This window comes from Catharus ustulatus, chromosome 6 (assembly GCF_009819885.2).
Source record: "Catharus ustulatus isolate bCatUst1 chromosome 6, bCatUst1.pri.v2, whole genome shotgun sequence".
In the NCBI taxonomy this organism is placed as follows: Eukaryota; Metazoa; Chordata; class Aves; order Passeriformes; family Turdidae; genus Catharus; species Catharus ustulatus.
In genome coordinates, this window is record NC_046226.1 from 59,681,992 (window position 1) to 59,737,869 (window position 55,878).

Sequence of the window (55,878 nt, forward strand, 5' to 3'; positions counted from 1 at the left end):
TTCCAAAACACCAGCTCCTTTATCATGCATTAACATTTGCAGAAACAATAGATGAGATCATTGTAAATCAGAGTAGCAGAAGAAGGGGGGTTTGCAGCCAGGGAAAACAGATTTTTTTGAAGATGGTAAAGCCTTGGGGTCACCTCTGCTTTCAGTGGGTGGTCAGACCAGACAACATCCCTTCCAACTAAATTTTTTTTGTGATTTTAAAAGATTCCAAGAGATTGTAGCATCCAGTTTAGTAAGACAAAGAGAAGATAAATGAATGAAGAAATAGGAATGGGACAAGGAGGAAATGAAAGAAAACCTTCAGCCTTTTTAAGACAATATGGAGACTTGATTTATTTCACATTCTATCTACAGAACAGATTGCTGCCCTTCAGCTAAAGTTAGTGAATCCAAGTGCTACAGCTTTCATTTCCATGAAACACCAAGAAATAAGATGTTTAACTAATGGAAATAGTTAAGCCATGTCACAGAAACTCAAGTAAAGTGACAGAAGAAACTCAAGTAAAAACCAATGTTTTATGCCATAACAGTTTTGGGGAAAAATGTCCTGAGTTAAGCAGCAATAAAGAAAAAAAAAAATTATACTATGGCCAAAGACCAGAGATCCTGACCCACTGTTGAATAAGAGCAGCTATTAGAGTGCCTCACAGAAGAAATGCCCAGTTTGATTTCTTCTACTGGTGAGCCTCCAAGCTCACCAAATCAATCTCAATAAGGTTTCCAAAAGTGTTGCCTTTCAGGCGTGTGAGTGCCTCAGCTCCTGATTGCAAACCCTGGCTTTCTAAGCAATGCATTGAACTTTAATCCCAGCACAGATAAATGTCATTGACACCCTAAAGAGCAAAGAGGTGCTTCTCTCCTTAGGAGAGTGGCAGTGCCTTTCTCCTGAGGGGAATCCTAGTTAGAAGGAGAGAAGGGTTTTCTAATCCGCATTCTGTCTCTCACGCACATCCCTGCTCTGAAGCATTTGTTCTGTAGAGCCAAACAGTGAAGTTAGAGGTTGCAGAGGGTTGGCACTCCGGGTAGGTGGCAGCCTGCTGTCAAGGTTACATGGACAATGGGACAAGAACTAACACCAAAGCCATTTATCCGCCCGACTGAGGACTGAAATCAGGTCTGTCAACACCCCTGTCGGCGCCTTAATCGCCAGATTACTGGATATTTAGGCTGTTCCAAAAGGAGATCACAACTCAGGGTTACTGCTGAGTCCTGTTGGAGTAAGGACTATTGCATTCAGGCTGGTAGTTTGGGTGGGTGATCTTTGGATGCTGGTAATATCCATTGAATTAGTGCTTGAACAGCGAGCCTGTCACCCTCAGGCTGCAGCAGCCAACCTCTACGTGTTCTTCATGGGCAAACCAGGCTTTTTCTCAGCTCCAACACACGGAGTCTGCTGGGTTTGTTGTGCATTTACACCTTAGATTTGACCCACCAGGGAAGTGCCACAGCTACTGTGGGTTTGTTACAGTATTTGGGACTTCTGAACACCGTGCTGTCTGCTTAGGACTGAATGCTGGGACCAGAAACACTTGACAGATGTCCAATCTGTCCATAAATTCTGCCCCAAAAGGCTGTATCCTTGGGACCCTGAATTACTCTGCCTTAGTTGTCAAGCCCTGTTGGAGGTTGCAGCAATATTGCAGTGATATTACAGCTGCAATTAAATCACAGACTGTAAATTCAAGTGTCTTAAAAAAATAATTTCATGGCAGTGAGTGTTACAACAGTCCACTTGGCAAAGTTTAAATTTACTGTGTGGCCAAGAATATTATTTTGTGTTCTAATAGGGATAACGTTAAGGTGAATTTCAGCAGCTCTCAGCTGAGTGTAACCTATCTGAACAAAGAATTTTTCAGTGTTGGAATTCATATATTTTTTTGGTTGATGAGATATTAATCTTATCAGGGGTGCCTCAACATCAGTGACATCTTGCAACCATGTCCCATTAACAGAATGCATTGCTCAACCTTTGTAAATCTGCTCAGTGATATTAGTGAAGATAATGACTGCCAAATGAGCCAATATTTTCTTTTCTCAATGCTGCCCTAAGTGTGACTAATAGCAGATGCTTTTGGAAGCAGAGTGTAAGAAACAAAGGCAGGGTGTTGCACTCTTTGACATTCAACTTATGTCTTCCAGTGCTACTCACATGTCATCAATAAATTATCTGGAAACTGCAAATGGCACTAAGGTTGAGGGCTCTAAATCAATGTCCAATATTTATTGGAACTGCAGTAGCATCATAAACCGTGTGTGGTGTCTGCTCTGTACAACCAATGGCAATAAAGTGAAAAGCAGACAAAAGAATATGCCACAGATGAGTTAATTGCAGATACTAATCCTGTTTGTGGGCCTTCACCATCCTGGTTTGCTCTTGCTGACTTGTTGTTCTCTTTAAGTCAATATGTTACTTAGAACAAGTTCCACAGTTTCTGAGCGTGATCTTTCTCCTACAGCACAACTATTTTACTCATTTTAAATTTCAAATCACATCCCAGGTTATATCACTCAACGGTTCACATGAGATTCTAGATGATAAATCAAGTAAATGAAGGAAAAAAAAAATTCAGAATGGGTCCTGGGACTGTGCCTAAGGGCCAGAAGGTAAGCATACACCAGGCTGATCCTTTCTTCTTCGTGCTGCTCTATCTGCTGCAGATTTTCAGGGACAGCTTCCAGGCTCTGGCCAGAGATGCTGGCAGAGTAACCACTTCACAGGAGCAATAGGAATCACATCAGCACAAGATTTGCTTTATCATGATGTAGTTTCCTAACGTAGGATTTGCATTTTTCCATAGTTCAACGTGTTACAACCAGGTATCTTCAGCAGGGATCTTGTTCTCATTACCTTTGACGCTGTAATTTGCCATGAGTCTGAGGCTGTTTCTTACAGGCTGTTTGTGCTGTGGCAGCCTGGAAACCTTGATGAAGAATAACAAAACTTTCTTCTGTAGATAACTACATCAGTTGAGTGTTGACAGTGCAGCTTTGAGAGAAGATGGATTTTTTCCTCATCCGTTCAAGGATTCACACTCAAAACAAAACAAAGCTTGCATGATTCCCCCTTTCCATGTGTGATGGGTTTTCTAAACACCTTCTCCTTCTCCACAGTCCAGAAAGTCAAAGCACATCACGAATTGATTCAAGAGTCAAGTGCCATTTTTACAACTCTATTTGCTGTTGATGGCCAGTCTTCAGCTCTTTCTCATCCACCTACACATCTTTGTGTTTGAAATCCTTCCCTGCTCTACTTTCTGTTGCCTTTCCCCCTCTCTTTCTTTAATTCCCTTTCTCTCTTGGCTCTTTATCCACCTGCTCTTGCCATGTCGAGCTATCTTTCCAAGTCCAGAAAACAGAAAAACAGAAAACTCTACAACAGATTTGTCTTGAACTTTCTCCTCACCACAACCAGAATCAGCAGCTCCTTGTGTCAGAGTAAAACCAAACTGAATGTAACTCTTTTTGAAATGACTCTAGGGTGGAAAGCATGGGGCAGTTAGAAACAGCAATTAGGTCAGGGCTGTGGAAGCAATGTGGCACGAAGGTAACTTATCACTGAGACAGGGATCATCACCTCAGCCATCCCTCCCATCTCACCAAGGCGCACAGAACTCTGTCCCAGTCCTTCCACGACTGCTGCCCACCCTTGGGAGCGTGGTCCCTGTGAGCACGGAGACCCCAGGCAGCAGAGCAGTGCCCTGCTCTCACTTCTGCATCTTCCTGTGGTGAGGAGGAATCATCACTGATTGCTTCAGGCTGCTGATCTGCCCCATCAAACCAAGTTGTGATGAATATAATGCAACATTACCAAAAAGATAAATGGTACAATAACCACCGACAAACTGCAAACTTTTGAACCAGTGATTTTGTCTGAAGACGGGATCATTTCACACTGAAAGCATGAACTGGCTTCCTTTGAACAGAGCAACCATGAGAAATACGTTAATAAGTCTGAACCTACGAAATCAGACAGCTCAAGAGAAATTCTTTGGAGAAAACACCATTGAGGCAGGGTGTTCTGCTTATATGAAAGTATATTATTAAACTGTCTAATAGAACAACAGGAAAAGTTGTGAAGAAATCATGGTAAGCAATAACAAACTTGTGAAGTTTATGTAGTTTCACCCAGAGGGAGAAATTATCACCTTTGGTTTTGGGAGCCAGATGTGATTGTGTGTCATCAGTGCCTGAGGACAAATCATGCAGCTTATGCAAGAAAAGGGTGACTGGAACAGAAATAGAAGGGAGAACTGACCATGAATTCAAAACCAGTACTTGGGGTGTATTATGGAGCAAAAGAAAGAAACAGATTCCAACATTTTGATATGGAAAACTAATAAATAGAATAAAGAGGCAAATTGAAGCATGAAATGAGCTGACATAAAAGGAAATAGCTACAAGTAATGTTGATGTTGGATACATGATAATGAAAATTCACTGATAAAGAAACATTATTAAAACAAATAATTAATGACTACCAATTAGAATTAATACTAAAAGAACCTATAGCCTAGACTGCTAGAAATGAGAAGAAATTTTATTTATACACAAATGTGTACTTTTGTGCTTGGGAACAAATAGCACCACTATATGCTAGAACCTCAGTTTGAAATGACAGAAGAAGAACCCAAAATATACTCTTCAAAATCACACTTTTTATGAACTGCTGACATGAGAAAATGATGCCAAAAACAAATATAAGCCCAAGCTGCCATCAAGAGATCTAATTTCAGCAGAGGTATGAAAATATTTTTGCCATGTAAGATCTCAGTAAAATTTTACCTGGAATATTGTATAAAATTACAAATTTAATCTGAAAAACTTGCAAAGGCAGGAATGGATAAGAAAGAGATTCTCTCCACAAGAGGAGACTTGCAGATCATGGTTCTTCTAGCCCTGCAAATGAAAGCTGAAATAGGATAAGATTGCTCTCTCCAAATGTACCCCTGCAGGAGTGGTTTGTTGGCTGAAAAGGCGAGTGCTGGCACAGAAACAAAGGTGTGTATTGGCAAACGCATTCAGACTGAATCAGAGGACAATTAGAAGGTGGCTAGAGGAAGCAGAGCACAGCAGTGTTCAAAATCACAATTTCACAAAGGGGCTGAGCACCACGAGCCCCTTCAGCTCCCTTTAATCCCCTGCTCCCCACAGAGATACCTTAGAATTGTTTTCAGCAAGTCTGCTGTTTCTAATTGAGCAACAACCTTCCCGTCTTCAATACCTTTGAAGGTTCTTTCAAGAAAAATTTGTTCTTAATAAACTGTTTTATGTTAGTCATATGACCCAGACAGCCCCATTTTTAAATGAAGTGATGAGCCAAGCCTCACATGATGAAGTTATAACCAAACCTCCATCATTCCTCTGAAGGATCCCTTCCCCCTGCAGCACTCCTGATGGATGTCAGCCCTTTCTAGCAACTGTTTCTATCACCCACACATTTATCAATATACTCAATGTACTAAACTATAATTAAGTACATTGGTATGCCAAAAGGCAGTGAAAAAGAAGAGAGGAAATATCAAACGTAAATATCATTAATATTAAGCTGGCAGAGCTTGGCACAGTGGCCAGTGCAGTTAAGAGGTGTTTTAATTAGTTTTTACAAAAGAAGTATGAAATGAAGTTTCACATTCAGATCTCATGGCAGGTATTTCTGCTGCTTTTAAGTGACGTGGCAAGGACGCAAAAGTAGAAATAATGTTTGTGTTTAGTCATGCAGGAAAAGATAACTATCAGCCAACAGGAAACTGGTGAAGTTCAACAAAGGAAATGCAAAGCCCTGCACTGGGGAGGAAAACCCCAAATGCACCAGTACAGGCTGGGGATGAAGTGGGTGGAAAGCAGCTTGTGGGAAAGGCCCTGGGGATGCAGGAGGCCAGCACACTGACTGTGAGCTGTGTGGATAAATTCCTGCTCAGGGGAAAGCAGAGATTCTTTTCTCAGTGATGGGATAGGAGGCTACAAAGAGAAGTACGGAATTTGCACTTAAACAAAAGACAAAACCTCTTTTTATTATTGCAGAGGAGGTCCAGCACTGGCACAGAGTGGGTGTAGAGTGTCTGTCCTTGAGTGCTCAATGCCCAGCTGGACACAGTCCTCATGAACCTGCTCTGGGCAGGGAGGGTGGAGCAGACAATCTGCAGAGGCCCATTCCATTCCATTCCATTCCATTCCATTCCATTCCATTCCATTCCATTCCATTCCATTCCATTCCATTCCATTCCATTCCATTCCATGATTCAGGAATCTTTTCTGTATATACATTATAATCCCAACAGCTGCTCCCAAACCCCAAAGAACTGGCACATTACAATGGAAAACATAGAAAAGGTAGCAGAACTCACTTGACTGCAAACAATATATTTGTTACTCATCCTGCTTGTACACTGATATCTAATAAGCAGTATATTCAGGGTTGAGTTTAAAACCCACTTAGACCACTAAAAGAAGTATCCTCAATCATTTAATTAATTAGTAAAAGACAAAAGAGGCACTTGACAAAAAAGTGTATTGATTCTTTGGAGAGTAATATCACAAATTTCCTCTCACGATTCTGTTTTGAATCCAAAGACATCTTTAAATGCACCAACTAGCTTTAATCCACAGCTAAAAATAAGTTCCTGAATTTTTCCTAAACTGGTTTAACTAGTTTTGGTCAGACCCTTATCCTCGAAGCACAGTACCACAAATTAGAAAACAAACAAGATTTAACTGTGTTAGTCACTGCTCATACTGAGGCGGGTCCTGAGCTTCTGCAGGACTGTTTCTTTCTCACTGCACCTTGTGCAGCAGTAAGTTTGCAAATTCCAGCCTATATTACTGTGCCTGGAAAGCACTGCAGCTTGAGGACAAGAGCTGTTAATGCTCATTACATCACAAATGCATCCTTTATAAATGCCTTCTTTCCATGTGCCTGTCAGCCCCTATCAGCGTGAGCACAAATGAAATATTTACAGGAGTCTAAGCTTGCTGAACAGAACCTGCCTGTGCCCTTTCTTCTGGCAGCACAGAAAGTGATATTTCTCTTGACTAATCCTTTAATTAAATGGGTTGCTTTTAGCAAGGAATTGAAGTGAGCATCCCTTACTGCCTTCACAAGGAGCTAGACCATGCTAAACATCTGCCTTAGTTTATGCAAAACACTTCATGGGTGTCCACAGGTGACTGGAACAGAGAAACAGGACAAAACCAGCTCTGTTCCTCAGCTATACAGTGCATGTATGGGTACATAATGTATACATTTGCAAAAAGTGGAGTTATGCACAGGCAAACAGTTTGTTGTTTCATGTGCTCCTGCAGCATGGCTGTATTTCCTGCTGATGCTTGGTGGCTTGGTGTTCATCCTCTCACATTTCTGCCAGTGGCAGCTCTGCCAGCCTCCAAAGCAAGGAGACTGGGGAGTCTTGCCCAGGCAGGGGCTGCAAAATTAAACACTTCCATGACCTTGTCAATAAAGGGTTCGAAATTGTCACAATTTTTGGCCTTGCTTCCAATTGGAGAGATGTAATGAAGCAGTCTGGAAAGCCCTAAAAGGTTCCTGTGAATTAAGTAACTTGCCAGTGTTGCTTAGAGAAGTGGATCAATTGAAAGATACCACCCAAATCTCTTTTTTCTCCCCTGATGGTGAGAATTTAGGTGTTTGTCCCACTCTCATGGGTAACAAACCAACATTTTGCCTTGCAAGCACTTGCAATTATTTACCTATAGATTTCCTAGTGTCATGCTATCTCTGTACTGGGTAACAGTGTTTCAAATAGGGTTGGTTTGGGTTTTTTTAAATAATTTATTCAGTGTTCCCAGACTAGGCCACATTGGCGTTGATATCTTTGCTTTCCTGCAATGAAAAATTCACAATGCTACCTTGAATAACCAGCTTGGTAGGTTCTTTGAGAAGTAACCATATGTTACTGCATTAAAATGCAAATGCATCATGATACAATGTCACTGTGATGTGTTCCTGATGATAAATAATTTAAGAGGGATAAATTAATTGTGGCTTTAAAAGAGTAATCCTGAAAATAAATCTGATTTGCTTTACTATTATTATTATTATTATTTATTACTATTGACCATTTATACTGAGAGCATCAGTTAATCCACTGTCACTGCATTATAAATTATCAATAATGGACTACAGTGATCAGAGGAGATGGTATTTATTAGAGACAGAGTTTAAACCCCCACCATTTTTAGTTTTTTCGAAAACCAGACTGGACAAATGACACTGTTGTTCCCACATCGAAATATTGCTGGGATATTCCCCATGACTTCCCTTTTGTGTCACAGAACATTTTACTAAGCAACTTCTGAAAAATGTACCTTAATTTAACTGCTGTAGTAATCTGAGAAACTTTAATTTGCATATACCAGCTAGGGATTTTAAAAAAAAAAATTATATTTTTTTCTTAAGGGTTCATGTGTGCTGACTGCAAGTCTGTGTATGGGCTGCAATGGACTCTTCCTTTCTTGGGAATCTGAAATGAAAAATCCCCATCCCACAGTCTGTAGAGCTGCCTACCACATATAAGAGTTTCAGTACAACAAAAAAGGAACCCTTGCTGTGTAACAGGGTACAACAAAATGGTAAAACCTTTTTGTGAGGGATTCAGACTCAAATCTTTGCCTGAGTTGGGTTTCCTTTATGGCTGAATGACTGGATGATGTCCCAGCTCCAGTGAGCAGGTGTTTTCCAAGGGACAATCTGTGAAAAGCTGTCCACTGGACAGTTACAATAAGGAGTTTACAGTTATGTGATTCTAAGTAGTCTGTCAAGAAGCACTTAGGTACCAGGTGTAACTACTGTGGAGTGAATGGGAACACATACCTAAAAATAAGTATAAAATGATCATTGAGCTGCCCTGGATGATCTGAGCAGAGCTCCCATTCTCATGGCCTGGGTCAGGCACAAACCATTCTGAAAAACCAACCTGCCCTTGCACAAGCCAGGACTGTGCTTACAACAATTCTCATATAATCCCTTATTTGTACAGTAATCTGGGTAGTACAGGTTGCACAAGCTTATATAGGGTGTTTCCTAACTTTGAAACACCTTTTTCTTTTTTTTTGTGCAGCTGATGCGTGTCCATCTGTGCAATATTTAGTTGTGAAACCCATGGCATATGGTGGCAGGGCATGGCACAGTGGCACCCAGTACCAGGACATCACGTTGTGCTGTTTGGTAACAAACAGTGAGGCAAGTGACTTGTGCACACAAATCCTATCAAGAGCAATCTGGTGATCTCAAAGTCGAGTTCAGCGCTTGCTGTGGTAATGTGTGGTTGGGCTTGATGGCCTCAAAGGCCTCTCCCAGCCTTGGTGCTTCCACCAGTCCATGATTCCGTGAATCTTTGCCATTGGCAAAGAGGTTCTGCTGCGTTTGGGCTGCTCCCAGCCCTGTGGTGCTGCTGCTGTGGCCTGGTGGGTGCGGGCTGGGAGGGCTGGGGATGCTTTTCCCAGAGCCTCAGCCGGGCTTGGAGCTTTGGAGCCGGCTTTGGGATGGCAGCATCCAGGGTTTGGGACATGGACATACACAGGGACACTGTGGGGACGCTGCAGGGACACTCCCAGCACCTCATGGAGCAGCCACTCCACTCTGTGTGATATGTGCGTGATGTGTCTGTGATATGTGTGTGTGATATGTGTGTGTGTGAGGGGTCTGTGATATGTGTGTGACGTGTCTGTCTTGTGTGACAAGTGTGTGCGTGATGTGTCTGTATCTCTGTGTGTGTGATGTGTGTGATGTGTTTGTGTATCAGTGTTTGTGTGTGATGTGTCTGTGTGTGTAAGATATGTGTCTGTCTGTGTGCCTCTGTCGCTCTGTCTGTGTGTCTGTGTGAGTCTGTTGCTCTGTCTGTGTCTGTGTGTCTGTCTGTGTCTCTGTCGCTCTGTCTGTCTGTGTGTGTCTGTTGCTCTGTCTGTGTGTCTGTCGTTCTGTCTGTCTGTGTGTGTCTGTCGCTCTGTCTGTCTGTGTCTGTCACTGTGTCTGTACGTCTGTCTGTGTCTCTGTCGCTCTGTCTGTGTGTGTGTGTCTGTTGCTCTCTGTCTGTGTGTCTGTCGCTCTGTCTGTCTGTCTGTGTGTCTGTCTGTGTCTCTGTCGCTCTGTCTGTGTGTGTCTGTCGCTCTGTGTGTCTGTGTCTGCGTGTCTGTCTGTGTGCCTCTGTGTGTCTGTGTCTGTGTCTGTCGCTCTGTCTGTCTGTGTGTCTGTCTGTGTCTCTGTCTGTGTCGCTCTGTCCGTGTGTCCCTCTCTCCCTGTCTGTGTGTCTGTCGCTCTGTCTGTGTGTCCCTCTCTCCCTGTCTGTGTGTCTGTCGTTCTGTCTGTCCGTGTGTCCCTCTCTCCCTGTCTGTGGGTCTGTCGTTCTGTCTGTCCGTGTGTCCCTCTCTCCCTGTCTGTGTGCCGCGGAGCGCGCGGCTCCCCGCGCGGCGCCGGGGTTAGGGGGCGTGGCCTCCTCCCGCCGGCCAATCCGCGCCGTCCCCGTGCCGCGAGCGGCGGCGTGTGCAGCCAATGGGCGCGCGGGGAGCGCGCGCGCAGCGGCCAACGGGAGCGGCGGTGCGGGACCGTGCGGGACCCTCGGGGCGGCGAGCGCCGGGCGGGCACAGCCGGGGCCGGGCAGCGCCGGGGCCGCGCTCACCGCCCGCACCAGGTACTGCCACCGCCGCGGCCGGCCGCGCTCGGCACGGGGGGCACGGGGGGCACGGGGGGCACGGGGGGCACGGGGGAGGGGGCGGCCGCGCCTTGCCGGGAGGGGAGGATGGAGGGCGCCGCGGCGGCGGCCGGGCCGGCGGAGCGCGGCGGCCGCGGTCGATGCTCAGCGAAGCGGGGAGCGTGGGCGAGGCCGGGAGCCCCGCTCCGCCCGTCGCAGGGCCCGGGTACCACCATCCATCCCCCGGGCGCTGGGCGGGCCTGCGGCCGCCCCGGCCCTGCCTGCCCGGCGGCTCCGGCCCGGCGGTCCCGTGGGGCAGAGCCCGGGCCGGCGCTCGGAGCGGGCTGGCGGGGAAGGCCACGGGCTCCGTGCGCTCCGGGCAGCGAGCGTGTGCCGAGAGCCGCGATGGGCCGCGCCCGCCGCTCCCAGCGCTCCATCAGCAGCGGGAGAGCCTTTCCTCCCTCCCTCCCTGCCTTCCTCCCTCCGCCTGTGCCCCGGGCAGGCTCGCGGTCCCCGTGGGGCAGGACCCGCGTGGGTCCGGAGCGCTTCCCCGGGGGGAGTTAAAGCCTGGCCGCTCGCAGGGATGCAGTGGTTGGTAACGAGCTTGTAATCGAAACCTGCTTGAATCCCATGGAAATAGAAACCTTTAATTTCATTTAACCTACTTCAAGGCTTTAGCAACTGAAACTTTTTTTTTTTAATGTTTTAATAACTCTTCCGGTAATAATTAAGAAGTGGAGCATGTAGGAGTTTTAGTATCTGTGACATCCATCTGTACTGCAGCAAGGCTAGAATTTCTTGATCCCCAACATCCCCAATTTGTGTATTGTGTCTGTGCTTCTTCACTGTGATACCATTATTTCAGCAATTTGGAAATTATATACTAGGTATAGGGTAGATTTCTAGGACCATCACCCTTCAGTTTCTCCACCCTGTTTTTCACTTTCCATTCACATATAAATGCCTTAAAATCCAGCCACTTCCCCATCAAAGCCTATAGATGAATGGGATAGATCAGTTTTATGGGTTATGTTTTTATGGTTTTTTTTTTACCTCTACCTGTTGCAGAGCTATAAGGTAATCGCAGCTCTAGATCTCTAGCTTTGTACTGCAAGTACTTGGCCTTTATTGCCGGACTGTAGGTATAGTGAAGCTTTGCTAGACACAATTTTAACAGAGAAACACATTGGGGGAGTTGTTCTAGATGAAGTGTGGCTGCAGGTTTTGGCCATCATAAATGTTTTTCTTCTTACAGTTCCAGAATAACCCAGCCTGTCTAAGATGATATTAGTCATCTATAACAGCTGATACTTTTCGATAAAATTTAACATCGAAGCAAAACTGTAACCATCCATACCACCTCGTAGCTCCTGGAAGGCGGAACTCAATCTCCTTGTGGCTGCTACAAAGTGAAGAGTTCTGTGTCATCATCCTGTTTCTGAGTTCTAGCTCTTGGAGGAGCTCCCAGTTCCTCACAAGGGTTGTTGTTTCCGGTGCTTGGAAGGGGATACACAACAAACTAAAATGCTTATCCAGCCATTTGGAAGGTTTGAGTGAGTGCCTGAGAAGGTCCTGGATGTTTTTGGAAACGTGAATTGTTGCAGTGACTGCAGGCTTGGTTGGCTTCTTCAGCCACAAATTACTTGTGTTTGGCTTTTTGTCACAAAATATTCCGTGCTTGAGGACGTTCAGTGTGGTTTGCTTCTTACTTGTCTGCAGGAAGCAGAGCTGCTGAGTGGCAAGCTAAAAATTTTGAAAAGGAGCCAATATCAGCAAAAATTGTGCTTGGCTAGTTTGGTACGTGGTGTGGAGGACTTGCACTGTGTAAACTTTAGGTGTGTGGGCATGGTTAGCACCATCATGCACATCCATGGTGTTTCTTCCAAGCCTTGCTCTAATCAGTTTTCCAGCCCTGCTTTGTTTTTAGCCTTGCCGCTTGCACGGTTTGGAAGCTGCAGACTGTAGTAACAAATCCTGAATAAACCAGGTATTCCCATTTTTTATCTCCTGAGTGTCTCCAGTGCAGGATTTGCAGCCAGCACTGAGTGTGGTGACAAAGCTGTGCTTTGAGCAGATGATTGCTGTCGGTGTCTGTGTGTGCACACTGCCTTTCCCAGCCTGATGTTTGTAAATTCGTAGAGCTCCTTGTGCAAGAGGTGTAATTGATAGATCCGAAGGAGACATTCATTAGCATAAATAGGAGTTGGGATTGGAGCTCTCAGCAGCCTGCACACCATCAGTATCGCCCTCCTGCCGAGTAAATAGCTCTTCTCCTGAGCAGGGGCAGGAGGAGGAGGCTGCCAGCATCCTGCTTGGAAGACAGGTAGGCAATCTCTTGGTGCAACTTGCTTTGAGTATCTGTTTAAGTCACTTTTAAAGATCAGAAAGTTGGGAATGGGTTTTTGGGTGGTTTTTTTTTGCTGTAGTTTGTTCCATGTGTATTGGAAGAAAAGAAAGGTAAACTAGTATGTTTGTTTTTTTATTTAGAAGATGGTTGTGTTTCAAGCACAGCTTGGAAGAGCAGTTGTCAGATAAATGAGTAATTTATAAGTTTTAAAAGAATTATTGTGAATTTCTGGAGGAACATAATAAAAGAGAAAATACCATTTTTAACCATAAAAGATTTGGGAAAGTATGGAAGGAGTCTGGGAGTGTTGATTCCTAGCACTTCAAATTCATCGTGTAATGTCTATTGTAAAATGTGATTCAAACCTTCTATGTAATTAAAAACATGAGAGGAATAAGAGCTGGGCTTTTTGTTCTTGATTAAGTATTCCTGTTGTAATTGCTTTATGAATAAGTTTGAACAGAACATAATTGCAGGCACAGTTTTTGGGTAGCTATCCTTTTCTTGTTCTGATCAATATAAAAAAGGTGAATCTGGGTTTTAATTACCAAGATTTGTCTTTTACCACTGAAACTTGACAAACTGATGAGCATTTGAAGGGGGTGGGTGAGCACACACCATTCAATTTAGTCGATTTTTGGCTTTCCCCTCCCAGCAAAACGCCAGTATCACAGTAGGAACTGGAGCAATAATCCTGCTGCTGCTAAAGCTTTCCCTGGTGATAACCAGGGCTGGGTATCAGCAGGCTCATGAGGAGGCTGAAGTGATGCCTTTGGCCTGTTTTCCTAAGGCAGTGAATTAACAATGGAGTGATGGAGAGTCAGAACTGAGTGGTGCTGCTCTGCTCATTGTGTCCTTCAGACAGGTTCTGTTCTCCTTTCAGGGTTAACTCAAGAGTAATGATTTATGCAAAGTAAGAGCCATGATTTATGCAACTACCCTGATAAACAGTGAGGCTTTATCTTGTAATCCTTTCATAACCAAAAGTGCAAGTGAGATTTCTAATGCAGATTTCCAATTAAATTAGATAAAATTGTCTGGAACTCAGCGTCTATTCAACAGATCTTGAATCTGCCTGCCTTTTGATTTCTTATAATTTGGTTAAAACCTCCCTGCATATGTGTTAAACATGTTTTCACGTGAACTGGAGGTGGAGTACAGTAGATGTTCTCAGGTGGGATATGCTTTCCTGGAATAGCTTAATTTCTGACCTGATCTGTGCCTTTTGTGCAATTCTGAGAAATGAGTTTAACCATACCAAAGGAGGCTTTTTTTTCCCTTCAATGTGCACTTGATGACTAAGCTCAAACAGTAACAATTTAGAAAAACGTTAACGTCTAACCTAATTATAAAGGGACACTAAAAACTTTCTGCTTTGTTTGAATTCATTTTCAGAGGAGGAACTGTCTGTAAAAGAAACATAGTTACAGCAAAGCAAGGGACTCCCCTAGTATGTACTTTGTGAACAGATTACTTACTGAGAAGTAATTACAAAGTCATCTGGTGCAGAGTCCCTCTGACTAAAAGCAGAAGTAAGTGGAAATTTGTAGTAAAACCATAACTTTGCTGCAGTAGGTGTGTGAGCACATGCTTAAGAATTATCTGTGTAACCACATGCACCGAAGAGCTCTGATGAGAGTTCTGATGAAATCAACTCAGCAGTGCCCCACACTGAAATCAGGTTCTGTTCCATAAGACTAAAGGATTAAAATAGGGCAAGTACTCCATGGTTGTGAGCACAGCCCTCACTTCAAAGCATCTTATTTCACAAGGGTGTCTTTGGTGAAGTAGTTGGTGAGTTGGGCTGAATTCTGCTAATAAATTATTGGTGGCCATGGGTCCCAATTCACCATTTTCCCAAAGCAATTGAGTGAGTTTTGGTTTTGTCACTGTCATCTAAAAGAAAGTGTCAGAGCTACTTCCATGTCTGGTGTCAATCAGTATTTTGGTATTGAAATGCTGTAGTGCTGTTAAATAGATCATATGCACCTAAATCAATTTAATGGTGTTCCTTACCTTGAATGCCTGTGCTGCCAGAGGCAGTAATATATCCAGGAGGAATGGAGCTTGAGGAGCACACACTCCAGGGCAAGTTTTCAGTGTCTGACATATTTCAGTGGTTAGGAATAGTAAGGAGAACTGTTTGAAAAGCAAGTCTGCTTTATTTTTGTACATAGAGCTATACACTCAGCCATGTAAACTTTGACCTAACTAGATTGGTTACTCGAACTGGTATTGTGTTTCATTAGATAAATGATTTAAAGAGGACAAATCTCTTCATTGGTAGTTGAGAAGTTTCCTTATAGTCTTCAACTACTTTGAAATGCCTTGTTATTTTTCAGAAATTCTCTTAATTCACTGAGTGTCAGCCCTAAGTTTGCTGTATTCTTTGCCATAGAGTTTTGAGTCTTCTGATGGCATTTATCCATTATTTTGGCTGCAGTTATAACTTGGGCCTGGTCCTAGAGGTTGATTTAGTTTTGTTGTATTTCTCATGTAGAGAAAACTCAGTATTACCCTGAATCTATCCCCATTATTGTGTGCAAAATGTGTAGTGAGACACTTGAGGTCTGGCATAAAACCAGGAGGGCCAAGCCAAAGACTGGCTAGCAGATGTTGGATTAGTGGGCCCATTTTGATAATTCTTCAAAATTTACTTGTTCTAATTAGCTTCCAAGCCTACCAGTGTGTTTTCCAGCTCCTGGAGGTGTGTTACAGACTTACAGCTAGTAAAGAAAATGCACTTGCATAGAGTAGATAAGAATGCTGGTGAAATCTAAAACATGGCCTGTCTTTCTGCTGGTTGAGGGAAGAATTCCAAGTTTTCCACATGATTGGGAAGTTTGGAATAGGTGTGCTTTAAGGTTAACTTGCACCCAAAGCTGCTTACAGTCTCTACTCATCTTTGAAAGCAGTATCTTTCACAGATAAGGTTTCCCAATGATTCTAACCTTGGACCACAAAGACAAACAGGCTGTATCCTTTGGAGATAAGCTGGCAAGGTGTTGGCCACATAGGGTAGGTCACTGGCCCTTGTGGTGCTTGAAAATGGGCATTCTGCTGATAGCATTCATTGATTTACTCTTGTGGAACAAGGCACAGAGGAAATGAGACATGATGATATGATATGACATGACCCAGACTTTTCTTTCTGGCAGAAATCTTGTTTGGATGAGTTAAATATTACATCCTTTGTTGCCCGAGTCTTCCAATCTCTCCAGTTCCCAGAGATTTATTTTTTTTGGCTTGCAATGTGGCAGTTTGAGTTCTATATGAGAGACTTCTGTAATGATTTTTGTCTGGTGTGGATGCACTGGGGTGTGTTTGTGGTGTTTAAACATACTTGGTGCACTCAGATTTGATGTCTGGATGAATTTCGTCTTCTGAACAGAAACATAAAATTCTCCTACCACCTTACTTTGTCTGCTTTTTGCTCCTGCTAGTGCTGGGTTCAAGCTGTCAGAGGGAGAGGGGAAATTGATTTGTTGTGCTGTTGTTTTTGCAGAACTTTATAGCTTGTTGCTGATGTTTGAGAGGTTGGGAAATGCACGTTTTCTATTTCCTGGGAGCGATAATCTTGATAGGATTGAATTTGGAGGGAGCATGCTGTTGACCTAATGTTTGTCAGTGATAAACTAGAAGACAGAGCTTTTAATCTCTAGCAAGGACACACATGCACGCTCTCTAGTTGCTGGATTTAGCATTTAAACATTCAGTAGAACTGCAGCAGGCTTTCCTGGCACTTGCAAAGCACATCTTTAAGCATCTTGATCTGTGTTTGGTCAAATCTGGGAACTGATCATTTTCCTGTTGAAAACAGAATTGTCCTTGTTTTGAGAGTCAGAGCCCTCTGAAGCTGTGAGTTAAATATTGCTGCAGTAGCTCTGGTGGCAAACAGAGCTGCTGTTGTTTGCTCCATAATAGCACTTGCTCAGCCTTGGACACGAGAATTTTTTACAAGATGGGGAATGTTGGCTAGGATCCTGGAGTGTTGGTTTGGTGGTGGTTTTTCTTTTTTTTCCTGAAGTGCTTATGAACTCTTGATTTATCAGAGGACAGCACCCTTCACACAAGCATATCTACAAAGTGGGCTTAGTCCTGAAGCTGGGAATTGAGAAGGATCCCTGCAGCAATTGCTCTGTAGCAGCTTCTCTAGCTAGAATCCTCTAGCAAAGGCTGTTTATACCATGGGTCATGTGGGAATTTGGATAATTTCTGTTCTAGAGTGAGAATTCTTTACAGAACTCTTAAAAAGCCTTTCAGTTTTCTTTATCCTAGACTGGTTTTGCTTGTTTTTGTTTAGCTCCAAGTGTCTATGATCCAGGGTTTCAGATATTCCACAGTGTGCATTAGACAATTTTGTGTTTTCTGTGTCGGTTGAAGAGGTAGCTGTTAACAGATGATTGGAAAACTGGTGGCAATATGGATTTCTGGTTAACAGCTATTGTAAACATACAAGATGTACTCTAAAACAGATAGATAAAGTGATTGCTGACATTTAACAACCTTAAAATGTTAAATTGGGTTTTGCTTTGGTGTCTTGCAAGGTAGATGTTTTTCTTTTTTGCAGCTGCACCAGCTTGTTATGTGTTAGAGACCAAACTAAATTTCTGATAGGAGCTATATGTATTTCTTGATAGTTTCATTTAAAAACAGAATTATAAAATAGTTCTTCCCACCCTAACAATTCTGGGATTCTTCAGTAATTTGCTACCACAAAGAACTCTAAAGGGTACCTGTGAGGTAAGACCCTTGTGGGTTTGAGATGAGGAGTTGCCAGCAGTGCTATGCTAACTGGCATGTGGAGGTGCATTCTTGGAGAAGGCAGGGAAAGGTAGGTACGTGGAGAATGGGAACATTCTTTCCTTTCCCTGTGCTTGAGATAACCTTTCTTTCTAACAGACCAAACCATAGGTTGCTGGTTTTAGACTTTGATCATTCACACCTAGATTCCATACATGGTTTTTACCCTTTAAATCCAATTTGATGCTTTTAGGCAGTTTCCTCTCAATCCCTGTGTTTGTTGCTGTAATGTTGACAGCAATGGGTACTTGTGACAAAGTCATCAATTATGTTTTCTAGCTTGACTCTTCCAGAATAATGAAAGTAGAAGACAGTCTCAATGTGAAAAGCTGCTTTGAATAAGGTCTACCAAAGTTTAGCTGTTGGAGAACAGGGTAAAGAGAAATGGGATTGAGAGTTTCTTAAAGGAAACATTTCTTAATCCTTAAAAGAAAAAAAAGATAAAATATTAGCCTGCAAACATATAAGTGTTGCTGCCTCCCAAGTGTGAATATTTATGGATGTTTTTAGTTGAACCCATTTCATGATTATGGTTCATCATAGTGCTGGATGTTGATGTTTTGTAGGTCTGGTATTCTCATTTCAGCCTCTTACTCAAAGAATTATGATCAGAAAGGACTGAGGCAGGGAAGTTTGATCTGTTTTGTTCAAACCTGAATATTGGGGATTTTGCAATCACTTAAAAAGCTAGATTCCAGCAACACAGGTATTTCCACTGGCAGCATAGCTTTTCATGGCTTTGGCTTTCAGAAGCAGATGTTGGACTATAGCCATACTGGGTGTTGTCCAAGGTTCCTGTGTGGACATAACCAAAGACTCTGCCCACGTGGGCAGGTTTGCAGGCTGGTGTTGTGGCATTGTGTCAGAAGAAGGATGGAACCTTTCTTTTAAGAAGGTGAGTGGGTAGTATTAGATACTCCCATAGAGTCTCAAGGTGTAAACAGTAGAAGTGATGGCTAGTTAGGTAAATTAGTAAGAAGGTTATGTAGGAACCACTGTAAAACTGAACCTTAGTGACAAAATTGCTGCAGTAATGGTTTTGCATGAGTTTTTGCCTCCTTTTTTGAGAGTACCAAAATCCTGTCCTATATGTGGGACCAATCATGCAGATCTTAGGAGGAAGTGGAATTGAATGGTGTACATAAAAGGAAAAAGGAAAAGCTATGGGGAAGACATACCTGAAGAGCATTAATTGTGACTTTGAGCCATGGTAAAGACAATAGGCCCATATGTTAATTGAACAGGGGAAAATGACTCATAAGCATGCTGTGTCTTGCACTCCATGCTTTATGGCAGGAGGTGTGCTTTCAAATTTGCATTAGAGTCTCTTAACTGTGTGGTGAAAGTAGTTTAATGTAAATAGCTTTTCCTCCTGACCTTCAAAGAAACAATTCTGGATGATGTACTGTGTTCAGTGGAAATAGTAGTGCTTGTTCTGCTCTAAACTTGCTGCTCTGTTCTGCTCTCAGTTGTTAGATGATTCACTTCTCAAAGAAGGGAGTCCAAATAAGGATTTGGACTATCTGACATAGCACTTGGTACCCAGACTTGTGAAAGCAGGGCTTGTGCAGGTAGTAACTCATTTCTAGCAAGTAATCATCTGGAACTTGTTCAGAGACTGTTGAGATGTGAGCACATGAAAAATAGAGCACAGTTGCTTTGATATGGTGGGTATCTGACAAACAGGTGTTCCAAGAACATTTACTTACTTTTCAGGCAAAAAGGACAAATTAGCTGTTCACTCCTAGCATACATTCTGTGCATTCCCTGTAAATTCCTGCTTGTACTATCTTGCTGTCTCAAAAGAACTGGGTATATTTAGAAGTTGCACCTTTATTCTTGGGTGGCAGGTGAAGAAAGGATCTCACCCTGTTAAGGTATTCAGTGTTGTAATCCTTATTTGCCTAAGAAATGTTCCATCTGTGTTTAAAGACTCTCAATTTTGTTTTTCTGGTTTTTTGGTTTTTTAGTTTTTTTTTTTTTTTTTTTTTAATGGAATCTACCCCTGAGATGAGCTGAGTTAGAGTATGATGCTGATAGCACCAAGGCTGTGGGGTCAGTCCCCTTTTGGGCCATTCACTTGAGAGCTGGATGATGCTTGTGGGTCATGTCCAGCTCAGAACGTTCTGTGACTCTCTGTGGTCCCTTTTGGGAATGTTCTGGTCCTAGCAGCTTGTGTGGAACTGCTGTAGAGGACTATAATTAGATATTCACTACATCAGCTCAAGGTTTTTATGAGTCTGATCAGAAAGATTGGTAAAATGTGGTGGAAGTGTATCCATGATGCCACATTCTTATCTAGTGAAAGTAAGGGTCACAGTAAAGGTTAGGGGTCATGTTCATTAGCTCTTATGTATAGTACAGTGAGTGCTACAGCACTACTAGTTAACAGGTTAAAAGTGAAAAAAATGGAGCTGTATTTTGCTTGTTACAGGGTTTAAAAGCTAAATAGTCTAATTAAAAGTTACCATTTATATTGTTTATGCTTTTGACTTAATGACTAAACACTCCTGACCCACAGTGTGGTACTTTTATCTAACTAAAAAATACTACTTAAAACTAAGAAGAAGAAGCAAGAATAAACTAAAACTTCTGCCCCAAAACTTCTATCTTGTCTTATACCTATTACTATATTTTAAAACTTTATTGTGAGACATGCCATATTTGTCCTTAGAAAGAATTTCAGTTTCTCTTAGCAAGAATGAACGTTATTTCCAAGAGGTTGATTGATGAAGGGAGGGGAAAGAATCATGATTCTCAAGGTTAGCTTACTAACTGGAGCAAAACCTAAAACACTTTCTGGCTTTGTGCTGAATGAGTAATAATCCCTTACCCCTCATTTTATTAGGAGGTGGATTTGTGGCTAATTCAATCTTAGTTTGAGAATTTTAACAACTTTGTTTTTTGGTTTTTTCTTTTTTTTCCCTTCCCAATGGACTTAATGAATGAAGAAGTTGGAAAACTCTTATCTGTGGATCTGTATGGGTTTTTTGTAAATTAATGTAAAACCATCAGATCCCATTCCAAACAACTAACTTAGCCTTCTCTCTGGTTTGGTTTCATTGATAGGTAATTATTCAATCTTCTGGAAATCCAAACTCTGTAAGTTCTTTAACATACTTCTTGTTTTTATCTTTGGTAAAGGTCACAATGGTTTCCATTCCTGAATATTATGAAGGAAAAAACATCCTCCTGACAGGAGCTACAGGCTTTGTGGGAAAGGTGCTTTTGGAAAAGCTGCTCAGATCCTGTCCTAAAGTGAAAGCAGTCTATGTGCTGGTAAGAAAAAAAGCAAAGCAGACAGCTGAAGCACGAATAGAAGAAATTACCAGCTCTAAGGTATGTCATATACTCACAATGTTAATTTGTATCCTTCATTATGATGTTCCTCTTTCATTTTGAGAACAGCTTCAATTTGTCTAAAGCAAAATGTTGTTTTTAAATGTTTTTTTTCTTTTGTTGTTGTTGTTCTAACAGAAATAAAAATGTAAGACCTGGCAGTGTTTCTATACCTGCTTCAAGCTGTTAGTGTCTAGCAAAGCCAATAGTAGAAAATTAAAAATTACAGTAATTTCACGATTATAAGCTGCATGTCCGGGTGTTGGCAACTGTCTTGGGTTACAATACAGAGTGTGATAAAAGGTACCTGTTCTATCACCATTTGTTGAGGGTGGGGGCAGTGATCCTTATCTCTGTGGCAGATATTCTGCTAATGGGCCATCCATTGAAACCAGGCAGGGCATTGTTCTTTATCTTTTCACAACCCATCCTTCCTCCAGCCAGTCATTTTCTGCTAATGGCCATTGAGTCCCACTGTGGGACTGATAAAATTACTGCATCCCATTGGAAGTTGCTCCAGCCAGGGGGAAGAGCCCAACATTTCTTACCAAGATAAAAACAGAGGTTTTGGGACACTAAGGGAGCCCCTTTCTCCACTGGACTCCAGAGGAAAACCGGATTTCTCCACATCACCACTGGACCTCCAGAGGGAAACTGCACCTTGTACAGGAGCACTGCTCCAACTGAGCCACATCTGTCACTGCAGGAGGATGCAGCCACCATTTAATGGGACTGCTGCCAACACCCTGCCTGACGGGTGTCGGGTTGTACTCTGACTTTGTCAGGGTTTGGAGTTTGTTTCTTTGCAGTACTGTATTTCTATTTTAATTTCCCTAGAAAAGAACTGTTATTCCTAATTCCCATATCTTTGCCTGAAAGCCCCTTGATTTCAAAATTATAATAATTTGGAGGGAGGGAGTTTACATTCTCCATTTCAAAGAGAAGTTCCTGCCTTTCTCAGCAGACACCTGTCCTCCAAACTAAAACAACAACTTTTCGTTCTTTGTCCATATGTAAGCTGCACTTTGGGTTTGGACCAAAATTTTAGTCAAAAATGATGCGGCTTATAATCGTGAAATTACTGTATTCTATGTTTAATTCATGAGGAGGATGTTCAGCTGTAATGCAGAAATGAGAAGTAAAGACCTGTGTTAGAGCTTGTTAAGAGGACATAAAATCAAGTACAAGAGGTAGTGGAGTGAGTGTTGTAAGATGGATTGAGACTCTTTAAGATCTCAAGCAAGTCACCTTTTCACCTTCTCCCTTCTATTTTTTTCTGGAATGTGTTACTGGATAGCAGTAAATAAGAATGTGTCATCTCAGCAGGAACTTACATTTGTAAGTGGAACAGAAATGTTTGTCTTAGAAGATTGTTACAGATTTCTGTTGGTCAGCCTGTGACAGCTAGAAAGGCACTGAAGGTCTGTGCTGTGGAATTATCAAAGTGGCTCTCTACATGATTTTCTGTGCATGCTGGGTCAAATACTTTACTGCTGAAGAGACTCATTGCCTTGAAATTGTGGTGAGCTAGGCTGGACATTCTTATTAAGTGTAAAATTATCCATCTCTGTTGCCCACCTTTCTCTTTAGAGAGTATCCTGTTCATGATGGGAAGGATGAACAGGATGAGGAGAGATTGCTAGCATGAAGTTTGCTAAAGCAGAGTTTGTTATTTCTATCTAAACCTTTCTCTTAGGAAACACAGGTGTCAACAGTTAAATTTTTTCATTGAGATGCAACGTAGTTTGTACAAAGTGTGTTCTTAAAAGGTGCTAAAGGGGAATCAGTAAGGAACTATGAATGCACTTAGGGGTGAGTTGTTTAAAGTAAGGCAATGGATTTCTATGACTTTGACTAGCTGGGATTATAGCAGATATGAGGGTGGCTGCTCCCTAGTTAATTATTTTCTGTCACCAGCCAAAACTGCAGCTCATTTTTCAAAATGTTCCTGCAGTCTTGTGCAATGTCATAAAACACAACAGAATGAGTTACAGTGGGGTTCTGTCTTAAAATTCAGTTGCATGTTCTCTTTACATAAAACCCTCTGTTTGTCACTGCCCTGAAACAGGAAGGAAAAGATCTCCAGATGAAAAAAGGAAAAATGTGTCTTGTATACACTTTTACCCAAAGACAAGTGGGGAATATTTGGGCAGAGAGAACTAGCACTAGTGTGGACTAAGTTAAACTTTGCTGTAAGACTCAGTGTGGCTTTTAGGAAACCTGTTGTAAAAGGCTTTTAAATTTGAGTCAAAGTGTGCTTGTAGTCTGTACCAGCTCCTGTTGAGATAAAACATCTGGTGTGATTTCAGTCTTGGTGAACACTCATTGCTGCAGCAGGTTCACAGCAGAAGTCCTGGTAAGCAGAGTTCCTGCTTGAGGCAGGAACATGCAGGGATGGAGTTGCTCATCTATGCAGAGGATAGGGCCAGATGTTCTGGCTTCATCAAATGGTTAGACAGGATTGAAAGTCCATTGTTTAAATGGCTTTAATGTCATCAAGATTCTCCCAAAGGTTTATGAAGATTTTAATAGCATCTATTGTATTAAACTGTCTTGTTGCAAGGGCACTGCCAGTAATTCTTTACAATTTAGATGGACTCATTAAGTGTTCTACAGATGCTTGAATGCTCTGTTTCCTGAAGTTTAAAATCTAAATGGGTGAATGTGGTAATAAATAAAATAAATGTGAAATAAACTGAGCTACAAATAGCAAAACAGTGTTGAGGTTTCTACTTTCTTTGGACTTCAGATATCTAGTTCCTCTGCTGATTTGCCATATATGTTGCATGCAGTCTAGGTATTTTTTCTCCTTAGTTCTGGTGTCAGTGCTCGTGAGGGGTGTGTAGGAATAGTGCATGACTGTGGATGTGTGAAAAGGGGAGTAACAGATGTGATGGATGTATGAAAAATAAAAACTGGCTCTCTAAGGGCTCATCCATGGTATTGCTTCTGTTATAATGCAATATCACACATTAATATGGTTAACAGGCAGTTGCTTCAGCTCCCTGGAGAAAAGTGCCATCATTCCACCAAAAATACAGCAGGCTTATTTTTCAAAATCACTAAAGTTTCTGCCCTTAGGTAAGAACTGTTTGCTGTACCCATAAGAGCTGCTGGGGCTTTAAATGCTTTTTTGGCAGCTTTGTCATAAAAGTAAAGCTTCATGTTTGGGAAGTCCAGTCAAGGCCTCAAAAAGTGGAGATGTCCCATGTTCTCACTGCAGAATTAGCACTGCTGCTTCAGGTGGCCACACAGTGAGCTGCATTAGCTCATGGTTGGGCTGAAAAAACATTAAAAAAAAAAACCCTGGACCTACAGCTGCTCATACAGCTCTGGGGCTTCTTGCTCTTGCCAGTGGCAGAGAAGCAACAGAAATAAAGAAATTAGGAGAAGGACCAGCCTCTGTGGTAGAAACATAAACTTATGTTGCCTGAAGTATTGTGAAACTGCACCTTTAGGTGACTTAATTTATAGTCTAAAATTAATTGAGGTCATTCTGTAAGGAAATGTCTTTTGACTATTTGGTATTACTGTATGCTTGGGGGGGTAAGAAGGTACTGCTGTGGTTTTAATACAATATAATTGACTGGTGTTGAAGCATGTGCAAGATATTGCCCCTGGACAGTAAAGAAGGGTCTGCTCTTCTGCAACTTCCAAGAGTGTTTTATTCCCACAGTACTGTGTGGCTCAGGAAAACTTGGATACTAATGAGTGTAAATAAGATGAGGCAAGAATTTTGATCTGTGTGTTAATCCACCTGGTTAGGACCCAGGTGTTTATGAGGAGAATTCTTGATGGAATATAATTTTGGTGGGATTTTTTTTCAGGGGGAATTGTTGAACCCCAGTTTGATAAAACTTAATCAGATGTTCTAACGTGGTATACCTTTTTTCTTTTAACTAGCCAGAGAAACAATTTCTTGTTGTTTTCTTTGTTTTTAATAATCTGGAAGTTCTCCAAGACTGACATGATTTGAGGATAGCATTTCTTAAATCACTGGAAATTTGTAAATCTTAATGCAAGATTTCTAAACCTAAAATCCAGCATGACTTATGGGAATTTGAATAGCTATTATCAAGTTTGTGAAGTGACTGACTAGATTGTTCCCTTTCCTTATGTTGGGAAAAAATATAGTTTATTTCCTGAGAAGTCTGTAACATGTTCTTATGGTATTGCTAATACACTGTTCTAATTTCCTGATGATCTCGAGCAGTTAGGAGGTATTGACAAAGAATGTGGGATTTTTCTTCACTTAAGTGAAATGTTTCTCATGCCTTCACTGAGTTGATAGTTCTGTTATTTTTGACAGCTCTTTGACAGGTTGAGAGAAGAACAACCAGACTTCAAAGAAAAAATAATAGTAGTTGAGAGTGAACTTACACAGCCTGAATTGGATCTTAGTAACCCAATCAAGGAAGAATTTATAGAATGCATTAATATTATATTTCATTGTGCTGCTACAGTCAGATTCAATGAAACACTAAGGTGAGTCTAAAATTCTGCTTACCCTGGTGTGGTAAACCACTGGTGCTCAAAGGGAAGGGCTGAATCAGGTGTGTGTCCTGTGTTGCAAATATGGGTAGAAAGGCTTACAGATAAGCTGTAGCTACATGTTCTGTGCTCCCTAGTAAAGTTAGTTTTTTTTTCTCCTGGTGTATAAAGGGCAGTGCAAACTATTCCTTTGGCCTGCCTTGTTAGAAAGGAAATTTCCAATTTCCACATTTCCAGAGGACAGAGTTTTGTGAGAAAAGCAGTGTGTGGGCAGTTCTAGTGCTTGCTCTCTTACTTGATAAGAAAAACAGGAGATGAAATACAGCTCAGCTTGTTTTCCTGTCTTTTTGAAGTCCCTTATTAATAATGGGAGTTTGCACTGGGAGAGAGATGGAAACAAGAAATGGAAAAAGTGGTGCACAGAGCTGGGATTATGCGCTCCTTTGACTTGTTGAAAGAGGCAGCAAACTAATTAGTTACCATTGCTATTAACTGCTTTGGGATAATGCTCCCCTTTCCTGTCCCCCCCTTCAGAAATAAAGTGAGATAAAACAATCTGGAGCTGAGTGATTGTTTGGGGGATGCTGATTTTGTTGTTAATGTAATGCTTTTGATGAAGTGTTGCTCAGCTGTACTCTTGAAACTTGATAGTACACTGTGTACAAGGAACCTGCTGCCCACAGCAAGTCTGTAGGCTGGAGAGAAGATCTAAACTATAAAATAATCATAGGAGTTGGTCAGCAAGCTGTTATCTGCTGGGAGCTGTAGAAGTACACCTACCCTGCTCTAGTGTCCTTAAACACAGTAATGGGCAGCTGTGAAGCTGAAGTGGAGGTGAGCTTCTTGGTGGTTTGCCCTTTATTCCCCCTCCCTTCCATCCTGTATGGAGCCTTCTGCCATCCTACAAGTAGTCTCCAACTAACTCAGCTTGAGCTTGGAAGTTCAGAGGTACAAATTATGGAAGCTTGGTGTTGTGTTGCATTATTTCCTTCATGAAAACATATGATGGGGATTTAGACTGAGGAAATCAAAGGATGCTGGTAAGAAAAGGGTACAAGGAGAATTATCCTGAACATTCAGGAGTGTTCTAGATTAGGACTGTGGTATATTATTCCAAGATGAAAATTAGGGCAGTCTCCATGCTGCTTTTTTGGGTTAGGGTGGAGAATGCAGGGATACTTCATATACCTAGAGCTGAGGCATTCAGGAATGCATTTCTTTTTGCTTGTTTTTGTCTTGCTTTCTACTAATGGCATTTCTGTTGAATCAATAGAGATGCTGTGCAGTTAAACGTGGTTGCCACCCAGCAGCTCCTGTCCTTGGCACAGCGAATGAAGAATCTGGAGGTGTTCATGCACGTCTCCACCGCCTATGCATACTGCAATCGCAAACAGATTGAGGAAGTCGTGTACCCACCTCCTGTGGATCCCAAGAAGCTGATAGATTCCCTTGAGTACGTGTTATGTGTTGTGAATTTACTTGGGGGATCTGTATTCCTTTTCTTCCTGCTGCTGGAGTACCAAAAACCAGTTTGGAGCTGTAAAGATGAAGAGTTATCTTAGGCTGTCCCAAGATCTGACAGCATGGCTGGCACTCCCCTTTTCTTTCTGGGTTAAGATTTATGGTTCCTTTAAACTGAGCTGGATTTGTAGGGATACTGAAGGAGAGGGATGCTCCTATCTGCTCATGATGCACAGAGTGCCAGTCTGTCAACTGTATGATTAGCTGAATCAGGAGATACTCGTGCTGGTGAAGGAAAGGATAAAACTAAGGTGCCTTCAACAGCTGCCTCTACTACATCCACCTAAATGCCACAGCAAGATGAGACTGAGATGCTCAAATAATATTACTTGTTATGGAAATGGTTCTGTACTCGAGAGCCCAGAGATTAAAAATCTGTTTTCTGTAGCTTTAAGTCTTGAATTGGGCATTACAGGTAGGAAAAATTACTCATTTGGTATTTTATTTGCTGTGTGTATTAACTGTCCTGAGGTCTTACTTAGTAGCAATGATGATGTGGGATAAGTGTAATGTAACTCTACATCAGTTTCTTCCTTCTTATCTTATACAAAAATCACCTCTTGAATGAAGTACAAAACTGGAAATAACTAATTAGAAAGTAAAAACCTACTTGTTGTTTTAAGTGGAAGACTGCTCATTAAAACTAAATGAGCTACCACCTAGAATGCACATTGAGCCAGCCTTTTTTTATAATGTTGACTTTAAATACACTAAAAATGAGAAATTGCAAAATAGTCATATTTTTGAATATCTGACTTGTGAAGAGACAGATGTAACTTAAACTGTTTGGTGTAGGCAGGGACAGCTGTGTGTACTTCAGAACTCCTGAGAGGAGGCTTTTGTAAAATTATAAAAGAATGATCTCTAACCTTCCTACCCTGTTCATATCATGAAAGGAGTCTGATGTGTGTCCACTTTGTAACATGTCATAGGTGAAAAACAATAAATTCCATTTCAGGCAAATAAAATTCAAGTCCTGTTTTGCAGTGAAGAGCAGCAAAGTAGCAATAGTTGCAGAAGCACATCTTTCTTACTTGTGTGTTATGATTGAAGGTTTTTAATATGAACTGGGAAGCAAGATGAAATGGGGAGATTTAACTAATTTAAAGGGAGAAACACTGACCAGCTTGCTTCAGGGGTGGTGTGTGATTGCTCACCACCACAAAGGTGGAGGGGATGCTGGCAGTGCAGCTGAGTATTGTGGTATCACTTTGTAGATGATAATGCAGTGAGCCCGTGTTCCAAAGACTAATTTGCTGTGTCTGCACTCCATCTTTGAGAACCTGGTTGGTAGAATTTGGGTTGTTGTAAATGAGTGTACTGCTTGCTCTGTAGTTGTTGTGTTCTAAATGAATTACCAGGGCAAAAAGTAAACGCCAGTATGCTTCATTTGATGGACACCGAATGTTCAACCCTCTCTTTTTCTGAGAAACTTGTTTTTGTTTGTGTGTGTCCCTTTTTCTTTAAATGAGAAAAAAAAAGAGTCATGGTAACTTCAGCATTTCACAGCCCCACCTCCCCAGTGAAGCAGCATGCAGTAATTGACACTTGCTTCTTGTTTTGCTCCTTTAGGTGGATGGATGATGACCTGGTGAATGATATCACCCCTAAGCTGTTAGGCAAAAGACCCAACACTTACACCTACACAAAAGCCTTAGCTGAATCCGTGGTGCAGCAGGAAGGTGCAAAGCTGAACATTGCCATTGTCAGGCCGTCCATCATTGGTGCCAGCTGGAAGGAGCCTTTTCCTGTAAGTCCCTGGGTTGTCACCTGGCCATCTTGCTGTGGGCTGTAGTACACACTGGGAGCCTCTTTATACTGTGTCCTTCATACAGGAAAATCTCTTGGACCATGAAGTTGTTGGATGACTGAGAACAGTATGCATTGTCTAAATACTCTCATCAAAGCTGAGCAAGAATGTGTTTTGTTTGACAAATGAAAAACACCTGAGTTGGTAGTCTTAAAATACTTGTAAACTTGAACACTTTGAACATAAGCATATCTTTATGGACAATTGCAATTCATTCACTAAAATAAATAAGCATCTCTCTCTGAAGGACCATGGCGTCTCTTGTCTAAGTCACAGGAACTTGTTACATCACCAGAATTTGCTATGGCAGAACTTTATTTAGTGACATGGAATTAAAAATCTTCCTTCTCTTTGGTCTCCTTTTCCTCTACCCCTTACACATGTAGAAACTGCTCAGATTTTCACTTGGAGCTGCTGATTTCAGTATACTCTAACCAAATCCTTTCCCTCTCCCCTTTCCTAATAGGGCTGGATTGATAACTTCAATGGACCTAGTGGTATCTTCATTGCTGTAAGTAATGAATGTACTTAATTTCCCCCCCTCCTTTTGGAAGGCAGAAAAGCTTCATATGTTTTACTTCTGGCTGTTCTGTCTCTGTTGTTGTTTTGTTCTTCAAGGCAGGAAAAGGAATTCTTCGAACAATGAGAGCTTCCAACGATGCATTAGCAGATCTTGTCCCAATAGATGTTGTTGTCAATACAACACTGGCTGCAGCCTGGTATTCTGCAATTAACAGGTATAAATGGTGACAGAAGAGAGTGCTGAGTGTTTGGAAATGGTCTTGTGTTGAAATCCTCCTCAGTGTCCTGCTGTTCCCTCAGGACAATGGAATCTAAGGTTCTGATAAGTTATTCTCAAGGTGTAACTTTGGGACATCTCCTACTGATATTATAAAGCTGTGTCTGAAAATGGGTCTTGTTTGTAATCAAGGCAACCTGCAGTAGTGTAGGTGATGCCCTCTCTGAAATAAAAGAAATATGATAATTAAAGGAGAAAAATATTGAAAGATGCTATAGAAAAAAGTAGACCATGAGACTGATGCTTTCTGCTTGATATAAATGATGCTGGTGAGGGAAAGGATAATTTTGGGCATCTTTTCTGTACTCTGTGTTTTCAAAAGGTTGCTTTTCTTCTAACTTGCTCCTTTCTCTTTTCCCCCCAGACCAGGAAAAGTCATGGTGTATAACTGTACAACAGGTGGCACCAATCCTTTCCACTGGAGTGAAGTTGGTATGTTTCTTCTCATTAGCCTTCATACAAAAAAAAAAGTCAAACAAGTTAGAATCAGTAAACCATAATGCATTTCTATTTTTGAAAGTGGTATTTTAGCCATTCCTCTCAATTTTGCAGTGAATTGTGCTTTCTCATCAGCTTCCATTGTTAATTCTCTCCCCCCCCAGCAGCATTACCTTACCTCCATTTAATTTGGTTCTTATTGGTAATTTTTTTTTTTATTACTCTTATTCCATTATAACTTAAACTATGAGAGAACTGATTTTTCTGTTTGCTGCTGCCATGACCTAACCCACAGTGTGTGGAGAGAAGTGTTGCTCAGAGGAGCAGTAGTGATGTCAATAAATATGTATGAAATACATATGATTAAGGAGCCCACAATTAAATGCTTTTTACATCTGCATAATTGAGAGGTCTGGTAATAGTTTTGTCCTCATGTAGCTCTTTGTGTTTGGCTTAAGTTGATTGTTGGTTGCGGTGGCTTTTTTAATATTCAGATTGTTGCATGTCGCTTCAACAATTGATCTACAGGGAAGAGTAGCCTGTAAGGAAATATGATTTTCAGCTCTGAGATATCCTGACTAGGATGTAACCCACAGGCCAACAGCTTTGTAATAGTTTATGTTACAAGGAGCAATGCAAGCTGTTTGGCATGGTAAAACCATTTCTTAGTTTTCAGTGGTTTTAGAAGTTGAGTTCTGAAGCTCAGATTATTTTTTCTTTCAGTTAACCTCAACACTTAAATCTGTTGTACTTGCTTTTGCCATTTTACATGGATCCGTAGTTGCAGACATTATTGCTTCAATTAAACATGTAAAATTGCTGACTTCACCTATATCCCCAGTTTGAATCAGGGTATTTAAGTGCTGTCTATAAACAACAGCATAAGGTTAGAAGATTGAAAGGAGAGGTGAATTTCCACATAGCTTTTAAAGACCCTGATCCTGCAATATCTGCTATGTACTGAATTTGCAGGTGTTACCAAGAATTTCTCATGGAGTCCCACCCTAATTGCTTTTTTCTTAATGCCTAAACTTGGATAAATTCTTTGAGAATGTCGTTTAGAATCGCTTCAGATGACTGCAGAGTCCTCAATCTGTTTTAAAATTCTTCACACAAGGATCAGAATAACCCTCTTCATGAAATATAGATGACTATTTAAATAGCTTTACACACTTTATGAATTGAAATTACTGTCAGTGTTTGAAACCACCAACTTCTAAAGCAGGGAACAGGAACAGAAAGAGAGAAGCTACAATGAAATATGGTATTGAAGGCATAAACCACCTCTTGGTTATAGTAAAAACCAGTTCAACAGTATTTTGAGTTAAAAGCTTCTAAGTGTTTTATTTTCTGTGCATGGTAGAAGAGTTAGGATGGTTATTTAAATGAGACACTGCTGTTGGTGATGTACCCTGTAATGTGCTTTGAGAAACATTACATTTTACATGGTGACCATGGAAGCTGTTGTGCAACTTCTCTTTCTCAGAATACCATGTAATTTCCACTTTCAAGAGGAACCCTCTCGAGCAGGCCTTCAGACGGCCCAATGTAAATCTAACTTCCAATCACCTTTTATATCATTACTGGATTGCTGTGAGCCATAAGGCCCCAGCATTCCTCTATGATACCTACCTCAGGATTACTGGAAGAAGCCCAAGGTAATGGTGACTGCCTCTGCCTTGTTTGTTCCTCTGACTTTGCTTACTCTGTGATGTATGTTGGTTTTATTTTTTTTTTTTGTATTTTTTCTTTCCCTGAATGTTTTGTGACTAAAACTCAACCTTTTTTTCCTGAGAACAGGTCCTTGAACTCAAAGTGACTTTGAACTTTCTAGCAAAAATGATAATTTTTTTTTGTTGAATAATTTAGGGGTTTGCACAGTCAAGGTAAAGAGAATTAAAAGATATAGAACAAGCGACCTTTGTTCTTGGATAATAAATACTAAACATGTGTTGATCCTTATTTTTTCCTACAGAATTCTGCGTGGTTTATAATTACACAATGTACCCATTAGAAAATGCAGTCAGAATACCTGACTTTAAGCTCTCCAGCAGCCCCCTCTTGTATCACTGGCGGTGTGCAAACGCGTTTATAGTGCCTTTTTTCCTTGATGTTTTGCTCAAATTGACAGGTCGGAAACCACGGTAAGAGAGACAGGGCTGCAAATATCTAGCCCATGAGGTGATGGAGACTTGTAAAGAAGACATGGCCTGGGCACTGTCTGAGTTTACTAACTAAGCAATAAGAATCCAGTAGCTGCATTTTGGAGAGTTTAATGACTCTAGCAATGGCATTAATGGCCATTAGTGGCCTAGCAATGCTTTCCAAGGCATGTCTTGGATCAGAATCCTAGTCTGTCATTAAACTCTAGGAAGTGGCTTGTGTTAAGGTTGTTGTTGCTTTTATAAACTGAAAATGGAATGGGGGAATGAGCTTTTAATTGCAGATTATTCCTATAGATGATACAAACTGACCTGCTGTGTTGGTTTGTATCATCTCAGCATTCCATTCAGTTTATAATATTTAGGCTAGCATTTGGCTAACTAAAGTGGTGAAAATAACAGGCTGAGCTAAATCACGTAGAAGCAATATAAGGTACCACTTCAATTTGTTTCAGATTTGCCAAGCCCTATCCTTAACTCCTTGCTTATGTTGCATTTTCACAAGCATTTGCCTTCAGACTATAAAACCTCCACTGTGGTGACAGTGTATTAACACAAGTGAGTATTCATCTGTTGTCCTGTAGCCTAGGTCTGTCCTACAAGGAGGGTGAAAGCTCTGTGACACAGCCCTGGATGAGTAGAAAGGAGCTGTGTGAATGGTTGGTAGGGGAAAACCTCTCAGCTGCAACAGCATCATACTTAGAGCAGTGGCAGTCAGTTGTGCCTGTATAATCCTCTTCCCACATGAACAAGTTTTAAGATTTTCAACTCTAAAGAAGATATTGTACATAAAGCATCCTAGCTTCTAGGCTCTCTTGCATTTTTCAAGTTATTTTTAATAAAAATGGATAGAAATTCCCTGACAGATATGAAAACTTCATCCCTCACTAAAATAGTTATTCTATAAATGCCAGCATCCTGTCTTGTGCATGGTTGGGAAGGAGTGCTGCCAGAATCCTGTTAGGCTTTGAAAGGCAGCTGCTCTGCTGAGTATTTGACCAGTGGGAGTGAAATGAGGCTGTGAATAATCATGCTTAGAATATTTAGCTTAGTTTTATATTCTAACTCTGGGAATGTTGAATTCTTGTTTTTGCTTTTCTTACTTGATGTCTATAGATGGAATTTAGGGCTTTCATCACTGCTGGCACAACTGGTGAAATTAATACTTTACAGAATAAAAAATAGATTTTCACTGATGTGAATATTCCTACTTAGCTTGCTGTAACAGTGATTGGATGAGTTTGCTATGATGCACAAGATTCCAGTTTGGAGCAGAGATGGCAGACTGAACTAAACCAAGCTATTGTTCAGTCACACTCACGAGAATGCAGCTTTCTTTAGACAGTACTCCTCTCTTTTTTTTTTTTAAAGCTTTTAAAAATGGGAGCCTGCAACAGAAGCAGTAAAAGCAAATGATAAGGAAGATGTGCAGTGTTAAATCCTAACAGAACAAGCTAGTGTTGTTTAATAATACAAGAGTTTGGAGACAAATCTTTACTCTTTGCTTTGAAGCTGCTTTAACTGCTGGGCAGGAGGAGTGTACTACTGTGGTCATTCTGTCTGTTGATAGAATGGTATTAATTACCAGGCAGCATGTACTCAGAAACTTCTAAAGGCTTGGAAACACTATGGGATATTCTTAAACTCAATATAATGCTGTTCTGAGTGAAGAAGGACTGGTTTCATTAAAAATGTGACCTTTTCCACTGATTTAGCAGAGCAGCAGTATAGTAAAAATGTAATAAAATCAGCACAAGAAAATACAAATACTCTGCCTTTACATGAGTGGGTGCTTGCCCTCCCTGTGCTGAAGTCCCTGTTTTGTACAATGCAAGAAAAACAAGTAATGAAATCACTCTGCAGGTTTAACTGCACTCTTGCCATACCTTTAGAATATTGAACAATGCATTAGGATAATGTGCAATTGAATGAAAATTTTTATCAAGTAGAAGAAAAGGAAGAAATTAGAAACAGATCAGGTCTGTGATTGTTCAGAACTGAATGATTATGTTAATAATACTAAAAATTGAAACCAAAAGTCTTATTTTCCAAGCACTTACCTGTGTAATCTTTCTGCAATGTGAAGTCATTCTTTTGCATCTCACTTGTGGAAGCAATGTTTTTGATTAAATGGAAAATCTTTTTGCTGTTTTTGCATCTAGTTGAAGGTTCTTGAATTTAACGATTCTCTGATAATAAAAGGTAAGGAAAGGGAAGGAAGAAATAACCTATATAATATTTCTTCCAAATTTGTATAGAAAGAACATGTACAAAAGACTGAAGATTAAATTATTAAATGAAGATTTAATATTTTATAGTAAAAAATGCTGTAGCATTGTGCAGTTATGTAAATAGTGGTGATAAAGCTGAGCATCAAAGTTTAAAGGCAATGTTGTTGGTAGCTTGCCATATACTTAGTTGCATAGCAAAGCTTATTAGTTGTCTAATTATCTTTAATGCAAGGCTTAGTTTGCTGCTGTAACTTTGCATAGTGCTTAGCACGACAGAACCATGTGTTATTTAGAAGCAGTTTGGTATATTTGAAAAGTTAAAGCCTTTAAAAATGCACACCAAGCAGATCTTCCCAGTTGCTCTGAGAAAATAGCATGTGGCATGAAATATTTAAAGTTGTAGTTCAGAGGCTTCTGCAGCAGTTCTTCTGTTCCTGCTTCTTAGAAAGCTGAAGGAAAGGTGTGGCTGAAAGCTGGAGGGAGGTGTGAAATTAGGTCTTTACAGCTGTCATTTCAATCTAAAGCTTCCTAAAACTGGAAGCACCTTTTGTGTAGTTACTGTCTTACCGACCACAAATGAGAAAGAAGCATAATCATGTTAATAATCAATACATTTTTATCTCTTCACAGTGTGCTTAACCACAAAGCCTTTGGAAAGATAAGAATTCAGTAGTGTCTTACAGTTCACAATTTACAGGTGAAAATGTGAACAAAGACAAATCTAAAAGCTTATTCTATGTTTTTTTAGAGGAGACTTTATAAAAAAGTAATTAACTGTAATGCTTCTGCAGAGACTTGCAGACTGGCAGCCTGTAGATGCACTGGGGGATCAGTCAGAATTTGACACCAGGACTGTTTTTAACCTGGAAACAATAGCTTGTGTGTGTGACTTTTTAAAATTGTAGTTATAGTTTAAGCCAGGTTTCAATTGTCAGGTACAGAAACAAGCCCACCTAACTTATGGATAATTGAATTAACTTGCTTAAACTTTAATTGCTGTGCTTCTCAAACTGTTGTGATGTGCTTGGTCTTGATGGCAGAAAGGACTGCAGGAGGCAAAATTGTACCTTGAATCTGGGTGAAAGTCACCCAGGCTGGCTGCCTGCTGCCAATGCTCATTTCTGTGAATTTTTTCTGCCTTCAGCTGAGGAAGGAGGTGTGATGCAATGCTTGCTCTTGTACTGACTGCTTATATTTGGTGTTGATATTGATGACTTGTATCCAATGGCTGTCTTTGGAATAATTAACCCTCAGAATTCACATTGAGGGGATGAAGTACCATGGTGTGAATTTGTGCTGGGTTTTGAGTCGTGTGTGTAGCCATTCACAGGAGGAATATGGTGGCATTGAAGTTAAAGCTTAGTCTGCCAGAGCTACACAAGTGTCCACTAAAGGACACTCACTGCTGGCATCTCACAGTGTCACCAGGCTGCTTTTTCCTCCCCTCAAAGAGAGGTAGTTTCTGTGGATGTAGTGCAAACCAGCCAAGTGTCACAGAGAAACTTGGTCCAACTCTGTCATTGGTTGGTAAGCTGAGATAATGGGGAGAATTGGATTCTTTGGGCTGGTAGAGGAAGAAACTAACCTTACAAAGAAGAGCAGTTTTTTCCTTGATGAGTTGAATCAGCTGGTTCTGTGGTCAGTCACTAAATCCAATTTGAGTTGGAGGGAGGGAGGGGGAAAAAAACCCTCTTTTAAGCTTTTTTTTTTCCCTGTAATCGGCTTAGCTAAGCTCTAAAATTATATCCATGAGCAGAGACAAAAAGAATCCCAGCAGAGTCTTTGCATTAGTTTAAATTTAGTTTGGTTTTTTTTTAGAAAAGAATGAAAACCAATGCCACTGTCCAGAAATGAATTCAAAATATACACTTACCTAGTCAGGTATTTGTTTACTTAGTATTTAGCAGAGGCACAAGGTTTTAAACTGTGCAGTCAAAGCACTCTAAAATTCAGCTGCTGGTCCAGCTTAGCATAAGGACACAGACTGGGAAGGTTCAAAAGGGCAAGTCAGGTTAAATAATCTTCAGACTGTCAGTGGACAGAGCTCTGCAAAAAGGCTTAAATGCTGTTTGGCACTGATTTTATCCAGGCTTTTAGCACAGAGGTCTTTTTGACTTATCTGACCAGTGAGCTCTTTGCTTTCCAAGTTTTGAGTTATTTTCCTAATTTTTTACATAACTTAACCTCCCCTTTTTTCCATTTAGTTTAGTCTTGTTTGCACAGGATGTGTTTTGGATGCAGAGTCTATATTCACAATTATTCTGCATCAGAGGAGCTCCACTTCAACTCAGCCCCCACTGGTGACACCTTGCCCAGCTGGTGAAATTTTAAGCAGGTGTTTGAAAGCTCCTAGGGTGATTAGTAATAAAATCAGCTGGTGTTCTAACATTTGAAGTCAGTTCTGAATTAGTAAATGTATTCCTGTGAGGTTTAAAAAAATTATTTGTGCTTTTTGTGCTTTAAAGATTACATTTCTCAGTGATCTCTGTGGTTTGTGTTGCTCCATTCCTTGAGCAGAAAAAGAGGAAATTTTAATGTTTTAGTTACTGAAACACCATCTGCTAGTAACAGTGAGGGACACTATTGTAATGCAAAATAGTTTCTTTATCAGAGTTTCTGGGACAATGTGCTATATCCCTTCCACAGGTACAAATGCATCAAGGCAGCTTTCAGAGAAAAACAAGTTTGCTTTTATTCCTTCTATGATCTCTGTTGGCAAAAACTTACCTTCAGAAAACCATTTCCTGTTAATGGGTTCTGCTTTCTTTGCCTCCCTCCCCCCTTACCACTGTGCTTGAAATGATCACTGTCTTGCTATAAGGATCAAATTGGAAACAGTTTTCCATTTTTGTGAGATGGAAGTACCTTGAGCACCCAAAGCAGGAATTTAATAGCATTAGGCCATGTGGTACTAGTTGGCACTTACTAAAATTGAGTGGCCACCGCTAGCACTGAGACACTTGAAACAATTTTCTTGATATAAATGTGGAAGCTTTGCACTTGAGAGGTGGATGACTCTCACTCTTTTTTTTTTTTTTGGGCCACTTCAGATGGTATGATCAAAGAGAAACTTGCCCAAATTGATCCTTATAACATAATTTCTCTGTATTACAAGTGATGATTTTATAGTTACTTCCTCTGCATAATAAAGGATGATGGAAGGTATTTCTGCATATTTTGAAGTAGCCTAGAGCACAATCTACTATGATCTGTCTGTGCCCTTAAAAATGTTGCTGCCCTTTTCTGCTGGTGGTTTTAAGCCCTGATCTCTGAGTAACCATGATGAAAACCTCTGTTGTGTTAGAGATCTGGTCTTGCACAACGTGCAGGGAGATGAGGGCAACTTCCTGCCTTGTTTAAGGGCAGGTCCTGCACAGACATTCTGCTCTGTGCAATTTGAGACTTCTTAAGTCAAGTCACACTCTTGAGTACAGCTAAATATTCCAGTGTGCTGAAGGGAAAAGGGTTCCATCTCCCTGTCCCAAACTGAGAGTTACCAATAGAAGATAACACATCATTCCCCCTAATAAAAAAGAAGAAATTATAATTTACAATTGCACTGGGAAGTAGGATTAGGGAAAAAAAAGGACTGTGATAATTTCTGGTTCACTTCAATTCTATGCAGAAATATCCTATTCATGTAATATAAAATGCAAGATGGGATTTTTTTGAGATGTGGGTGGGGGGCTGGAGGGTAAAAAACCTTATTTTTTATTTTACTTGTTTGAACCAATCTTCACCCCTGTAACCTGTCCATTCCATGCCCTGGACTTGCAGGATGATGAAGACAATAACACGTCTTCACAAGTCCATGATGTTTTTAGAGTACTTTACAAGCAATTCTTGGACCTGGAACACTGAGAACATGACTATGCTGATGAACCAGCTGAGCCCAGAAGACAAAAAGGCAAGTGGCTGTGTGCTGGGGCCATGGACTGACAGGGGGAGCAGCTCAGCAGCCCAAGATTGGACCTGAGCTAATGTGCAGCTCACCTAGGAGCAGCTCAGCACTGCAGGGTCCTGGGAGGTCCTGTCAGATCTCTGAAAAGCTCCACCAGTGACCTGAGGAGATGAGGAAGGGCAGGGAGAGGTGAAACAAGGATGTCAGTTTGTTGAGAGAGGAGGTTTTACTTTACTCCTAATTTTCCCTCCCTCCTCCACCAGCAATGGCTCAGGTGAATTTAAACTTCCCTTCTGCTATGGCTTTGCTGGTTAATATTCAGCAGAATAAAAATCACCAGTTGCAGTTCAAAAAACTCAGCTTCCCTTATGCATTTGGAACGGTTTTGTCATTCTTAAGATGTCTTTGCTACTGAATTGTTTTCCAGAATCAGTTCAGTAGTTAGATTCCAGAAAAGCTGCCAAATTTCTAAATAAGCTGTCTAAAAGTAGGAAATGAAATAGCTTTTGGTGATTCTTGTGTGGATGGTGTTTCCACCCCTTCCTGTCCTCTTGCCTCTTCCTAGCAACTTGAGTTGAGGAAAAATCTGAAAAGCAAAATTCCCAGCACCAGAGCTTTGCACTGGTAGTATTTTCAAATTGCTGCATTTTGTTGGGATGTGAACATGGTACTGTAGAATCTTGAGATAAGGAAATCAATACATCAGTAAAAAAACTTGTGTATCAAATTCATCATAGTGATCTTCTCTCCTGCAGAAGGCACTCAGATGGTTGTATTTAAAATATAACTGTATAACTCTAAGCACAGCTAACAGAGCCCTGCACTTATCAAACAGTGAACTTGGCACAGAGCAGTGTTTATTTTAGAGCACATTCGAATTATCTGGTGGCTTAAAAATAAAACAACATACTAGAAAATAGTTATTTTCAGAATGGAATTCCTTACAGACAGTTGAAATGGGAAAACTGAGAAGTGGAGAGCAGAGTATTACTGCTGAGGAGGGAAAATAAGGCATGAAGTGACTGAAATTTGGAAGAGATGATGTCAGAATCTGGTGGCTAAATCAGAAATGGAGCCTAAATCTGGACTGCTTCTAGGATTAAGGCTGGGATAACTTTCTTGTGTCAAAGCCAAATTGGATTTATCTGGAATAAAGACATGTATTTTCATTTAAATTATGTAGAGGTGAATTTTTAGGCAGCTAACAGTGGAAGCTTTTCTTTTATGCAGACATTTAATTTTGATGTTCGACAACTACACTGGGCAGAATATATGGAAAATTACTGCCTGGGAACAAAGAAATATGTGCTGAATGAAGAAATGTCAGGCCTCCCTGCAGCTAGGAAACACTTAAATAAGTAAGTGTCATCTCAATTTTTAAAATTTTAATTATAATTTCATATTTTCTGTGCCCTGCATTTGTCCAGGTTTGCTTTTCCATGTAATGACTTAATTGTTCTTAAAAGCAACTTTTTTAGGTTCTGCAACGGTTCTTATCTTCCAGTCCAGTGGTCTGAAACATTTTCTGAAGCACATTTGCTGCTCCAGGCTTGCTCCCAGAGTAAATAGTTTATCAGTGTGGGATGACTGGTGTGGATACTGCAATTTTTGATTGAGGCTTTTGATTTTTCCGCAGTATCTTTTGAAGGTTAAAGGTATGTGGTTACACAGGTCACAGTGTTCTTGGGCAGGTTCCACAGGGCAAGAGCTGTCCTGGGAATGTGATCTTTGGAGGCAAAGGAATAAACAGGCAGACACTCTGCACTTCAGAGCAGGACACTTTGGTGTTGGTGCTCTAGGCTCACCTCCTCTAGCCTTTCCTCTGTACTTTAATTCCTGCCATTTGGATGGGTTGGGTCTGTCCAGGATTCTGTTGGCACAGTTGCCCTTTTTCTGTTCTTGGCTGATTCATCAAGGCAGCTCTAGATTTCTGATTTGTCTCTTGAGTGAAGTAAAAATCATCTTGTTCTGCAATGCTGCATCACATCTGCAATCCTGATAGCACAAAGAGAAACCATGCAGGTTGAGACTCGTGTTGTCATTCTAAAGACAAGCTGTGGAGGGGTTTGGTGTCTGTTGAAATGACAAACACACCTTTGAATGATGGCATCTGTGACAACTGTGGGAATAGCCAAACAAGTGTCCCTTCTGGCTCGTTTTGTTTGGATGTTTTTTAAAATTTCTATTTAGATGCTATTAAAAAGTGCATAGAAATGATCACATAGTTGATATTCTTAGTGCAAAGGATCATTGTGAAAATGACACGAGAGATAACCTTGGTTGCCCCCAGCTCTAAAGTTTGTAAGTGGATTGTTTAGCAAGAGGTTTGATTCTGACTTATATTTACTCTGAGGTATTAATTTGCTCTTTTGTTACTATCTAGTTCTTAATTCTAATCTGAACTTGGAGTCCACTGCCTTAGTATTAACCAGATTTGGCAGCCCAGGGGACATTTTTCTCCAGGGAACCACTGGGTGGATTTGTACCTCTAGTGGAAAAGTGTTGCTTTTGTAACACACACATTTAAACAGTTTTTCTCTGCCAATAAGATTGTAAAGGAGCCCAGCCTTACCTGTAAACAAGATGAAGGCAGTATTTCCCTAAAAAGAGCTGCCTTTAAAATAGAAATTGTCACAATCTACTGAACCAAAGAGATTGCTCTGTTTCTAAGAAATCTGAGTAAATTCTGGTTGCTGTTTTTCTTGAAGCTTCCATCTCTACATGTGAGAGGATTGCTAAAAAGCACAGTTCCTCTAAAATGTCGCTCAGTTTATCCTACACTTTTAATATAGTTCCTTGAGAAGGAAGCAGTTTAGAATTGCAGTGAAGAGGCTGAGTTCCCTGGCTGGAAATGTCTGGAAAATCTGATGAGTTCTTATGATGGGGTGAGGTTTGTTTTTTTTTCCTTGTTCTTGTCATCAGTGGCAGTTGGAGTTACTTCTGTGTATTTCAGAAGTTTTAAATACGTGGTGGAGTGAAGGGAGGTTCAGAGTGTTAAATACTATTTTGATGTTATCTTCAGGAGGTTTGCATCAAGCAGCTCTGAAGCAGAAGTACATGGGGTGGTCTGCTCCTTGGTTTTTCATTCCGCTTTTCAGCAGCATTACTCACTTTTGTCATTGCTCATAATGTATCTTGAGATGAATAGGCAAACAAATGGTGTTCTATACCTGTAGTTCATTTTTAGAGTGTTCCTTTTCCCTCAGTCTCTGTACTTTGCTGGCCCTCAGTGATGGCTTTTGTTTGTCCCCAGGTTAAGGAACATTCGCTACGGCTTCAACACGATCCTGGTGATCCTGATCTGGCGCATCTTCATCGCCAGGTCACAGATGGCAAGGAACATCTGGTACTTCGTGGTCAGCCTCTGTTACAAGTTCCTCTCCTACTTCAGAGCCTCCAGCACGATGAGATACTGAGGAAGAGGATTTAGCATTAGGACATCTATGCATATGGTGGTCTAACTGCACAAACCCTGTACCATGTAGTCATCTCACATTTCGTGAAGCGTAATTTCATTTTTAATTGAAGTGCGAAATAAGCGGTATGGTATTTGTAACGTTAGCTGTATCTTCCTGGAAACAGAGCAAATCCAAAGGGCAAGTGCCACCCTCAATTGGCTTAGGAAAGCATTTAGATACCTTTAACTCTTTGACCTGGGGAAGACACACTAGACCACTGACCAACATAACTGTGCAATTTGGAACGTGTTTGATCAGAATCTGCCTTAATGTGATTTTTTTCTTTTAAGTTTTACTCCACATTGAGCAAGATAAATATTGGCATAGTAGATACTAGTTGCTGTAGACCTATTTATTTGAAATTCTCCTAAATTACAAAGGGTTTTGCAAGTTGCAAAAGTGTACAAATGACTCTGGATCTCCTGAAATGAAACAATTGAGAACTTTTGTAATTTGTCTTTAGGTTTTGCCACTTCTTCCCTTCCCCTCAAAGTAGGGATGTGACAATGGTGCCTCCTTTGCTTTAAAAGTAAAAAAAGAAATGAAAAATGAACCAACCTTCCTTATTTACTGAAGGGCCTTTTGTATATCTGGGCTTCAGAATGCACTTTGTGATTCGGTTCTGTGCTTGAACCTGGCTGTGTCCACTTTGCATTTGTGGCATGAACAGTTTGCTACTCTGAAAGCAGAACTGATGCTTGCATTGGGCTGATAAAAGGAAGTGTTACCCAGAGAGGGGCAAATAAAGTCATTGACTGTCTTCTTTTTAATGATTTAGGTTTTTTTTAATTGAGAACACAGAGCCAGCACTTCTGACTTCAAAGGGTAAATGTAATGAAAAGGAATTTATTATGCTTGGTTGCTATTTATATTGCTGGTAATAGTAGCTGGACAAGCTGTAGACTTTCATTAAGAGATACACCTGTTTTCTGGCTGTAAGCAATGGTAGCAAATACTTCCAGAATTTATAATTTTTTAAAATTTGAGCAGTTAAATTTGATGCATGGGCAACACCAATGCACAAGCACACTTTCTCAACCCATTTCACTGGGCAAGCATGCACCTTGCTCCAAAAGGAATAGATGTTAACAGTTCTTCCATCTCCCTTTTAACTTAAATTACTAGGTTTCAACCTGAAGAAATATGGGGGGGGGGGTTTTCTGCATGTTACTTTGTTTCAGTCGGGAAGACATTTATAAAAATGGCAAGTTGTAAGAAAAGATTGAATCCTTGTTTCTTCAATCCAAGGCAATACATGAAGATCCCTTTAAATTTTGGTTGCACAGGTTTGAGAACACTGTAGTGTTCCTCTAATTCATGCACTGACCAGCACCCTTGCCCAGTGTTTGTTCATTCAAATCAGTTTGTACTGATGAATTTGTTCTTGAATCTGCCTGGAAAGGCAAATAATTACACAAGAACTACATTATACTTGCCCTTGGTAGTTTTTTGTCCTATCAAATTAAATTTGTAAAGAACTTATTTTGCTATTCTTCTAAAAACTCTTACTTTGAAGAGAACACCTTTCCTGCAGGTGTATATCTCATTTTGAAAAGAGAATGGCTTCCTTGTTGAAGCTAAATATTCTGTAGTAAGTAGTTAAGCTGTACTTCCTTTTTAAACTTACTGGTGTATATATCAAGCTAGTGCTGAAAATCCTGAATGGTCTAGGACCACACCTTGTGTGAGAGACCTCTGACTGTGGCTGAAATCAATTAAGGCTTCTGTGCTTGGACATGTTACACTTGAACAGATGCAGTAGGTGTATGACACTTTTTAGCTGCCTCCCCAAGTGTCTCACTAGACCTGAAAGTATGCTGAAAGCATTCCTGAATTACAGACTTTATTCAGAGGGGCATAAATGTCCACTGCCATCCCCAGATGGCCAGTGACACCCCTGCTCCCATGTTGGCACGTGGCTGAAGTTTGCTAAGGATAAGCACATCATACTCTGAAAGTTACCCTGTGAAACAATCCACCCAGGAATTTTGGTTGTTTTGAACTTTAAACGTCATATATGAACATGATAACATGGTACTTCTAACGTTGATTTTTTTAATACTGAGAGAAACTATGAAGCCAATGAACTGATTACTTCTGGTCCAAGACACTGCTTAGAAATTTAGTCTTTTGGATAAACAACAAAGAGAGGGATTACTTTGAGCCTAAGCTTATTTAACCTCTACACTAACATTTGCCAATTTAGAAACTCATTTTCCCCCTCTTTGGAGATTGTTGTTCTGTGCCCCGTTGCTATTTTACACCAATTCATCAGTCACCCTATTGAACTGACAGTAGATTCAGTGTCACATTAATTCTGCTGGTTTTGTCACTCCCTGTGGTCAGTCTGTGAAAATCTACCTGGAACTATTGGAATTTTTCATATGGGAGCCCTGTCCTCCTGCAGTTCTTCACACCAGTGGTTGCACATAAAGGATGTTGGTCAGAAATATACTAGAACTATATTTTGGTCCATGAAGGCAGACTCTGTTTTGACTGGCAGGTTACAGGAGTGGTATCAGCTGGTTAAATAGGAAGAGGAACAGGCTGAGACAACATTAGCACTGAACTGTTACTGGTATTTAAATTGGGGACCAGGAAAAAAATTACATTTTCCTGTAATGTTTTTCTCTGCGGTAGGAACAGATGTTTGGAAACAAATGCTAAATCTGTGAGCTTTTATAAGACATAAACAGAAATATTGGGTGCCTTTGTTTGTAAACCAAAAATAAACTAATCCCTTGGAAGTGTTGTTGCAGTGTTTATTGTATCTTTTTACGTTGCTTAGTCTGATTTGTGCAAAATACCCAGATAATTTAAATGCTACCTTAATATACATGAACATGCTCTTTGTGAGAAGCCATGAAAATCCAGTTATTGACTACTGTGGATTTAAAAAAAAAGCAAAGCAGAAAACAAACATAAACCCTAGAAAACCCAGCAAACCGCCAGAATCTAAACCTTGAGCTGATACCAGGACACAGGGTGAGGTGCCCCTGGTCATGGTGACTTATTGTGTGTCAGCCTCTTTTCCCCTCACTGTCATTGCTTGTTTATTTGTACTACCAATTTTATATTTATTTAAATAGAATCCATCTGCATTTTCATATGGTTTAAAAAAGGTATTGTGGTTTTACAGAAGCTTTAGGGCTACACTTCAAGCAACTCAAATTATTTATGGTATCTACATTTCGTGGTGAGGGAGGGAAAGGCAGCATTAAATTAGTGTATCACCAAAATGCTGTGGGTTTTTGGTTTTTAACCTTTATTTCTTGGAATGTTCCGTTTTCACAGATTCCTCCTTTTTTTGTCAAGAATGCAATCCTAAAGATCTGCAAGCTGTGGTTTGGGGTCTGCCAGCTTTAAGCTTAACCTTTCCTTTAAGACTAAAAAACCAAACTGATGGTTTTTGTTGGTCTCAAATTCAAGCTTGGAAGCAAAGAGCAAAAAGGTTTTAAGATGCTGTTCCCCATTTCTTGTGCTGCTGAACATTTTGCCATTTCTTCATAGTACACTATTAAATCCTCTGCTGAGAGGCAGAGAACAGGTTTGTAGAGGTACCTTGGATTGAGAAGCACCCAGCAGTAACACTTCCCATAATTGTGTGCATTTCCCAGCCTGTTGAGCAGAAAACAGAAATGAAGAAAAGCCACCAAAGAATCCCTGCTCTGGAGAAATGCACTGAAGTGTATTTTTGTTTGTGCTGAAGCAGGGGCAGTTTTTGTCAGGCCTGGAGACACTGGCTGTGTGTTTGAGTGAATCTCTAGATGGGAATTGTCAGCTTTTCAAGATGTGCCATCATAAATTCAGAAGCTCAGGTTGACAGCTCTCAGCCCTTGCAGCTCCAGGTTTCCTTCCTCTCTACTGGAGCACTGCTGAGCCCCTCAGGCAGCTCTGGCCTCCTTTCTGCCTGCAGAGTTAAAGGTTGTGTAACTGAGCTGCTGCTCTGCCATCTCCAGCTAAATTTAACCCCAAGATATTTATAAATGCTTTTCTCCTCCGTGTTAGCCCAGTGCAGGAGCTGCAGCCTGCCCTGCTGCACAGCTCTTGTGACTCACTGATGGGTAATTAATAACTGTGCAACTGTCTCTTCTGGAACATGGAACAATGACAGCTCTGAGCAGCTTTTATTCTTGCTATGGGAAGCAGGAGGAGCTGTGGCTAATTGGTGAAAGCACAAGTTCCAACACATGAATGCACTGGAATGCTCAGGGCCCTAGGTAGGGAGAATGGGACTTTTTAATTCTTTATTCACTTACAAGCATTGACCTCAAGGGCTGGGACTGTTACCATAGGCCTTTAATGTCATTCTAATTGAACTCTTACACCTTTGAGGATGGTGATGCTGTAGCTACTCTTAGTTTTGGAGAATTCATGGCCTGATGTGAAGAAGCAAGGCCTCTTTTACTTCCTTAATGAGAAAAGGAAACTTGCCATAGATCCTTAGAGCACCACTTAGGTACAATGTTCCAGGTGTAGAATGAGCAGTAAATCTAAACTTGCCCCTTATGGTAGGAGTTCCTGCTGTGTCCTTGGTGTAGAAACAGCAGGAAGGGGCTGTGCTATTCCTGTTTTCATCAGCAAACATCTGATTTGCCACCTCAGTGAAAATGATTCAGTACTTAGACACTATTAACTTCCCTATGTCAGCCTCAATCCACATCCAAGATGGCATCATATAATTGAATTATTTTTATCTTTATGAAACTCAGTTGCTCGTCCTTTTCTTCATTGCTGATGAAATTATCCCAGAACTGCATGTCCAGGACACAAATAGTTATGCTTGCTGTTTTAGGCACCTACTTGGGTGGAATTCAAGAATCCAAAGCAAGGAGACTTGACTTCCTCTAGTATCCAGCTTTCTCACTATGATTCAGAATCATAAGGCAAAAGCTTAAAATAAGCAGAGACTTTGCAAAAGCAGTCACAGTGTGGGGAGGGAGAGAGAGACCTGTGGAAGCAAAAGGAAATGGTTAAATTAAGGGAAAAGGAGGCTGAATATGGCTGATATTTGTTCTGTATATTCTCTAGCTGTGTGAAATCACCTTTACTTTGAGAGAGACTGGTTGGATTTTGTTTTCCTCTATCTTTCAAACCCATCTTACCTTTCCTGTTTCATAGAGGCTCTCCCAGTTTAGGTCAGAAACCTGCAATTTGCTGCATGATGCAAGAAACTTTTTCAAAAGGAAGACCTGAGCTCTGGATTTAAATATGCTGCAGTAAATTCTGGTACTGGAGTATTTTATGGAGTGTTGGATTGCCCTGAAGAAACCAGCTCTTCAGAACTCTTGGCTCTTTTGCTTCCCTTCCCCACGTCAGGATTCCCACCTGGTAAACTCATGATTGCCAAAATACTGAAGTGAACAAAACTGAAAACACCCCTCTGAGGATTTAAGGACTTCACTGAAAAGCACCAAGCAGCAAAATGCCAGTTTGCTGCAGGGACTCAGATTTCTGCAGCATTTCTTTTGGCTTTGGTGGGCTAAAACCAGCTTTAGGTTTAGAATCACCATGCTAGGACTTTTTGCCCAATTTTGATGAGACTCTGTTAAAAAACCAGATGCTGCCATTGGTGCCTCTGCTCTTGCCACCCACTCAGCTGACTTGAAACAAAAAGATTGGATGCTATGGGCTGTAAATACTTCATTAATACAGGAAAAAATAGCACTTTGGAGTTTTAATACTGTTAAATTCTACTTCTTGGAAACAAATGAAAGGCTTCTAATTTGCCTGGGCAAATTTGCATGCACTTTGAAGGTTGCTTAGTAAGCAGAGCATGCCTCACCACTTTTCAATCCAGGTGTGTGGTTTTAAGTCACAGCTAATCTCTCCTTGTCAGTGACACCTGTGGTTTTCCTCTGATAAATATTTGATTTGGAAAGAAAAGCATGCAAGGCAACTCCCACTCTTTGTGACTCTAATTGAAAACCAAGCCTATCCATTTTTAATGGCAATGTGTTGCACTTAGCCCAGTAAGTCACCTTCTGGGGAGAATCAGCTGCTGCTGTGCTGCTCCCTGCAGTCCATGAGGTTTCTGCAATTCAGAGCTCAAAGAGCAGGAAATGGGACTCAGAACTCTGTGGGGCCTTAGGTGGCTGAAGGTACTGCAGGGACTTCAGTAGTGAAGGATTTTTTATAGCAGTCCTCTGGTTAGAGAGACAGAGAACAGTTCCATGTTTTTAAATGTTAAGTGGTCTCCCTATTTTATCAGTCTCTGCCATAACTGCAGGGAAAGTTAATCTGTTGGTACAAAATATTAGTTGTGCCTAATCAATGAGCTAAAATATTTTAATATGGCTTGGTAAAAAAAAAAAAAAAGTTCTGGAAACTCAAAGACAGAATATGGAAGCAATTGGTGCTTTTCTCTCTAAAGATTGTCCCAATACCTATCAAATAAATTTGCTTCTAATTAGAAATGAACTTTTTAAACCAAGTGCAAAAACATCTGCCAGTTCTTCTTGGCACTTCTTTTTTTTCTTTGTTTTACACTCGTGTGGTCTTGTCACTTCAGTCATGCTGGTGAAAACTTGGGGTTTTTGCTTCCTGTCTTGTTGAAATGTTGCTATGCTGGGAGCCAGCAGTGCTGCAGTCATGGAAGCTGAGCAAACACTTTGGAAAAAGATGCTCCTTTCACTTGTGGGAGCTCTCCAGGTGAGAGAAATGTGAAGAGTTTCTTGCATTTGCTATTAAAGCTATTAAAACATGACAAGTGGAGATGATGGCTTGCATCCTGAGGGATGATTATAACCTTTAAAGCACGAAATCTTTGAGGAGGTCATCTTTCCCTTCATTCCTCTTCCCACCTAAGCCACGTTGGCTGGCTCCTCTGTTAAGATCACCTTGATATTTTTGGAAACCTAGGTGGGAGAGTTTAGAGCAGGTAATTATTAATCCCTTAGAAATTAGACACAGATGGAGATGGGCATAGAATGCAGGTGGAAGATGGGAGGAAACATTTCAGCCTTATTACAGAAATTAATGCTTAGGATTCATCTAAAGCCTTCTGCCCTGCTGCCTTATGCTAGCAAGCAATACTTGTGCTTAAAAGGAATGGGAAAGAGGTTAAAAAAGTGTCTGATTTTATACAACTGGATTAAATAAAACTTGCAGAGCTTGTTGGTGGTATTTGCACCTACCTGGCTGAAAGAAGAGTGGAAAATGAAACTTAAAAAGGAAGGTAGGTGATGAATCACTGCTCTTAAAATCTCTTTATTGTTGTACTTTTCTTTAGGGTGGAAGGAAATTGTAACTTAGAGGTTGGGTTTGGGAAGTAAACACTTACAAAATTATTGCAAACACTGATTTTTGTTCCTGTAGGAGTTGGTTTTAGTCAACTGTAAAATTGCTGCAGGATGATGTCTCAGGCTGCTGAATTCTGTTCTGCCAAAGTGAACTATCTGAGGGAAGATAAGAGGTACAAAGGCTGTGAGTGAAATTTGATTGTATTGCAGGTTTTGAACAGCAGGCCACTGTCTGGGGTGTCTTTGGGCTGAAATAATTTGAATACATGTGCTGGGGATTGGTAGGCTCTGCTTGGATTGAAGTGCACCAACCTTTTGAGCTGTGTGTGTCACTGAGCTCACCAGAAAAGCAATATTCAGCATTCAGAAGAAGTGACATGCACTTACCCTTGGTAGGCACTCAGGCTGACATTATTAGAGCAGATCTTCTGACACTGCTGTCCTTTCACTTCTTTTTCTTTGGGGAGGAAGCACTGAAGAGGAACAGACTGAGGAGCAGAGGCCAGGTCACTCTTCCCTGGTAATTAACTTCTTTAAGCAGAGCCTTGCCCCAGGGGCTGTTTGTAAGGGGTGCCTGGTACCAAGGGTGTGCTTTAAAAGCACTTGAGTAAATAATCTACACAGGCACTACTCCTCCAATCCACTGAAGTTTAACACTTTGCAGACTACATGCTAGATTGTGATATTTAGCCAGGCTGAACTGTATTAAAATTAAACATTTTCTAACTCATTATTAAATAGCAGATTCAAGTGCTGGTGCCAACTTCCAAACAAAAAGCATGCCCTCTAAATGACATGATTTTCTCTTTTTTTGGCTGCAAGTTCTACACATAGTAGCATATATGAGTACACACACATATGTATGCACACACAAAAGTGTATGAGTGGCTTTCCAGTCATTGTAGCAAAAGCTTAAATGCTTGCAGTGCAAGGTGGACAAGAGGATTTCCACTGTTCCAAGGAGCTGGAAGCTTTATCATCTCCATCTCACCCTTACAGGTATATTGAATGCACTTTGGAGCTTTGCAGTTCTGGGCTTGTTCAGTTACTAACACACAGCTTGTGTTGTCAAAAAGTTCTGCTCCATGACTATTGAGTTGTGAATAGAAATGATTAGTAAAGAGTGTGAAAAATTAAAAACTATGCCATAAGAGCTATTTTTGTGGCTGCATTAAGAGGTGTGGGCTGAAGTTTGTTTCCTGTTGTAGGTTGAAAGTTTGACACTTGAAAAACGAGCTTGCTGAGAGATACTGTCAGAGCTTAACAGTGCTTTTTGCACAGGCTTGAGCAGATAGCAAGAAACGGAGAGGTGGAAGTAGAGGAGTAGATTCAGCTGCATTGCATGGAAGGCGCTTTGCCAGTTAATGAAAACAACCTGGAACTTTGCAGCTGCACACATTTGAGGGGGTAAAAAAAAAATAGCCTTTCAGCTGTCCTTTTCCTCCAGCTCTGCTCTAGAGTTAATTTTTAAAGCCAGCTGGAATGCAGAGCTAAGCAGTGGTGGAGGGAATGTGCTGGTGCCCTGCTAACAGCAATGCTGCAGATGCTGTGGTGTTTGCAGTGACAACCCATGGAGCAGGGAGGATGAGCCAAAAGAGGAGGTTTCCCCATGGGGCTGTGCAATTCTTGTTTTGTTTTTGGTTCCTCACGGGGCTGTTGTTGCAGGCAGACCTTGGGGTGAGCAGAGAAAGCTGAACTGTGCCTTAAATAGAGGAGCAGGTGTTGGAACCCTGGAAAATAGGGATTTGGAACTTTCTGTGCTGACCCCCAAGAAAAAAGTGCTGCTTTTAACCTGAGGCCTTGGAGAAGCTTCCAAAATTGAGTGACAGAACTGGGATCACTGGTGTGGAGTTTGAATAGAAGTGTGTAATATCTTGGGTGAAAAAATTAGAATTTAAGGTCTTAGCAAGGTGGAGGTTTTAGGGCAGAGGTTTGTCCTTTGTCATGGGTCTGGGTGGTATTTTTGTAATGGGATAGAAAATTCTGCATTGTGGGTCACAGGTGATTGGTCATTGGGTTAAAAGTAAAAATAATTCAGGTGTTAGTTCTGAATTGGACAATTGGGGCTTAAAAGGCCTTGTAGAGAGATACATCTCCATTTTTACCTTGTTAGCTAGAAGTGCTGCAGCACTCACTGTAATATAAATAAGAATGAATAAACATTTGAGTCCAAACATGAAATTCCCTCTCCTGTGCCTCAATCCTGACCCTGGCAGAAGAAAAAGAAGATTTAAAACATGATAAAGAGGGGCTGCTCTCCCCCCTGGTGTGGCTCTCTGCAGAGCTCTTCTCCCCTGTGCCACACCTGCCTGTCCCTGCTGTGGTTTTGCAGGCATGAGAGGGAATGTGGGAATTCCTGGAGGCAGCCCCAAGGTGCTCAGGTCCTGCAGCATCTCCCAGAGCCCCTGGCTCCTCTGGGGGCTCTCAGGGTTTCCATGGCAAGCTCTGGGTGGAATCTGGCAAACAGGTCAGGCCTGGGGAATAACCAGGAATAAATAAGCAGTTTGGTCATTCCAAACCCAGGGGTGGGAAGGGAAGGAGCAAAGGGAATCTCCTGTGCAAACAGATGTGCCAAGGAGAATTGGAATGGAAAAGCAGCTCCTGTCAGTGGTTCAGGGCCAGGCTGGATGGGGCTGTGGGCAAACTGGGGCTGTGGGAGGTGGCCCTGCCCATGGAGGGGGCTGGAATGGGATCATCCCTGAGCTCCCACCAGTCCAAACCATTCTGTTCTCCTTCTGCACTACTGCATCCCACGTTTGGTTGGTTAAGAGGAGTGTTCTGATTAAAGAGAAGTTTCCTGAAAGGAAAAAAAAAAAAAAAGAGTCCAAACAGGCAAAGCACCCATCTGAGTGCCATTTGAGGTCAGCCAATTAAAGCTGCACTGCAGCAGATGATTTAATTCCAGCTTTAATTCTAACAGCAGCACTTTTTTGCCTCAAGAATCATGAGCTCTCTCCAGGAGAGAACTTTGCACAAGTGAGGTCTGCAGTGCTTGCTGGGATGTTGGGGTGCCAACAGCAATCAAATTATGGCAAAATGGGGCTTCTGTCTCATTTACTTGACCAAAAAGTCAGGATTATTAAACCTCAGCTGGACTTCTCATAATTCCTCTACAGCTCCTCAGCTGGAGTTGCACATACTGAAGTTTTTGAGTGTCCAGATGGTCAAAAACATGTGTAAAATATGCAACAGAAGAGTGGCATCGCAGAGGTTCTGAATTGACTTTTTGTTTGTTTTTCTTGTTTTTAATTATTTCAGCCTTTCTGCTGTTCCAACCTTTGCAATGGCCACTCATGCAACACTAATTTATATGAAATTCAAGTTTTATTTATCAATTGTTTCACTTAATAGTAAAATCGTGTACCAGGGATTTCAGAGTGAGGAATGAACGAGTATAACTTAAAAAAAAAAAAGAAAATAAAATTTCCAGTTTAAGGAGTTTTAAGCCACAGTGCACCCAAACTCTTCAGCACAGGTTTCCCCACTTTTGTTAACTCCAGACAAGTGCTGCGTGTTTTTCTATCCTACCTCATTTCCACTCCTCCACCTGCCCACAAACCAACTCAAGCTTTCTGTGATGAGGCTTTTTTTTGTTTGTTTGCATGAAAAGACACCAAAACCCACAGCTTACCCCAGATCCTTGCTCCAGAGAGAGCAGAGAGTTCCTAAACCATGGATTAGTGATGGAGCCCCATACATATTACATTAGGGCAAGGAGCAGTGCAGACAGTGCTGTGTGCTGGCTCAATATAAACCAGCACAGAGTGGCACAAACCCACAGCATTCTGCAGCATTTGTGATCTGCAGCTCCCAGGGCTTGACATGGCACTTTCCTGGATGAAAAGGCTTGCATTGTGCACAAAGTTGTGAAAGAAACGCTGCTATTCACTGTGTTTCAGCTGGTTTTTTTCTGCAGGGAGTTGGTATTTGCTGTCTACTTTGTTGTGTGGCTCTTTTATTTTTTATTTTTTTTTTTCAGAACTGGCCTGAGCTCTTGCACCATCAGCACAGTGCTTGCTGCTCACAGCCCCCACGGCTGTGGAGTCTTGAGCAGGCACAGGAATTGCAGGTTTGCATCAAATTCAGAGCAAAGCTTGTCCAGTCTAAACCAACACTGTGTCTACCTTGGGTGAATTCTTGTTTCTTTGAGCCAGGGATAAATGTGGTGGAATAAATAACCAATCTCCTGTGCCACTGTGTCAGAAATTAATGTCCTCTGTTAGAACTCTGAAGCCTGGGAGTTTTGAGCTTTCTGTGCTGTCTGGCACTGACCCCCAGGAGGCTCCCAAAATTGACTGACGGAGTTAAAATCATGGGTGTGTAGCTCATAGAAGTGTGTAATATCACATGGGGAAGGGTTTGGAATTTGGGGTTTTAGAATAGAGTCACAGGTATTGGGCAAGATAGGGGTTCCTGGTTTTTCTTCCTTCTTCTTCCTTCTTCTCAGTTTCAGGCAGTAGTTTTTGGTTGGACAGAAAGTACTGCAGTACAAGCTAAAGCTGTTTGGTCATTGGGTCAAAAGTATAAATAATATAGATATTATTATAGCTCTTAACAGCCTTCCTGGCTGTGAGGCTCCTGTGCTGCTGTGATGTTCCTCAACGCCTCCAGCTCTTGGCTGAATTGCTCAAGAGCCTCTTCCAGTTCAGTTCTCCACCCACTGCAGTTTCACATCACCCTGGAACTCCTTTAGAACAGCCCTGGATCCTTTAAACCCATTTTTCTTAAGCTTTTAAGACTCCTGTGCGATTGTTTTGTTGCAATGTGCTGCTGGCTCTGCCCTGACAGGAGTAACCCTTAAACCCTGCCAGCTTTGCCAAGTATTGCTGAGACAGCTGAAATTTATCCCTTCCAAGGCAGGGTGGCTGCACATCCATGGCTCTGCTTCACAGCCTGCATGATCATACCACAAACAAATAAAAAAGGGTTGTTTTATTTTGTTTGTTTGTTTTGCAGCTCCACTCTTTATCTTTTTGCTTTTGCTCTTTTTGCCTCTTCCCAATTATTTTTTCAAGGGCTTCAGTTGTGTTTGCACATTCAAAGCACTGAGTATTTTGAAGGCAGAGCTCTCATTTCCTCCTCATTATTTATAGCTACACCAGCCCTTGCAGAGACAGGGAATCCCCTTGGTTTCAAGACAAAAGTTTTCTACTTCCCCTGGCTCATCCTGCTGTGGTTTTTATTGTAGCACAACTGAAATTTTTAGTTTTAGTAAAATTACTGTTTTACTTTACTCTTAGTTTAAAGTTTTCTGTCTGTTCCCTGAAGGAAAGCACCAGAGTTTCACTGCTGGTGCCACCTGAGCCACAAATCTCCTGCAGGTGATAGAAGCTGCTTGTGAAGTCATGAAAGTGAAAAAATAGGAATATAAATCCAACTGGAGGATTCTGGGCTATCCACAGCCTAAACCCAGGTGATTTTGTGTCTGCTACAAGGGTGATTCCTACCCAGGTTTGCAAATTCCTGCCCCTCCTGTGGTTCCTCTTTATGGGGAGAGAACTTTGCAGATGCCTCCCTCAGTTTTCCTTAAGCTGTCTCTGCAAACAGACTGAAAAGAGCCCTTGTGAGCCAAACCTTTTCACATGGCTCTGAACATGTCACTGTGTCTGGATGAGTTCTGTCTTGCAGCACAGAGGGAAAATGATTCATGTTGATTTTTGCAGCTGCTGGCATGGCTGTTCATAACCCACAGAATGGGATGTTGGCAGAGCTGGTGGAGCTGTGCCATCTGATGGCAGAGCTGGAGCAGAGCACAAAGAACAGAGCAGGGCAGGTTGCTGTGGCTGTATCCCACCAGCAGGATAAATGCCAGTGCAGGAGATCCTGCTACTGGCTGTATTTTAATTGAAAATGAAGGGAATGAGGGAATAACATCCCATCCTTGTTCATTTATCCTGTCTGCCCTGTCTTTCCTTATCTCTCTGGAGCAACTCTTTGTGCTTTGCTGGTGCTTCCCACACTCTCACACTGCTCTGGGAGCAGAAGACAAAGTCCTGATTTTAACTTTTTTACAGTTCCCCCGCTCTGTCTCCTTTGTTCTGTGTCTCTATTCCCATGTTTAAAATGGGAACTGTGTATCTTGAAGTCTTTCACAAACCCAAACCCACTGCTCCCATTTCAGCCTGGAAATACCCCAGATTTAAAGAGTTTTAAATCCACCTTTCTACAGTTTTGGCACAGCTACTCCTTCACTGTTCTCTCCTCCTTTCTGACTTGGTCTCCCAGTAGCTGAGGGCTGTGAGCCTGCTCCTGATTGTGATTGCAGGTGGTGAAAATAATGATTTAGCCTGAGAGAGAGCAAACAGACCCTGGGCCAGGTTCCTGTGGCAGGGGAAGCTGGTCTCACTTGGCTGATCAATGGATTACTGCTGGAATTCCTTCCCCTGGACTTTCAGGCTGGTTTGGCAGCTCATTCATCTCTCTCTACTCCTTGGACCCAGCTCCATCTCCCAGCAGGGCAGAGGGACCCACAATGAAAAATGCTGTGCAGGGATACCTGGAGCTCCCCCCTCTCACCTCCTGTTCTGGATGTGAAGTGTAATATGATTTAAGTATGTTTCTGAAAACATCTGCAAGGATTCCCCTCACTGCTGCCTGCCTGAGATGCTGCATTTATGTGTTTTGAGCATATTCTGTAATACTGAAAATCTTTACCCACGTTAAAAGCAGGCATTGAAACGTATTCACT

At 41.3% G+C, this 55,878-nt stretch overlaps 1 protein-coding gene across 1 annotated transcript; it reads left to right on the forward strand.

The window, feature by feature from the left end:
- The first annotated feature begins 10,591 nt into the window (after positions 1 to 10,591).
- On the forward strand, positions 10,592 to 44,696 carry FAR1 (fatty acyl-CoA reductase 1). The gene is made up of 12 exons (XM_033062517.2): positions 10,592 to 10,649; positions 20,944 to 21,138; positions 25,448 to 25,623; positions 26,903 to 27,082; positions 28,723 to 28,900; positions 29,427 to 29,471; positions 29,579 to 29,697; positions 30,124 to 30,191; positions 31,684 to 31,855; positions 38,368 to 38,497; positions 39,722 to 39,849; positions 41,745 to 44,696. The coding sequence occupies exons 2-12, from the start codon at positions 20,950 to 20,952 to the stop codon at positions 41,905 to 41,907; spliced, it is 1,548 nt and encodes a 515-aa protein (XP_032918408.1). The 5' UTR covers positions 10,592 to 10,649; positions 20,944 to 20,949; the 3' UTR covers positions 41,908 to 44,696.
- The last annotated feature ends 11,182 nt before the right edge of the window (positions 44,697 to 55,878 follow it).

What these genes read in the sequence shown, in the direction of transcription:
- FAR1 (XM_033062517.2), top strand. Translation starts at nt 20,950, where the DNA reads ATGGTTTCCATTCCTGAATATTATGAAGGAAAAAACATCCTCCTGACA. An exon ending in AAGCTGATAGATTCCCTTGA is followed by an intron (nt 27,083 to 28,722) that starts GTACGTGTTATG and finishes TTGCTCCTTTAG; the next exon opens with GTGGATGGATGATGACCTGG. An exon ending in TGGTATTCTGCAATTAACAG is followed by an intron (nt 29,698 to 30,123) that starts GTATAAATGGTG and finishes TTTTCCCCCCAG; the next exon opens with ACCAGGAAAAGTCATGGTGT.